Source organism: Phoenix dactylifera, chromosome 18 (genome assembly GCF_051530095.1).
Source record: "Phoenix dactylifera cultivar Ajwa chromosome 18, Ajwa_hap1_PhDact_Kaust_v1.1, whole genome shotgun sequence".
Taxonomy (NCBI): Eukaryota; Viridiplantae; Streptophyta; class Magnoliopsida; order Arecales; family Arecaceae; genus Phoenix; species Phoenix dactylifera.
This window is the reverse complement of record NC_143207.1, coordinates 19,351,419-19,409,510: the sequence shown is the minus strand read 5'-3', so window position 1 is coordinate 19,409,510 and position 58,092 is coordinate 19,351,419. Positions and strand designations below refer to the sequence as shown.

Here is a 58,092-nt window from a genome sequence, read left to right as displayed (position 1 = left end):
CCTGAGGGCCGAGCCTGCGGGACCAGGCTGAGGCTAGGTCAATGCTGATATGACGGAGGTGGGATCCAGGCCTGACCTAATGAAGCGAGCTAGAAGCCCCCCAAGGCCCGTGCTGAGGGTGGACTAGCGAAGAGTGGACCGGGCCTCTTAGGCCCCTCCAAGATCCTCGAGGAGAGCAGGCTGAAGGATGGGCGACACACACCCTCCCTTTCTCTCCTGTCGCCTCTATTTCTCCCCTTATCTCTCTCCTCTCCGGTCTTTATTTGTGTGGACTTATTTTAATCTCACAAGAGACGCCAAAATGGCTATTTATTTATGTGGATTTATTTTAGGGTTCTTTGTACATATTTTTGCAAACCATTTGTTTTGCTATTCTATCTTTTTTTTAATCCGTGTTTTTGCACATGCACTTACACCATCTAATGCCGTTAAAAAGTTAACGGTTTCAAATTTAAATGACTAAAATATTCTTAATGGGTAAATGTGCAAAAAGAAACATTTATATGGGTATACAAAGAGAGAGCAATTTTATAAAGATATTTATGCAATTCTGCATATTTAGGAGGATATATATTAAAAAAAAAATTTAATAGACATATTAATAAATCTGTGACGATCGAGCCAGAGCTCCGGTGGTGGCGGCACCGTCACCCACCGGGCCTAGGCGTTCTGGTCCTTGGCCCGCAGCACCTAGAGCCTACTCGTTATCCTCTGGTACAGAGTCGTCAGCAGGCTCGAGTCGGCGTGGAAGCCATGCCCATGGCCCGTTCAGGGTTCAGGCACGCCAGACACGAGTTAATCGTAGCTCGCTAGCCAAGTCCGGTATCAGTTCCCCAGTTTGGCCGGCCCACTCGACCTCCTCATCCTGGAGGCCCAGTGAGAGAAGCATCAGCCTTATCAACCTCCCGGGGAGAGCCTTCATCTCTCTCAATCGTATCGTTCTATCATATCACTACACAGGAAAAAAAAAAAGCGTAGCACTAGTTAACAGGTAGGGTTGCCATGACACGGCGCGAGGGGGCATGTAGGCACGTACCAGCATTGGTCCGGGTCCTGGGGCCAAAGCTTGCGAGAGGGAGCCCGCGATGGTGAAGCCCTCAACCACATGGGCTTGGCGAAGGAGGAGGAGATGGGGACGAGGCCATAGCCGGAGATGCGTTGGCGGGGCGGGTTGCCTTGAGCTTCTGCTAGGTTGGGAGCTATATGAAATGCCGTTTTTATCCAAAAAAATATATTTATAAAATAATATTTTATAAAAGTATAGAAATAAATATATATTTTAAAAAATAATAAAAATTTAAATTTTTAGAAGGTATCTATGCCCTTTATTTTAATCTGTCAGGGAGATGCCAGAAGCGAACATTGACGAAGCTTGATGGTGAGGCGACCGGGTCGGCAGACTGGTCCACGCATCACCTTTTCAATCTTTCGAAATAGTCCAGACGTTCGAAGAAAGGGTGGTGAAACGTCACCTTGCATATGCGGGGGCGTCGGTATAGTAGCCCACTTCTCTAGGCTAATGGGCCGTCCTGAAGAGGCCAGGCCCATCTACCCCGTCGACTGAATCGTGGTCCACCGACAGTGGGGAGGGGGAGAAGTAGGGTTAGAAGCGGGGAACTGTAATCATGTCAGATGGTGCTACACTTGCTTGTTTGCCTGCATGGACTTTTTAGGAATATAGACCTAAGATTGATCGATCGTCTCTCTCTCTCTCTCTCTCTCTCTCTCTCTCTCTCTCTCTATATATATATATATATATATATATATATATATATATATATATATATATATCAAGATCAAAACAATGCCCTGCAGTATATTTTTATAATCTGTTACTTTTTCCCATTTAACTTCTTAGATGATGAAGCCTAGTAGCAGCAGAGTGTACAAGACTGAGTTTGCAAGTTGAAATCCATGATACTGAAAAAGATGGAGCAAGATTTTGTCTCCCTTTTATTCTTGTTAAAAAAATTCAAGGAACCAAAAAACGTGAAACCATATTAAAGGCCAAAAAAAATAAAAAACTTTGAAACTTGTGCCACATGGCTCTTTGATATTAAATTATATCATTCAGATATGCATGTTATTTGTCTCTATCCAACATCACCACGTGACTCTTGCGAGACACTATTCTCCTAAAATTTTGGACTTGCATGTATTTATGTGATCTTAAAACCAACAAGAGTTCCGCTTGCCATGTGACTTGAGATCTAGACCTTGTTTCGATGCATGTTGTTTTTTTTTTTGGTACATATGCTACTGTTCTTCAAGACAATTTCTCATTCATACATGCAGCTGGATATTTGCTTTCATAAGAAAGCAAATATCTAGCTGCATGTATGAAGAGCCTTAGGTTTGTGTGTGCAGACCTCGGCATTGTTTATGTCTTAGTTTGTACTAGTTTCCTTTTTACTCTTGTTTTCTACCATGTTGGAAGGGCCTTGGGTAAATGCAATGACTTCAACTTCAGAATGCAATTACATATAATGAGCTAATAAAAGAAGTAACATTGGATTATTTACTATCCAACAACAAAACCAGGACAATGCTACCTTTCTGTCTCAACATCCATGAAGAAAGTACTGTGTTAAAATATTTGCAAAGAAGATAAAAATAAAAGAAAAAAAGAAAGAGAGAAAATTGATTTTATTTTTCTGTTCCATTATATTCGATACATCTCAGGAATTTTATATACTCGTATACATACTCTATATAAAGAAAATAATATAAGCTGATATATTGATCACGCTAACAAAACAAAAATATTTAGGTGATACAAGTTGTCATATAATCTCTAAAATCACTCTAATAAAATCATGCTAATATATACCATCCATACATACTGGAGTCAGTACCAAGAAAAACTTATGTTCATGAGGCACCATTTACCAGCACAAAGTATGTGATTAAGAAGCAAGAGGACAGCAAAGTTGGCACACAAGTGACCCATGAGTAACCTAAATAATACTTTTCGGCTAGTCTTTTTGGATAAGGTCTTGGGGTGTTACTGTTTGTATTGCAAAACTGGGCTAAACAAGTCTCAATAGATAAACTTCATCATGGTAGGATATATATGCCTATCAATACAATTAATATAACTTTGTTAAATCTATACTGCTTGTTCCGATAGCAGTTCTATAAAAGAAATCATTACAACAAGAATTGTATACACCTTTTGTTCCTTGGGAAACTTGACTCGTGCGAGACTTGTATACACCTTTTGTAAATACAGGCTCGCACGAGTCCTCACATACTCTTTCCGTTTAAGCTCTGACGTCCTCGTCGGCCTAAGAATTCAGATTCATTCAAATCTAATCACAAGCACCACGATTGGCCCATAGTTAGCCCAATAGATCCGTGTTGTAGTGTCCTCTAGTCCACATAGGTTATGGGTTGGGTCCACTCTGATACTGTTTGTAACAATCCACGATCTCACCCAAAATGGCTAGTCGAAAGTTATTATTTAAGTTTCTTGATCTTATATAAGTACCCAAGATCGATCCAACAAATTATCGATATGAGGCTAAACACATGCCCGTGCGAATCCTCACATATTCCTCCTATTCAAGCTCCGACATTCTCGTCAGGCTAATGATTCAAATATGTTCAAATCTACGTCCTTGTCAGGCTAAGAGTTCAAATTTATTCAAATCTAATCACAAGCACCACGATCGGCCCGTGGTCAGCTTTAATAGATCCGTGCTGTAATGTTCCCTAGTCCACATAGGTTTTGGGCCGGGTCTGCTCTAATACCACTTGTAACATCCCAAGACCTCATTTAAAAAAGTTAGCCGGAAGGTATTATTTGAAATTCAAAAGACTTCCTAATCAGCCGTATGGGAAATTTAAATTCAAACTTTTTCCATGCGAGTCACATGCTAAAATTCTAAGATGGAAGGCTGGATCATTTGGGCTCGCACTTGGTTGGCCGAAGCGCATGATCCGTTCATCTTTTGACAAGTGTTCGGCTAATGTCCTCTTTGGCCATGGATTGCTGACTTGTCATGCGCATGGGGTATTCTCCTTTGGTTTGCTTTTGTTGTATTTGGTCGCATGGAGATCTCCTTCCTTATTCTGCGCTTGCCTTTGGTTGGCACCTCGCGAATCCTTCCTTGTTTGAATTATCTCATGTGCGCGGATGGATGATGTGGCACACATACATGAGGCGCTGATGGTGTCTTCTTTTGGCAGCCCTTGCAGCTCCTTAGTTGTCCACTGGTGTCCTTCCTTGTTTGCCCATGCACATGGATTGCTGAAGTGGCAAATGCATGGGTGGCTGATCAATGGTCTGATGCATCTAAGCCCTTGCATTCTCGAGGTCGAGCAGACATGGAAGAAATCCATGCTTGGCAGAGACTCCTCCATGGTTTGATTGTTGGACCCATGTCAAGTCCTTCTTTTGTAAGGACTTGGCTGCCTTGTTAGCACCTCCTAGCTGAGCTCCCTTGATGCATCCTAGTCAAGGTTACAATGGATTATAGAGGGTGAGAGAACATCAAATTCTTCTACCAATCGACAGTTATCAGGAGGTGGAGGAATGGGATTTGCAGCATCAAGAAGAATGGTAAGCAGAGTACAGATGACCCAAACTTCATCAGGAGGGTGTTGGATTAGTTTTTCAGATCTAGATGGACAGACCAACCCGAAGGTTGGATAGCATCAAGCGAACTATCTTCGGCATTGAGAGTTTTGGAGGAGGAGAATGCAATGTTGGTAAGTTCGATCTCAAATGTAGAAATCAAGGAGGCTTTATGGTCACTGGCTGAGGAAAAGGCTCTAGGTCCGGATAGTTTCCCCCCAGCCTTCTTTTGGAGATATTGGCATATTATTGGCAAAATGTAATCGCAGCTATTCAGCAGTTTTTCAGCACTGTAAGGATGCCTAGCGACTGGAAGCGGACATTCATCATCCTGATTCCGAAAAGGCAAATACCTCGGAGCTGAGCCACTATCGTCCATCAGCGTGTACACGACTTTGTATAAAGTCATTGCAAAGTTCATGGTGAGGAGGATAAGGGGTGTCCTGCCCATGCTCATTAACCCTGAGCAGGGGGTCTTTATTGTGGGACGTAGCGTCACCGACAATGTACTTATCGGACAGAAGTTTATGGCTGACCTCCAAACAATGCGAGCAGAGGAGTTTGATGGGCATCAAACTCAATATATAGAGGACCTATAATAGGATGAGCTGGAGCTTCCTCACTCGTTCATTGGTGAGCTTTGAATTCCATTAGCTATGGATCAGGTGGATCTTGGGGTGCATCCTGAACACCTCCTTTAATTTGCCATGCTGGTGAATGGCATGCCGACCCACTTCTTCGAGACCTTTGTTGGGCTGCGAAAGGGTTGTCTGCAATCCCCTCTGTTATTCATCGCCTGCGCAAATGCACTTTTCAAATTGTTTTGACATGCTTCCGAGAGTCGGGCGGTCGAGGCCTACAGACCGGAGGGGCCTCTTCAGATTTTGCATCTACTATTTTCTGATAATTGCTTGCTACTGGCCCGAGCGACGAGACAATCAACTGCAATTCGGAGGGTTTTAGAGGATTATTATTGGGCATCTGGGCAGAAAGTGAACTTGGCAAAGTTAGCTATCTGGTTCAGTCTAAGGATCAAGTCGAGGCTGAAGAGCTCCATAAGATGAGGCAGGTCTTTTAGGCACCCTAGCTCTTTCTAATTCCACCAACGCCTGATTCTTTTAGTTTCACAGATCCTAAACTCCCCCATCATCATCCCAGGAGGAGGTGGTGGGGCGGCAGCTAATGGTGGCAGCGGCCGCAGTCAAAGGGAAAGCAACCACAGAGAGGGAGCAGGGACGTATGAACCTATTTGCTCTCTAAACCTAGCAACTAACTTTTAGTTTGGTTTTATTTGGCCAAGGATTTTTTTGACAGATTTCACCCAAACAAGGCAAAGGAATGCCATCCATTACCAAAAGACTTGTTTCTTTTACAGCTAAGAACAAGAGCATCTGCAACCAAGAGACCAGGTGAAATGATGAACGCTTGTTTCACTTGTCTCCACTTTACCGGAACATACACACGCCGCCTCCTCATATAACAGAGAAAGGGAGTACCATTTTATTGGCAGGTTACATCTTAAAGAAGTTACCGGGTTCATCGATAAACCTTATTCCGAGTTCCAGTCATCTATGTAACTTTGAAGGGAGGAGGAAGATGAAGAGTGTGGCCCTCTAGTTCATCCAAAAGACCCGCCTCTCTGTAGCATTCAACAGCATCAGTGAGAGTTTCTTCTAGAGGCCTGCATTTCCAACCCAACTTCTTTAGTTTCTCTGAGGTCGGGGGGGCACTTGGTGGTACGTCAACGATACTGCAATTCGAAATAAAGTAAAAATTAAGATTGAAGTGGAAATATTCATGGTACCCCTCAAGTAAAAAGTTGGAATAGAACGAACTTCTTCTGGTAACCATAGTTAGGATACATGCCCTTCAGCAAGTCAACCAACTCTCGACTACTAATTGGATGAGCTGCACAAATGTATCTTCCAGATGATTCTGGCTTCTCATATACTAGAAGCAATGCATCGGCAAGATCTCGTACGTCTACAATGTGCCAGACGAAGTCTGGCATGGGTTCTGGACCTCCTGTTATGAAATCATGCAGAAAAAAATGCTGAAGTCGGAGAACTCAAAACCCAAGAACAAAAATCACTAGAGTTATATAGAGCTTAATTTTTAATAGAATTATATATCTTCAAAATTTAACGCAGCAATCTAGACCAGATTGCATTTATATTTGAAATGATTTATATATGTCACTAGAGAAAGAAAGATCGAGACCATTTTTCTCTGCATAGATTAGAAAAAAGCTGTGTTAAGGAATGTGTGTAAAGGAGGACCTTTTGTAGCATAGATTAGAAACAAGCTGCTAGCGCTCGCTGTAGGTTGCAGCAATGGTCCTAAAACCACTGACGGGCAAACAGTTAGAAGATCGAGCCCATTTTTCTCTGCATACTCCCAAGCTGCATGTTCTGCCATCGTCTTCGAAAGGCAATACCAGTTCTACAAAAGCAAATAAAGGATTAAACTTAGATTGTTACTTTGGCTCTATCACGCGAGCCTACACAAGCATTGTTCTTGCATTAGTGATAGAATCTTCCACCTACAATAATTAACTCATGGATAAAATCACAAAAATTTATGATGATAATTAAGGATTTTGGCAAATAAAGCGCACTAGCTGTCAACAACACCATTTGTGGTCAAGCCATATATTTTGGACCTATTAAATATGCATGAATAATAGATTTCGGAAGGGGAAGGCGAAGTGGATGCCTTAGAGGCTTATGAAGTGTCTTCAGTGATGGTCCTGTAGTTTGGCAATGTACTCAAAGCTATATATGCATGGCCACCTCACCTCTTAAAAGAGGTGGATTTACTATGTTGTTTCATATTATAATCTGTCAAAGAAACAAAGGGAGTTTGCAGGGCATATATAGGCCAACTGAAATAAAAAGTTCAGTTTAACCCTTGGAGAAACAGTATCTACAAAAGCCCGAACCTGATTTCCGCACAAACCAAATAACCTACAACACAAAAGCTACAGCCAAAATTGTGAAGGAATGACAATAGATTAATTAGAGGATGGCCCAAGTTAACCTAAACGGAAATTGTTGAAAACTATATTAATAGAATTACACTACTGATAAATATGTTTGTTGGCAGAAATAAGGGCATAATAAAAAAAATCTAACATTGATAGTGATGAATGGAGAAGGTACGGTTGCTTAGTTTTATTATCTTAAACATCTGAAAGACATTTATCCAGCCATAGTTACTAAGAATCATGTGACCAGTTGTAGGCCATAAGGGAGTCTGTCGAGCACTAGGTTCACATGTTCCTGTAATAGTTCTTGATACGTAAGCTGGAAAATTATTTTGGAGAAGCAATATGAAGTTTTCTATTTTACTACAAGAATTGTGATGCTAATTAACCACATCGATCGAGACATAGATCCTAAGAAAGACTAGTTGGGTGGTTCAAGAAAAGTGATTAATGAATTTGGGCCAAGAATCCTGTTATGGTGTCTCTTCTATCAGAGGATGCACTGCTAAAAGAGTCTCTCCAACTGGAAACTCAGGCTAGGAGCTGAGGCCCACTGTGCAGACCAGAGACATTAGGTGTAGCATGCATGTATGTGCTCTTGTTCTAGGGATTTCATGTGTGACCAAAATTTAAAGCATTGTATTGGAGATTTTTCTTCTTTGTACTCTTCCATCCATAGCGAGGTTCTTCCAATCATCTCTGCTCGTGGATGTAGGCCATGTAAATGGTTGTCTCTTTGTATTCCGTTTATTTATTAACCCTAGATCTAGCTTCTCAGCATAACACAAGATATGGTAAGTATGAAGCATATTGGTGATCGTCATGCTACTTTGTGATACAATAAGAATGGTTAGTGTTGCTGGAAATTGGATCTGGGGATGACCGCGGACCGAGGAGGAGGAGCTCCGGCTGGTGGTGCGGCGGCGGATGGCTGTCTCTGGCGGACCTACAAGAAGCCTGTAGCTGGGGGATCCGGCGTAGGCCCTCCGATGCTTAAGTTAAAGAGGGGCTTTTAATGGAGAGAAGTATGGATGTATTTTTTGGCCCGAGGGAGAAGAAGAGAGTCCCCTGCCTAGAGCTCTTCCTCCTTTTTATAGGAGGGGGTGTAGCGGTTACCTATGATCGGATGTGATTGTGCGAATCAATGAATTACCATAAACGGCCCGAGATTTTGGGTTAGCTGGCGATCCGTTGAGATCGTGTGCATTCAAATGTTAACAGCCATTGAGGTAGAGATCGCGGGATTTGATTCCGGATATGGAGGACTTGATTTTCGGTGTAGTGGGGAGGTCTACTTCTCCCTTTGACTGGGTCTTTCTTGGCCGTGAGGTCGATCGGGCTTAACTCTGCCGAGACCATGCCTGCCAAGGTCATACCGAGATCGAGGTCGTGAGCTCTATAGTCGTCAATGCCGAGACCAAGCGCTCTGAGGTCGGGCGCTCGGAGGTCGTGACTGCTGAGAATATGCTTGATGTCGTCATGTTCGTCATCAAGTATCGACGATTTGACCATGTGCTTTGAACGATCCATTTTTTCCCAACACTACCTTCCGACTTCCGAGTTCGAGCCGTTTCCGAGCTCGAGCGAAGGAAGTAGCTATCTTTATCATACTAATGAGATCAGGCGGTTTTAAATTGTTTTGTCATTTCAAAAGGAGGGGAACGGGCGCTTTCAGGGGTCTTCAATGGGAGCACGAGGCGGCGGCTTTTTGCTTTTCGAGGCGATTTCGAACCGCGGGTTCATGATGAGGCTCCAATGTTCGACGAGACGCCGCTTCAATTCTGCTTTTAAAGCGACGATCCAGGTTGATGCGCTGGTTCGGTTTCTGAGGTCGGCACGTGGCGTGATCTGGGTGGAAGGCGCGATCAGCTCTTGTCAATTCGGTCTGTCGGAGGAGTCTATATAAGGTCCAAGCCAGCCCTAAAAATCTTTATTTGGCCGCTGTAGCTCTTGTCTTCTTCCTCTTTCGCTTTCTTCTTCTCCTGATCATTATTTAGCCTTCTCCGGAAGTGCTTCAAGGTGTTTTTTGGCGATTCCCCTTGGTTCTTTACTTTTGACCGTTAGCCTTTCCAGCGAGGTCCACGGTAGGTTTTTCTTTTCACGTTCGCTCGGAGGACTGTCAGTCTTTCTTCTTTGTTCCTCCATTTTTCTTCTTTTCTTCTTTTTAGTACTGTGAGTGAGACAATGTCGGGTGGCACTTCTTCCTCTACTGGGGCTTCTCCCTCTCGGGGGATGGAGCTCGGGCTAGAGATGAGCCACGGTCCGAATGGGGTCGGGTCAAGCCTGACCAGAGAAGAATTGGGCACGATTTGGATCCAGTTCTTCTTTCCACGTGAGCTCGAGCTCGAGTTCGCGGGGCCTTGGGACCGAGTCACTAGGCCCCCTCTGGGTCGGGTCGCAGTGTATGTGGAGACACTTCGGGCCGGCCTGAGATGCCCCCTACACGGGTTTGTGGACGAGCTCCTGGAGAGGTATCGCCTCGTTCCAACGCAGCTCGCTTCGAACTCGTGGAGGATAATCATTGGGTTCTTTTCTCTTTGCCTTGCTCATGGGATACTGACCTCGGTAAATGTCTTCCGCGGGTGTTATATGTTGAAGTCTAACCCACGAATGGAGGGTGGCTATACTTTGCCCTTTGGGGAGGTAGGTCGCTATTCCGAGGTGCTCCTACTTCCATCCGTGGATGGAAGGAGAAATTCTTCTTTCTTTCCTCCGACCATCCGTAGGGGTTTAACCTATTGTGGGGTCAGCCAATAGTCAAGGCCAACAATAGGATCCCCGAACTGACTGTGAGCGAGCAGAAGATCCTTGCGGCTCTTCGCGGTCTGAAGGGAGATATCTCTCTGAACGACCTCTTGAGAGAGGAGGCTTTGGTCAATATTGGCCTGAGCTCGGCGCGCCATGAGGGTAAGGGCAGTTGTACTGCTCCTCCCTTATTTCGTCATCCTTCGTTTTATTTATTTCCTCTTATTCTTTTTCCTTTCTTCTTTTTGGGGTCGATCTGACACTTGAGTTCTTTCTCCTTTTCAGATATTGCAGGGATGGTGACCAGTAACGAGGCCCTCCTTGCTAGATACAAGAAGAGGATAGCCAAAGCCGGCGAAGCTCACCCCGTGCCCAAGAAGAGGGCGAAGCCGGCCTCGACCTCTATTCCCATCGAGGTTGAGGACCTCGAAGCTAAGGCTTCCGAGCTTGTTCGGAAGAACAGCAAGAAGAAGATCAGGGAGTGTAGACCGGAAGAAGCTCCCCTCGTCGAGCGTACGACTTCTTCCGGGGCCGCAAGAGATCCAGCAGCCCAAGCGTGCCCGACCCCAATTTTCCAACGTCCCCGCATGGTCGTCTACTTGCGGCGCTCGGGTCCCGAGCCAGGCAGCGGTCTCGGGGTCCCGAGCTCTTCTCATCTTCCTCTACCGAAATCTTGAAGACCCAGCCTCCCGAGCTCTTCAGGGGTCGACATCCCGAGCTCGTCGGGGGCTGGGTGTTAGATGTATGCCCTAGAAGCCAATCTGGCTGACACATTATTAATTCTGGGACATAAATTTGTACTTGACTTTATTATTATTGAATAATAAATGGGCATCTTTTCATTCATATTATTTATGTGTCTATGAATCGTCCAAGGAATTAATAAGATGATGATACATATTCTCAAGAGTTGAGAATTTGAGCCATGTATCATTGGTGATTAATTTCTAAATGCTCCTGATCAATGGATCGTCACGAGGATGGTGATCAATCCGATCAGTGCACTGATCACTTTCCTTCTGGATAGACGAGACTCGAGTCCACAGTGTAGGGACACTGAAGTGATAGTGTAGGTGCTTGTTAGAGAACAAGGGTACTGAGCGTGACCAAGACAAGAAGTCACTTGGATGTCTATCTACTCGTCAGTGACTTGCTTGATGTTGCAGTAGTATGACTGGTCCTTTGACCTGCGGTGCTTCGGCTACTCATAGTGAGGTTATTGTAGTTTGACTGCACATACACATGGTCTCTAGCCATATGGGTCCTTGTAGTGTAGATTGGCTACAGTAAGTTCACTGTAGGAGTAGGGTATGCACGTACATGGAATCTATCGACCTTGATAGATGAGGAGAGATCCTATGTGATTTATTAGACTGAGTTCTAAGACCTTGGCCAGGGCAATAATATACAGTGGAGAAAGAGTTTTCCACTATCGAACTCAAGTCGTATAAATCTAGACATATGACAGATGACGGGGTTTGACGAGTTATCCATGACCTCCGGTCTGTAGGGATCCACGATAGAAGGACTGTATCATGCAATAACTGCACCTAGAGGTTCATCATTCTATTCTGCTGGGTGGCCACTACATACTGCTAGGTGTCACTAGTGGATGGTGAGACTCACAGGGATCATCTTGATGGTCGATGAACCCTGATGAGTTGAGTTGAAATTGTTTCAACCCATTGAAAGGAGTTTTCAATGATATTATGATAGAGATAGTAATATATCTCACTATCAGTCAGAATAGAACCTATGGGGTCACACACATTAGAGGTAATGACTGATCCGATGGTTGAATGTGATTAGGAATCACAAATAATCAATTAGATTGATAAATGGATAACCCGCTAAGAGTTAGTGGTTAGAAGAAGAAACAATTGCAATCGGATTGCAATTTAATTAATTGAATTTAATTAATTGGACTTGATTATGTGTCCTACTTGGAGTGGGATTCATGAAGTCCTAATTGGATTAGGATTTTAAATTAAATTAGAATCCTATTTGAAATAGGATTTCTAAAGTCCTAATTGTCTTAGGGCTGAAATTTAATAAGTCCTAATTAGATTAGGATTATTTTAAGTCCTAATTAATTTTAAATTTAATCTAATTAATTTCATGACTCCTAATTGGATTAGGATTGAAGAGTTCAATAGAGTCATGGTTCAATTAAATCCTAATTAGATTAGGATAAGGAGGAAATTGAAATGGGTTCATACAAGTCCTATTTTGACTAGGATTGGACTAATGCACTAGACCCAAATTAAATCACCCATTAATTTGATTAAGTGGCAGATTTAAATGGATAAGAGGGAGGGGAATATGCCCCTCTCTTTGAGCCATGCGTGGGAGAAAAAGGAAGGGAGCACGCCCCTCCTAGGTGGCATGAAATAGAGATAAGGATGAGCTCCTAAAAAATAGGAGCTAGCTCATCTTTATCCCTTTGCATTCCAAAAGGGAGAGGTGATTTCGGCCAGAATTTTGGATGCTTTTCTTGGGCATTTCGTGGGAACCTCTCCTCCCCTCATTCCTCCTTCCAGCCACAAGAGAAAAGGGAGAAAAAGAAAGTGATGGGGACATCAGAGCCCTTCATCCAGATGATCCTGAGCCCCCGGATTGAGCCAGACCCATTTATTTGCATATTTATTTTATTATTTTATTTTTGGGCTTATTTGCATTCTAGGGTTTATTTGTGGTTTATTTTATTTCTGGGCTTATTTGCATTTTAGGGCTTATTTGTGTTATTTGTGGGTTCATTAGGATTTATTTCTGTGTAAGGGGGGTTTATGCAAGTTGTGTATTTGTGCCCTATACATAGGGAACTATTTTCATGATTAGGTTTTTAATGCAGAATTAAAGAACTCTTTTCCCCACGTCTCCTCTTCTTCTCTTCTCCTCCCTTCTTCTTCTTCTCTTCTTCTTCCTCCTTCTCTTCCCCTCTTCCCCTGCCTCCATTTAAAAGTTAGTCCGGCATCAACTTGGTATCAGAGCAAGGCTGGCTTTGCCCCTGCTGCCAAGGCCACGATCCAGCTCTTTCCTTCTCTGTCACTCGGTTTTCAACAGATTAAAAAAAAAAAAAGAAAATCCTTTCTTCCCTCTCTCTCGGTTCTCACACAAGGAACAGGCCCTAAATCCCTTCGCCAGGTCCACCCCACCCGCCGTCACACCTGCGCCCACCACCGCCACCAGTCGCCGCCAGCAGCGCCGAGCCACCGTCGGACGTCCTCGCCGCCGCCGCTGCCCAGTGAAGGCCCGAGCCCGCCGTTGAAGGATCCATATCCCCACGAAAACCCGCCGCCCCTGGTCCGACGGAAAGCCCTTTCGGCCGCGACCTGCCGCCACCGTCTGTGGCCGGATACGGGAGAGGAACGCCGCCAAGGGTTCCAACCACGCGGTCCACAGTCGGCCGGAGAAGACCCTCGCGCCACCGGCCGCTGCCCGTCGCCGCGGACCACGGAGCCGCAGCCGAGATCACCGCTCTCCGCCACGGCCATCGGAGCCCGCCCCGCCGCCGCCACCGCGAAGTACGGGACGCCCTCCCGAATCCGTCGGGAGGTTGAAGAAGGTTGGGGCCACGGGTAAGTCTCAGACCCGTTAGCCCGCCCCACTAGCCCGGATCCGTTCCGGAGGAAAAAAAAAAAAAAAACGTGCACGTGAATTGCACGTGCGGTCGTTAACGGGTATCGGAGCGGGTTGCGTTCTAAAAAAACCCGAATCCGATAATCCGAACCCGAAAGAGTTAACCAAAAAAAAAGAAAAAAGAAAAAAAAAGAAAAAAAAAGAAAGGGTAACTGTTCATCTTCCCCGATCGTCTGCCCGCCGCTGTTGTCGTCGCCCCGCCGCCGCTGCCGTCGTCGTGGCTCCTCCGCCGCCGTCTTCGCCGAACCGCCGAGGTGCCGCCGCTCCCTCACGGTGCTTCCCCGTCGCCGAGCGCCGTCGCCTCCGAGCCCCTCCTTCTCCTCCGTCGTCCACCGCCCGAGCCGCCGGTGCCCGAGCCGACGCCACCATCCCGCCGGGGCCCGAGCCGACGCCACCATCCCGCCGGGGCCCGAGCTGACGCCGACGGCCTCATCGTACATCCCCTCCCATTTTCCTCACCACCGGCCGACTCCACAGGCCGCCCGCCGCCCTCCTTCCGCCGTCCTCTCCTCCTCACGGTCCGACTGCCCCGCCGTGTTCCTCTCCCCATCTTTTGCACCACTGCCGCACCCCTCCACCACTCACCACCACTTCCTCACCCACAGCTCGCCGCCCTCCCTTTCCCCTGGCCCTCATCCCTTTCTTCTTCGCCCATTGCAACTCACCCGAGCACCTCTCCATCGACCCCAGACAGGCCCCTTTTGGGCCGGGCCACCCACTGCCTCCTCACAGGCCCAAGCCAGCAGGCCCTCACTACTGAGGCCTGATCCCATCTCACGAACTCAGCAGGTCCACTCTCCTCCATTTTACAAGCCCAGCAGACTAGCCAAGGTGCTGTGATCAGATCCAAATAGAAGCCAATTTAAGCCAATTGAAAAGGTCCATCAGCTGCAACCAAGCAACGATCGTCGCCCCAGCCCACGAGCACACATTCTGGTCGCCTACTTCACGACAGGTAATAAGGTTTCCACTTTTCTTGGGCTTGTTCATTTAATTATGGTCTAGTTCTCTTGCATGATAGCTACATTTTTTTTTAAAAAAAAAAAAATTACTTTTGCTGTCCAAATTCAGAACATAGAAGCCCTACTTTCAAACCCATCCTATTCGCCTTTGAAAATCTAGATATTAAATTAGCACACCCTAGCATCTGGACATTTCTCGGCATTCTTCGATCAATTTACTTTAGGATCAGAACAACTGTACTACTTGATTGCAATCTAATTTCTTAAATTGAATAATCTTAATCCTTAATTCTGAATAACCGAAGTAAAAATCAGCAACATTTAAATTTTAAGTTATTTTGTGAAAACTTGCTGATTTCTGAAATCATAATAGATTGCATTAGTAGGTTGTCCTGCATCAAATCTGGTCCTGCATCATACTTATAAGGGTTTCATTAGTGACACTACATTTCACATCATCACCCAGTGTCATCAGTGCAAGCCAACCTGTAGTGATATGGAGCACTATCTCAATAAACCTAAAACCCCTATAGCTACCATGAATTCCGACATTTTGAGATCTGTCCTAGAACAGATAGTTGCCATACGGGCTGGATACAAAGAATTCCAACAAGAGATCCGTGAGCTCGTGCAACATTCTAGGACCCCTAAATCGCCAACCCCTGTTACAGCCCAACCTAAAATCGGTTTGGTCGCACCACCTGTAGTCCTTCCCCACTCTCCTAGGCACCAAACCCAATACTCTAGGTGTCAACAATTCGGCTATATAGCGCCCCAATGTTGCACTAAGACCTACCCGATTACTGAACCAGAAGTTAGGAACCAAGAGGCCGAATATGTCGAAGAAGTCTATGAACCAAATATAGAAGACTATGAAGAAGACTTTGAAGACGAACCTACAGAATTAGACTTTGTCCAAAATGATTCCCAAAGGGAGACTATTGATCTAAGTACAACCAAGCCACTTCACATCACTACTGTGGAAGAGGTAGTGACAGATATTGAGAGCAAGTCACCTGAATTGGCACTTGTAGCTAAAGATACCCATGCAGAGTCCAACCTTGAACATTCCCCAGTAGTAATTTCTCTTCTAGAGGAGTTTCATGATGCACTCCCTGATGATCTTCCGGATGCACTTTCTCCAATGCGTGATATCCAACGCGCAATCGATCTAGTTCCTGGAGCATCCCTGTCCAACCTTCCACATCATAGGCTCAGACCGAATGCATATGCTAGGACCTGGAATTTAATGTTACCAACAGTTGAGTTTGCATGTAATAATCCATTCGAATTGGTGCATGATCACAAACCTAGGCAACCCATAGACCTATTTTTCATGTCTCATCAGTATAGAGTCTTTGAGTCTACACAATCAATCGCATCACATCCACATTCATTGCATCAAGAAATCAGCAACTGTAGTCACTTTAATAACTTAAAATATAAATCCCTTGCTGATTTAACTAGACGTTATAATGAGTTAAGTGAAAGAGATTACGTCATGATAAGAATTAGGTTTGAACGACTTTCTTCGGAAACGTTTAAGAAATTGCAAATTTGTAGTGCAGAACAGTTCAAAATCTTAAAGAAAACCAGTTCGAATGCATATGTTGTGGATCTTCCTGATGACTATGGGATTAGTGCGACATTTAATATTGAAGATTTAGTCCCATACAAAAAGATAATATTCCTGCCTTCTGACCCCTTTATTGATATACCTGCCCATGTTGGACACCCTGCCCTATTACCTGCTGTTGAGCCACCACCTCCCAAATTTCATGCACGCAGAGAACAAATAGAACATATATTGGATGAGCAGGTTATTTCAAGCAGGAACGGTGGTTACCAACGTTACCTTGTTCGGTGGAAAGGTCGACCAAAGTCTGATGTGACGTGGATTTCCAAAGCACAGTTGCAGCGCATTGACCCCGATCTTCTGGAGCAGTACGACAGCCGACCAGACCTATACTCGACGGGGTCGAGTTTTTCTCACCCGGGAGGAGTTGATGGGGACATCAGAGCTCTTCATCCAGATGATCCTGAGCCCCCGGATTGAGCCAGACCCATTTATTTGCATATTTATTTTATTATTTTATTTTTGGGCTTATTTGCATTCTAGGGTTTATTTGTGGTTTATTTTATTTCTGGGCTTATTTGCATTTTAGGGCTTATTTGTGTTATTTGTGGGTTCATTAGGATTTATTTCTGTGTAAGGGGGGTTTATGCAAGTTGTGTATTTGTGCCCTATACATAGGAAACTATTTTCATGATTAGGTTTTTAATGCAGAATTAAAGAACTCTTTTCCCCACGTCTCCTCTTCTTCTCTTCTCCTCCCTTCTTCTTCTTCTCTTCTTCTTCCTCCTTCTCTTCCCCTCTTCCCCTGCCTCCATTTAAAAGTTAGTCCGGCATCAGAAAGGGTGGGGTGGCCTTCTTCTTCCTCTTCCTTGGGTCCAGCATAGGAGAAAAAGAAAAAGCTGCGAAGAGCCTTTGTTTCTTCTTCCTTGGCATTTCCTTCTTCTTCCTCCTCTCAAGCCAATCAAAGGTTGATTCAAAGGAGAGGATCTCAGCCATCAAAAGCCATCTCTGCAAGGGAGCTAGCACCCCGGTGAGATCCATAGGCTTCGATCGAATCATTACCTCGTGTGGATACCCGTAGAGGCCGGACGCGTGTGCGGCTTCCATCGAACCTTCTACAAATTCACGTGAATCAGATTTGCGGAGACCATCTACCCGTACAAGGTGAAGATCTGATCTTCTTAATGATTTTAAAATGATTTAAAATAATTTAATTCTAATCTATCTACAAACGAAAGTTTTTAAAATACGTTCATGCGATGAACGGATCCCGCATATATTTTTCCGCTGCAATCTGAAAATTATTTCGAAATTTTTATGGCATATGAGGGATGCTAACAGTGGTATCAGAGCAAAGGTCCAAGAGTTGTGACCGATCTTCGGAAACTCTCACGCGTGATCGTGTGACGAAGCGTGGCTCTCCGTCCGGAGGCGTATAGAGATGCGTGCTCTGATAGGTATACATGGGTGTCACCCTATTTTTAATAGGACCGAACCTATGTAGGAGTGGAGACTCCCCTAACAGTGGTATCAGAACCATGGTTATGTAGATTAAGATTAGAATTAAATTTTTCAAGGCATTTTAGATCTGAAATTTAAGGGATTATGCTTGCTGAAATTTATATATGCAGAATTTTCAGCTTGCTGATTTTTCTGCATACTAATTTTTAGATGCTTAGATTAATGATTCTAAAGCTTTGATAATGTGATTACAAATATTTAGAGTCAAATCTAGCATGATCAGCAAGTCATGAGATGAAATAATCAGTTAAATATCAGATCTAAAAAAATATTTTTTATGCATGTGATGCGTATGGTGATGATCATGGATGGACCCTTTGAATGTGCTGAAATGTTCTGCGATGTTCTGTGATGGATGTAATTTTAATTTTCAGATGCCTGCGTGCATCTTACATTCATGTATTAGAGACCTGCGTGTCTCATATAAAAGGGTTGTAATTTATTATTTTATTTTTATTTAATTTTTAAAGCAATCTGGGATGTAATCTGTGATGTGTGTTGCACGTCGATGGTTGATCGATATGTACATCAACAAGCTCAACATGCGCAGATCGAGATCAAGGGTTGATTGAAGATGGATCAAGGAGTTGATCATAATTGGACCTAAGGGATCATGATCGAGTCAAGAGTTGAAGACGATTAAACCAATTGACGTGCATGTGCTTGTAAAATGACCCCATCCTGGATCCATGATCATCACCATTTAATTTTATTTTGATAAATGCCTGGATGTTTAATGCTTATGTCTATGCGGGTAGACTTATATTTGCATGAGATGTGAATACGCGATCGAGTGAGACCTAAATCGAAACCTCCCTAATCAGTCGAGGGTGAACCAACATGAGTTAGTCATATTAGATTAATTGATCTAATTGGTGTCTAGGCAAGCCTAAAAGGTGGTTACTTAATTAGGACCTTACTCTCTGAGTAAGGGGAGCCTCCCACCTGCTTACCTGGCCAATTGTTCGATTACCTCTTATGAAGAACTCAAGTTGCAAACACTAAGACTTGATTATGCAATATTAAGTCCATAGGTCTTCCACCGTAGTAGAGCTGCGAAGGTCTTTTCGGTGTTGATTTGTCTCGGCTGGACACAGTGGGCAAGTTGCATCGGGGGGCTGGACCTCTCTATTAGACATGAGATGTTGTGGGGTAAAGATGGGGTTGGGCACCAATAACTGTTAGGTGAGGACCCAATGACGACTTTATTTCTGCGGTTATACGGTAGGTCTGACTTAACTAAGTAATGGGGCCAATAACTGTTAGGTGAGGTCTTCATCACTTAGAGACCAAGTACCACTGCAATTTGCTTGAGAAGCATTGTACAAGAGTTGTACACTCATCCATTTATATGTCACCAATAACTGTTAGGTGAGGCGGCGTGTAAATCGGTGAGACCGCAGTACCCACTAAAAATCCTAGTCGCGTAGGGTTTTCGTTTCTTCATCAAGGGAGTATGAGAGATTCGAGAAAATAGTGGGAGCATATTTGTTTTAAAAGTCCCTAGAACAAATTAAGTTCAAGTACAAAGTCTAACTAGAATCTTTACTCTCTACATATCACAATGTCAGCTTCAAACCCTTTGACCCGAATCCTTGAGACCAACAGACTGACCGGAACCAACTATAAAGACTGGCTTAGGAACCTGAAAATTGTTCTGAATTGTGAGAAAATAGGGTATGTGCTCGAGAATGATATCCCTAGGCTACCAGCACGTCCTACTGATGATCAGCGTGAGACGCATCAGAAGTGGACTGATGACGACATTAGGGTCAAGTGCTATATCATGGCATCCATGACTAACGAACTTCAATGCCAGCATGAGAACATAAAGACTGCTAGAGAAATACTGGCTCACCTGCAAGAGTTGTATGGTGAGCAGAGCCGCACTGCATACTTTGAAGTGTCCAAGAGGCTCTTCAAGGCAAAGATGCGTGAGGGGCAGTCTGTCCATGATCATTGTCTGACTATGATCAAGGACCTCGAGAAGCTTGAGAAGCTCAGTATGTCCATGCATAAGGAATTGCAGATAGATCTGATCCTGCAATCCCTTCCTGATTTATTTGGTCAGTTTATAGTAAACTACCATATGAATAAAATTGAATGCACGAAGACCGAGTTGTTGAACATGTTGGTAACTGCTGAAGGGGCCTTGAAAGGTTCAAGAGGCTCTGTTCTGGCTGCTGAGCTGACTTCTGGTTCCAAGAGAAAGTCTACTTAGAAGAAAAAGAAGTCTGCAAAGAAGCACAAGAAAGATAAAAAGCCTAAAAAGGAAGTTCATAAGAAAAAAGCTAATGACAAAGGAAAATGTTTCCACTGCAACGTCAACGGCCACTGGAAAAGGAACTGCCCTTCATACCTCGAGAACTTGAAGAACAAAAGGGACACACCTTCTGAAGGTATGCTAGACTTGCTTGTGATTGAAACTAACCTTACGGTTTCTTCTACTTCTAGTTGGGTTATAGATTCTGGTTCTAGTGCTCATTTGTGCACTACTATGCAGGGTCTAAAGGAAAGTAGGAGGCTGGCGGAAGGTGCAGTAACCCTTCGGGTTAGCAACGGGGCAAGAGTTGCTGCTGTAGCTGTGGGCACCTATCCTCTGCGATTACCGTCTGGATTTAGTTTACAACTTAGAGACTGTTATTATGTCCCTGCTGCTAGCAGGAATTTGATTTCTGTTTCGTGTTTAGCACAGGATAGTCATATTTTGACCTTTGACAAAGACTACTGTTCAATTTATTTCAGAAATAAATTAGTTGCACGTGGTTTCATGATTGACAGTCTCTATCACTTGCATATTGATGTGTCTGTGAATGTGTCTGTGAATGTGTCTGAGCAAGTAGTGAGTGCCATAGGATCTAGAAGATCCAGAGATGAGATAAACCAGAAGTATTTGTGGCACCTCAGACTTGGCCATATTGGAGAGGATAGAATGAACAAAATGGAGAAAGATGGGCTTCTCGGCCCATTGACTTCTGAGTCATATCCAGTTTGTGAGTCCTGTCTTCAAGGAAAAATGGATAGATTACCTTTTGTAGGACATGGGGAGAGGACCACTGAAATACTCACCCTGGTACACACTGATGCGTGTGGCCCATTCGATGTGCTAGCCAGGGGTCGTTATTCATACTTCATTACCTTTACCGATGACTATTCACGATATGGGTATGTGTATCTTATGAGATACAAATCTGAGTCTTTTGAAAAGTTCAAAGAGTTCAGAAATGAAGTAGAAAAACAGACTGGAAAAACTCTTAAGGTTCTTCGATCAGATCGAGGAGGAGAATACCTTAGTGGGGAATTCCGGGATTATCTCAAGAAAAATGGCATAGTCTCACAATGGACGCCTCCGGGTACACCTCAACTCAACGGGGTGTCAGAAAGGAGGAATCGGACTTTATTGGATATGGTTCGATTCATGATGAGCTTCACTGATCTACCTATGTTTCTTTGGGAAGATGCATTATTATCCGCAATTTATTTATTGAATAGAGTTCCCTCTAAATCCGTTCCTACCACACCGTATGAGATATGGCATGGTAAGAAGCCGAGTCTTGGTCATCTCAAGATTTGGGGATGTCCGGCCCACGTCAAGCGACTACAGGCGGACAAGTTAGAGTCTAGGACCATAAGTGCTCGTTTCATTGGATATCCTAAAGAGTCATTAGGATACAATTTTTACGTCTCAGAGGATCACAATGTGTTTGTGAGCCGACATGCCGTCTTCTTGGAAAAACAGTGTATCCTTGATAGAGGCAGTGGGAGAAAAATTGAGCTTGAAGAGAGAGTCTCTGAAAAGCAACGAGTCATGGATCCTATAGAACCTATTCATACAGAGCCAGTACACGTAGTACCTCCTCCACCTCGTAGATCTAGTAGGGTCTCCCATCCTCCCGATAGATACTTAGGTATACTAGTAGAGGACACCGAGGAAATGTTCCTCATGGGAGATAGGGAACATGTACAGGATCCCAATACCTACGACAAGGCGATATCTGATATCGATTCCGAGAAATGGCTGGAAGCCATGAAGTCAGAGATAGACTCCATGTATTCCAACCAAGTCTGGACCTTAGTAGATCCACCAGAAGGTATAGTACCTATTGGATGCAAATGGATCTACAAAAGGAAGATAGGTTCGGATGGAAAGGTAGAGACCTATAAGGCAAGGCTAGTGGCAAAAGGGTATAGTCAGCACGAAGGCATTGACTATCAGGAGACTTTTTCACCTGTAGCCATGCTAAAATCCATTCGAACGTTGCTTGCCATTGCAGCGTTTCATGATTATGAAATATGGCAGATGGATGTGAAAACTGCTTTTCTGAATGGATATCTTGATGAAGATATCTATATGGAGCAGCCTTTGGGTTTCACTTCCAGTGATGGAGATCACAAGGTCTGCAAGCTGCAAAGGTCCATCTATGGACTAAAGCAAGCATCTCGGAGCTGGAATACTCGATTCAATGATGCAATCAAATCGTTTGATTTCATCAAGAACGAAGAGGAACCGTGTGTTTACAAGAAGGTTAGTGGGAGTGCTGTCGTGTTCCTCGTACTGTACGTGGATGACATCCTCTTGATTGGGAATGATGTTCCCATGCTAACCTCGATCAAGGTCTGGTTGTCAAAAGAGTTCTCCATGAAAGACCTTGGGGAAGCATCCTACATTTTGGGGATTAAGGTCTATAGAGATAGATCTAAGAGGTTGCTTAGCCTATCACATAGGATGTACATAGAGGAGGTACTGAAGAGGTTCAGTATGGAAAACTCCAAGAGAGGTCTCTTACCCCTTAGGCATGGGATTCATCTCTCCAAAAAGATGTGCCCCAACACATATGAAGAGATTCAACGCATGAGCAGGATTCCTTATGCTTCTGCAATAGGGAGCCTCATGTATGCCATGCTATGTACACGACCTGATATAGCCCTTGCTGTGAGTGTCACTAGCAGATATCAGTCGAATCCAGGCGAAGAGCACTGGACAGCTGTGAAGAACATTCTTAAGTACTTAAGAAGAACTAAAGATTTGTTCGTTGTCTTTGGAGGAGCATCGAAGTTAAAGGTAGAAGGATACACAGATTCAGACTTTATGACTGATATTGATGATAGAAAGTCTACATCTGGATATGTGTTCTTGTGCAATGGTGGTACGGTTAATTGGAAGAGTTCCAAACAACCGATCATTGCTGATTCTACCATGGAAGCTGAGTATATCGCCGCCTCTGAAGCTGCAAAGGAAGCCTTCTGGTTCAAAAAATTTATTGCAGAACTAGATGTAATGCCACCAGATGCCATCACACTCTACTGCGATAATAATGGCGCCATAGCTCTTGCTAAGGAGCTAAGGTCTCATCAGAAGTCCAAGCACATAGAGCAGCGCTTTCACCTTATACGCGACTACCTCGAGAAGAAATATGTCGAGGTGCAGAGAGTAGACTCCACGGACAACGTGGCAGACCCGCTTACTAAGCAGCTAAGTCAGCAGAAGACTGAAGCCCACTTTGAGAAGATGGGGCTTAGATATATGGCTGATTGATTTTAGTGCAAGTGGAAGATTGTTAGATGTATGCCCTAGAAGCCAATCTGGCTGACACATTATTAATTCTGGGACATAAATTTGTACTTGACTTTATTATTATTGAATAATAAATGGGCATCTTTTCATTCATATTATTTATGTGTCTATGAATCGTCCAAGGAATTAATAAGATGATGATACATATTCTCAAGAGTTGAGAATTTGAGCCATGTATCATTGGTGATTAATTTCTAAATGTTCCTGATCAATGGATCGTCACGAGGACGGTGATCAATCCGATCAGTGCACAGATCACTTTTCTTCTGGATGGACGAGACTCGAGTCCACAGTGTAGGGACACTGAAGTGATAGTGTAGGTGCTTGTTAGAGAACAAGGGTACTGAGCGTGACCAAGACAAGAAGTCACTTGGATGTCTATCCACTCGTCAGTGACTTGCTTGATGTTGCAGTAGTATGACTGGTCCTTTGATCTGCGGTGCTTCGGCTACTCATAGTGAGGTTATTGTAGTTTGACTGCACATACACATGGTCTCTAGCCATATGGGTCCTTGTAGTGTAGATTGGCTGCAGTAAGTTCACTGTAGGAGTAGGGTATGCACCTACATGGAATCTATCGACCTTGATAGATGAGGAGAGATCCTATGTGATTTATTAGACTGAGTTCTAAGACCTTGGCCAGGGCAATAATATACAGTGGAGAAAGAGTTTTTTACTATCGAACTCAAGTCGTATAAATCTAGACATATGACAGATGACGGGGTTTGACGAGTTATCCATGACCTCCGGTCTGTAGGGATCCACGATAGAAGGACTATATCATACAATAACTGAACCTAGAGGTTCATCATTCTATTCTGCTGGATGGCCACTACATACTGCTAGGTGTCACTGGTGGATGGTGAGACTCACAGGGATCATCTTGATGGTCGATGAACCCTGATGAGTTGAGTTGAAATTGTTTCAACCCATTGAAAGGAGTTTTCAATGATATTATGATAGAGATCGTAATATATCTCACTACAAGTCAGAATAGAACCTATGGGGTCACACACATTAGAGGTAATGACCGATCCGATGGTTGAATGTGATTAGGAATCACAAATAATCAATTAGATTGATAAATGGATAACCCGCTAAGAGTTAGTGGTTAGAAGAAGAAACAATTGCAATCGGATTGCAATTTAATTAATTGAATTTAATTAATTGGACTTGATTATGTGTCCTACTTGGAGTGGGATTCATGAAGTCCTAATTGGATTAGGATTTCAAATTAAATTAGAATCCTATTTGGAATAGGATTTCTAAAGTCCTAATTGTCTTAGGGCTGAAATTTAATAAGTCCTAATTAGATTAGGATTATTTTAAGTCCTAATTAATTTTAAATTTAATCTAATTAATTTCATGACTCCTAATTGGATTAGGATTGAAGAGTTCAATAGAGTCATGGTTCAATTAAATCCTAATTAGATTAGGATAAGGAGGAAATTGAAATGGGTTCATACAAGTCCTATTTTGACTAGGATTGGACTAATGCACTAAACCCAAATTAAATCACCCATTAATTTGATTAAGTGGCAGATTTAAATGGATAAGAGGGAGGGGAATATGCCCCTCTCTTTGAGCCATGCGTGGGAGAAAAAGGAAGGGAGCACGCCCCTCCTAGGTGGCATGAAATAGAGATAAGGATGAGCTCCTAAAAAATAGAAGCTCATCTTTATCCCTTTGCATTCCAAAAGGGAGAGGTGATTTCGGCCAGAATTTTGGATGCTTTTCTTGGGCATTTCGTGGGAACCTCTCCTCCCCTCATTCCTCCTTCCAGCCACAAGAGAAAAGGGAGAAAAAAAAAGGGTGGGGTGGCCTTCTTCTTCCTCTTCCTTGGGTCCAGCGTAGGAGAAAAAGAAAAGGCTGCGAAGAGCCTTTGTTTCTTCTTCCTTGGCATTTCCTTCTTCTTCCTCCTCTCAAGCCAATCAAAGGTTGATTCAAAGGAGAGAATCTCAGCCATCAAAAGCCATCTCTGCAAGGGAGCTAGCACCCCGGTGAGATCCATAGGCTTCGATCGAATCATTACCTCGTGTGGATACCCGTAGAGGCCAGACGCGTGTGCGGCTTCCATCGAACCTTCTACAAATCCACGTGAATCAGATTTGCGGAGACCATCTACCCGCAGTGAAGATCTGATCTTCTTAATGATTTTAAAATGGTTTAAAATAATTTAATTCTAATCTATCTACAAACGAAAGTTTTTAAAATACGTTCATGCGATGAACGGATCCCGCATATGTTTTTCCGCTGCAATCTGAAAATTATTTCGAAATTTTTATGGCATATGAGGGATGCTAACACTGGGGGCCGCTCTGAAAGGAGACCCTTCTGCCCGGAGTGGTCGGTCTTCGAGAATGACTCGGCCCTCTATAATAGTGACGTCACTTGCGAGGTTGTTCGCTGCGTGTTGCTCCCAGCTGACCAAGCCGAGCTCGAAGCTAGTGGTGTCGGCAATTTTGTCGACCAGGCCTACTACTCCGCCGTCCGAGTAAGTTATATTCCTGCTTTCGTTTTCATATCTTTCTAAGTTTTTGATCTCGGCTCACTTTCATTTCTCTTTCCCACAGCACCTCCATGAAATTGATATGCCGATCGCCGTGGCGGCCGAGTTCCAAGACCAGGCTCAGAGGAGCCAGAAGGGGCAGGAGGACGCCGAGAAGAAGCTCGGGGAGGCCGAGTCCTCGCAGAGGGAGGCCACCGCGAGGATGGAGGCTGCCGAGGCCGAGCTTCGGTCTATGGTCGAGCGTCTTGAGGAGGAGGAGGCGGTGCATGCCCTTGCCATGTCGACACTTCGTGCCTCCGAGGCACGCCTGGCCGACGCCTAGTCCGAGCTCGTGGGCCAGAAGTACGAGGCGGGGGTCCTCTGGCTGAAGATCGAGCAACTCGAAGCTCGAGAGAAGAAAGCGTTGGAGCAAGCTTGGAACGCGGTGCAGATCTTCCACGAGTCGGTCGAGTTCCTGGAGCTAATGGAGGAAGAGGCGGTTGATGGGCTCATCTGCAGCTTTGAAGATTTTCGGAGGCAGATGCTGAGGATTTGACCCAAGCTCGACCTCCACAGTCTTCAGCCTCGTTTAGGGGTCGCTGTGGACGACGATGCACCCGGAAGCCCCGAGGATGACGGCGCGCTCGATAGTGCGCCCGAGAGCCCTGAAGCCGAGACTGAGCGTGGGGTCGTCGAGGCCGAGATCGAGGTGGCTGAGCAGGCTGCTTAGGAGGCCCCATCCGAAGAAGCTGCTGGGGGTCCTCCTGAGGAGGCTTCTGAGGCTGCTCCCGAGGCTACCTGTGAAGTTTCACCCGAGGTCGCTGCAGATGCTCGCAGGGCTACTTCAGCAGAAGATCTCGAGGTGGTTCTCATGGAAGATCCCGAGGTTGACGTCGAGGCCACCGCCACCCCGGTGATATCTTAGGACTTATTTTTTCTTTTCTCTTTTTTGTAAATGAGGTCAGTCGTTGAGGCCATTGTGCGGCCAAGTGGGTCGGCTTCGGGACCAAAATTCTGTACTCAGCCTTAGGGCTCCTCATTAATGAAATGCATGCTTTCTTCAATCTCATTGTGTCTTTGGACTTGCTTCCACTTGTGCTTTCAACAAACCCTTGTCTTCGACCTTTTGAGTTGAACTTCGTGCATTATTCGTTTTCACAGATGATTCTGACATTTTTTGGAGAATTCCACTAAGTCTTTGGGCTCGGACTTAGTTGTAGTGTGAGTCGAGGCTGGGTTGTTGTTCGGCCATTGGAACTTGAGTGCTTCTCGATCCGCAGTCTCTGCTTTAGGCATCTAGGACCGTAGTCGAATCTTCGTTAAGTAGTTCCTAAGATCGGGGAGCCTTAGCTCGCAGTTGACTCGGCAGGGCGTCCCAAGCTTGGTCGGAACGTCTTTAGGTTGTACTTGAGATTGTCGCAGCAGGTCATCTCGAACATGGTCGAGGCATCCCGAGCTTGGTCGAGGCATCCTGAGCTTGGTCGAGGCGTCGCTAAATTTTCCCCAAGGACTCGAGTCATCTCAGGGACATCCTGGAGTTCACAAGCAGATTATCATTAGAAGAAGCGTTGAATAATTAAGAGAAAATTTTGAGAAATGCCTTATTGGCTGTGTTTCCAAACACTGGAGACTCTTAGGAGGGCTTTATTGATAATACATCTGGAGGTTCTCGGAGTGCCAACTTCGGAGAATGGGGGTCCCATCAAGGGACTCCAACTTGTATGCTCCAGGCCGTTGGACCCGAGCAACTTGATATGGACCTTCTCAGTTTGGGGCAAGCTTTCCTTACTCGGTAGGTTGAGAAGCCTCGGCATTCCTTAGGACGAGGTCTCCTTCTTTAAAGAGCTTGATTTTCACCCTAGCATTGTAGTATTGTGCCGCTTTCCGCTGGTACCTAGCCATGCGGATTCGAGCAGCTTTCCTTGTTTCTTCAAGGAGATCTAGGTTGCCTCTGAGCTGTAATGAGTTGGTGGTTACGTCATAGCCCTCCACCCTTGGCAACGGGAGCCCAATTTTCAAGGAGATGACTGCTTCCATTCTATAAGCCAGATTGAAGGGGGTTTCACCAGTAGGAATTCGGAACGTAGTTCTGTAGGCCCAGAGCACATTGTAGAGATCTTCGACTCATTGTCCTTTGGACCTATCTAGTCTAGCTTTTAGCCCTTGAAGGATAGTTCAATTTGTCACCTCCGTTTCTCCATTGGTCTGAGGATGGGCGACTGAGGTGAAGCGATGGTTGATGCCGAGCTCGGAGCAAAATTTTTTGAAGCGGGCATTGTCAAACTGTCGACCGTTGTCGGATATGAGGATGCGGGGGAGCCCAAACATGCAGATTATCGATTTTCAGACGAAGTCTCGCATCTTTGGCTTGGTGGTTTGGGCCACTAGCTCGGCCTCGACCCACTTGGTGAAGTAACCGATGGAGATGATGAGAAATTTTCTTTGTCCAGTGGCTTGGGGAAAAGGTCCTAAGATATCAATTCCTCATTGGACAAATGGCCAAGAGGCACTGATCGAGGTCAGCGGGACTGAGGGTCGGCGCTGAATGTTGGTGTTTCGCTGGCATCGGTCACACTTTTGGACGAAGTCTACTGCATCTTTCTGAAGTGTGGGCCAGTAATATCCCTGACGTAGAATTTTATGGGCCAAGGCCCTGCCTCCTAGGTGGTTCCTGCAGATTCATTCGTGTACCTCTCGCATGGCATAGTTCGAGGGACGAAGGCACCTGAGGAGGGGAGACGTGAAGGATCTGTGATAGAGCTTGCCTTCGTACATGAGGTATCGGGAAGCCTGTCATTTAATTCGGCATGCTTCGAGCTCATCATCAGGGAGAACTTCATTCTGCAAGTAATTGACGAATGCGTCTATCCAGCTCGGCTCGGTGTCAACGCAAAGGACTGGTTCAGGCTCCTCGGTGCTTGGTGCTTGGAGGTACTCGAGCGTCGTAGTCTTCGGAAGCTCGCTCATATGGAAAGTTGCCAGCTTCGACAATTAATCCGCCCTCGCATTCTCTGCTCTGGAGATATGCTGGATGTCAAGGTGCTTAATGTGGAGGTGATATCTTGCACCTTTTGGAGATATTTCTGCATTGACGGCTTTCTTGTCTCAAAATCTTCCAAGATTTGGCTCACGACCAGTTGGGAGTCACTGAAGACCTTCAGGCTTTGAACCTCGAGCTCTTTCGCCAACTTGAGCTCGGCAATGAACGCCTCGTATTTTGCTTCATTGTTAAAGGCAGAAAACTCGAAGCGTAGGGCTTGTTCCGCAACCACTCCATCTGGGCTAGTAATAATGAGGCTTGCATCGCAACCCCCTGAGGTTGAGGAACCATCCACATGTAGAACCCATGGTTGCCATGGGGCCTCCTCTTTTGATATGAGCTCGGGCTTGGGGTCATCTGGTAAGGTGCACTCTACTATGAAGTCAGCGAGCACTTGTGCCTTGATTGCCGGCCTCAGGAGGTACTCGAGATCAAATTTTTCGAGCTCGACCGCCCACTTTGCGATTCTTTCCGTGCGATCCGACCATTGCAGAACTTGCTTTATGTGTTGATCAGTCAATATGGCCACTGTATAAGCCTGAAAATACGGTCGGAGCCTTCGGGCTAAGATGAGTAATGCGTAAACCATCTTCTCTAGCTTGGAATACCGGATCTCTGCGTCCCATAGAACTCGGCTGGTGTAGTATATCGGTTTTTGAGATTTGTCTTCTTCTCGAACCAGGACCAAGCTGACCGTTACCGAGGAGACAGCCAGATACAGATAAAGGAGTTCACTCTGCTGGGGTTTCGTGGGCAACAGAAGGGAGGCGAGATGGCGTCTGAGCTCTTCAAAGGCTTGTTGGCATTCTTCGGTCCACACGAAGTCCTTAGGTCATTTGAGAATCTTGAAGAACAGGAGGCATCATTTTGCTGACTTCGAAACAAACCTCCCTAAGGTTGTGATTCATCCGGCGAGCTGCTGTACTTCTTTGACCGTCCTCGATGGCATCATCTCTTGCAGTGCTCGGATCTTTTCTGGATTCGCTTCAATCCCACATTGAGTTACCATGAAACCGAGAAATTTGCTCGAGGTGCCTCCGAAGGCACACTTCGTGGGGTTGAGCTTCATCTGGTACCTTCTGAGGACGGAGAATGCCTCGTCAAGGTCGGTTATGTGGTGTGCGGCCGTCTGGCTTATTACCAACATGTTGTCTACGTAGACCTCCATGTTTCGATATATCTGGTCCTTGAAGATTTTGCTGATCAGCCTCTGATAGGTAGCCCCGACATTCTTCAACCCGAATGGCATCACCTTGTAACAGTAGAGGCCTTTGTCAGTGATGAAGGTCGTCTTCTTCTCGTCTTCGGGCGCCATTCGGATTTGGTTGTATCCCGAGAAGGCATCCATGAAGGTCAGCAGCTGGTGTTCCGAGGTGGAATCGACGAGCGAGTCAATCCTAGGAAGGGAAAAGCTGTCTTTCAGACAAGCTTTGTTTAGATCGATGTAATCCACGCACATATGCCATTTACCATTAGCTTTCTTTACAAGGACCACGTTGGCGAGCTAGTCTAGGTAGAAAACTTTTTGAATGAAGCCGGCCTCGAGGAGTTTGTCAACCTCCTCGGCTGCTGCCTGCTGTCATTCTGGCACGAAGCTCCGCTTTTTCTGCCTCACGGGCTTGTAGTTTGACTTGACCTAAAGTCGGTGAACCATGACCTCGGAATCGATCCCAGGCATATCAGTAGGCGACCAGGCGAATATGTCCGTGTTGGACTGGAGAAACTCGATCAAGTGTTCTCGCTCGTGAGGGCTCACGCCGGAGCCAATCTGCACTATCTACTCCGGACGATCTTTTCTCAAAGGGATTTGGAGGAGAAGCTCGCTAGGCTTTGCCTGTTGCTTTTCAAGCTCATCGCGTACCTCCAGGGTTTCGATGGGCAAGGCTTGAGCAGATGCTTCAGCTGGTTGTTCTACCCGACCTGGCGTTCCAATTTGTTGCCCAGATAGACAACCCAAGAGGGGGGGTGAATTGGGTTTTAAAATTAATTTAGATATTTAAAACGTTATGGATGATTAATTAAAAACTATTGCAAGTTATTTAATTAATCCTAAGTGCTGTGAGTGATGTGAGAGTAAGAAGAAAAGAGCCAATCAATCACAAACACAAGGATTTATAGTAGTTCGGAGCTAACCCTTGCTCCTACGTCCACTCCCCAAGTCTCACTTGGGAATTTCACTATAACCCCCTTGGATTACAGCCGGTTGTTTTGCAAGCTCACAACCAAACTTGTTGTTTTACGAGCTCACAACGAACTCGGTCGGTTTTCCCAGCCTCACCGACTAGAACCAACCCCGATTGTTTTTCCGGGCTCACAATCAAACCCTTACACACGTTGGTTTTTAACTTGGCTCACCAACCAACCTTAGTCCCCTTGATTCAATCTCCCGATTGAACCAAGTAAATACAAGTTATAGAAAGAAAGGAAAATAAGCTTCTCAAAAGCAGATGTAAAACAATATAATCAAAAGAGGAGTTTAGAAGCCCTCAAACGCTTTTAAGCTGAAGTAGAGGAATGGCTTCTTGAACTCCGGTCTCCTCTCGAATGAGTAGTCGACTTGAATGCAGGAGGAGGAGGCTTTAATTGCTGGGAAGATGTAGTTGGTTGCAGTAAATGCTGATCTTCCCCTTTTTCGTTGAATAGCACGTTGCAGAGCTTGAAAACTTGAATGCTTGGAGTGGAATAGTTGTTCTCTGCCTTGCTACAGTCTTCTGTGGCTATTTAAGCCAACCCCCACGGAAACTAGCCGTTACACTGCTTTTTCTGTCCGTTCTGCACACTCTGCGCAGCCTGACAATATGACCGTTGGTGGGTTGGAGTCGACTCGCGCGATCAGGAGTCGACTCGGCTGTAGCGGGAGTCGACTCAAGCTTTTCCGGAGTCGACTCGGCAACTGTTCCAAATTTGAATTAAAGTTGCCGTCACGACTGGGAGTCGACTCGTCTTGACCCGGAGTCGACTCGCCAACTTCTGGAGCTGACTTGGCAATTTTGGAGTCGGCTCATCCACAGAAGTCCGTGGATCCAATTTTGAATTTTGTCCACTCGAGTCGACTCGACTGTCCTTGGAGTCGACTCGAATCTCAGAGCCCGAACTCCCGATCCTCTGTCTTTTGGCTCATCCAGTCTTGGAGTCGACTCGGCTCTCAGTTTTCGAAAGTTGGTCTTCTGCCTTTTGACGTGAAGCTGTCTTGGAGTCGACTCGAGCTGTCTGGGAGTCGACTCGAATCTCAGAGGCAGTAACTTGGTTTTCTGTCTGTCTTGGGGTCGCGGTGTCTTGGAGTCGACTCGCGTATTGCGGGAGTCGACTCTAATCTCAGAGTCCATAAAATGGTCTCTGACTTTCTTTGTGTACCGCTGAGAGTCGACTCTTGCTTTCTTTGGAGTCGACCTGTCAAACATCGGAGTCGACTCGCGTTCCACTGGAGTCGACTCGAATCTCAGACCCGAAAAACTGCTCTCTGACTTTTCTTTGTGTACCTCTTGGAGTCGACTCTTACTACCCTGGAGTCGACTCGTTGAACATTGGAGTCGACTCGCGCACTTCAGGAGTCGACTCGTTGACAGGTTCTGAGATGAGGCTTTCTGTTCTTCTTTCTGTTCTCAGTCGGAGTCGACTCGTACTAGTCTGGAGTCGACTCGAGCTCGTGCCAGTGAACTTGATACGCTTGGAGTCGACTCGTGATACTCGGGAGTCGACTCGAGTCTCAGACTTTGGTTCATGCAGACTTCTTAACTTATCCAAAATACTATGAACCAAGTCTAGAGATACTTGGACAGGATTTTCACTGAAACACTCAATTGAATTCATTAGTAATCACAAGATATACTCAAATGCTTTGAGCTCATCAAAATCAAATGGGGTTTTAATCAATCACTCCACAATCTCCCCCTTTTTGATGACGACAAAACTTTGAGTATCTGTAAAATGACTTGCTCAATAAATAATGAAATAAAATCCATAAATGAATTCAAATGTCTGATAATTTAATTTATCCAAGTTTGAAAGGAGTGAAACAATAAATTTTGGAGTTAAAGCTCCCCCTTTCATTTGGAATTATATAAGCCTTCATATTATGCAATCAATTGTTTGGCTTATATGTCATTAATGATTTAGCTTGATTAAAATTTAGATTCTCCCCCTCAACATATGCATTCAACTATGTTTTGATTCTCTGAATTTCCTTTTAATGCTTTGAAGTTTTTGAACTGAATTTTTTGTTTTTAGAGGGAAAATCTGTCAATTTGTTCTTGAGTAGGATTCAGCTAATCTCCGAATATCCCTTGAATAGATTCTGGAGATTACTCCATTAGGAGCCCCAAAAGAGAGATAATGAGCCTCGAGGTACCGAATCCACTTAGAACAAATTTGTGTGTATTTTTAAGAGTTTATCTTTTTATTTATTTCCATTGATTTCTTTTACATATTTTTTTATATTTCTCCCCTTTTACACATTTTATACATATTTCTCCCCCTTTTTGTCATCATACCAAAAAGGAGGAAATCAACCACAATCAATGGCACAACCAATCATCAAAAGGCACATAATTGAAGATAAGATGTCTACTCATTGTATTGATATGAATGTGAATACATTTGAGCATACATTAAGTAAAGCAAAACAATACAAAACAGAACTCAAACACATCTATGTCCTCCTCGAGGATGAAGCTCCCCCTCTCGAGGATGCATCTCCTCCTCTGGAGGATGTGGCTCCTCCTCTCGAGGATGTGGCTCCTCCTCTCGAGGATGGTGCTCCTCCTCTCAATCGGCTCTGCTCCATGAGAAGGGTGACTGCATCTGTGACATGGCCAAGCTGTGTGATGATAGACGTGGTGGCTCTGCTATGTGTAGTGGAGAGCTCTGTCACCGACGCCTGAAGCCCAGTCACCGATGTCTGAAGTGTGTCCAGCTTGTCGATGAGTACATTCGACAAGCGCTCGGCCCCCTCGGTGGTGGTGTGCATGTCACGACCTATCTCCTCTCGCATCTGTCGAGTGGAGCTCGTGACCTCACTCATGCTGTGGAACTGGGCCTGGACCAAACTCCGGACATTGTAGATCTCTTCCCGTACATGAGCCGTCATGTCAGTCACGGCTGTCAAGGAAGGGACCAACTGAGAAGATACGGGTGCAGGAGTGGGAGCAGGCACCGCACCTCGGAGCTCCCGAAGCAGCTCATCCCTCACCTCTCTGACTATCTCCTGTCGCAGCTCCCGGAGCTGCTCAGGATCAATCCGGACCGCCATAGAGGGTGGTGCCGAGGAGGAAGGTCCGGCGGAGGTGGTAGGAGCAGGAGGAGTGGATGGAAGGTCTGGATGGTCTGGAAGGTCTGGGTAGTCTGAATCGGGCTCAGGACTGGGTGAAGGTCTGGTGGTCTGAGCGGTGAGGGTAGACTTCCTAACCCATACCCCCTCTCTCTTCCGAAACCCCATCCTGTGCATGGTCCCCGTACACAAGCGATCTGTCCATCGCAATGCACGAGAGGGTTCCCTCTCAGGAATGGGAATCTCGTACTCCCTAAAGAGAAGAGTAAAAATCATGCCGTATGGGAGGGTGAGCCAAGGTCTATCTAGGGGCTCACACATATACCTATAGATGAGTTTGGGAAAGTTGACCGGGGTGTCCTGAAGAATGTAAGACATAATAGCTAGGTCCCTCTCATTTACAAAATCAAATCTTCCTGTCTTAGGAAAGATGGACCTGGACAGAATACTCAAAAGGATTCTCACTTCAATAGGAAGTGAGCTAGCAGATACCTCGTCTAGGGAGGACTGAGGTGGATGCCCTAAGACGACCGTAAGGGCCTCAACTCTATCCTCAGGGTGTGCGGGAGCCACCCCTACTAATGGAAGGTGGAGGATGTGGGCAATGAGATCCTCCGTGACACGCACAGGGACACCTACTACTGTGCCCTCGATACCTCCATCTCCCCGATGGACGGTACTATAAAACTCTTGAACAAGGCCAGGGTAAGTGGGAAGGTCCAAAGTGAGGAAGTACTCTAGGCCCTGGGCTCTAAGCCTATCACCTATGGTGAACCCTTCCCCCGGGAGAGATAGTCAAAGTCGACATACCTCCCGGTGGTGACGGCCTTCCCGGCCAACGGCCTTGCGGGAACCGCCCTAGGCGGGGAACGAGCCGGAGGTGGTTCCCTCGCGGGATCGTGCCGCGCCTTGGAGCGCCGCTCGGGACCGGCCTCGGGACGGGACCTCTTCCTAACCACGGTCTTACGAGGCATCTTGACCTAAACGGGAAGAAACACCTAAAGGACGGAGAAAGGTCGACGGAGGAGACTCGGGACGGACAGGAGACGACCTAGGAACGGACGAAAACCCTAAGAACCGGTGAAAAATCGACCGAACAGAGGTTGGAGACGATCGGGGAGGACCTAGGAGTCGGCTCTAGGGCTTTTTGAACAGTGGCGGCTTGACAGAAAAGTGTTTGCGAAACGACAAACCTAGGGTTAAAAAGTCGGATCCCGACTGCGAGTCGACTCCCCTGAGTCGCGAGTCGACTCGACCTCGAGTCGACTCCAGAATATGCGCGAGTCGACTCTCCTTATGCGCCTGTAGATTTCGAGTCGACTCCCGACAATGTGCGAGTCGACTCCCCCTCAGCTGCCATCTTTGCAAGTCGACTCCCGCAAATGCGCGAGTCGACTCCCCCTTAGGAGCCGGCTCTGAAACTTACTCGAGTCGTCTCTAACTTTGGCACGCACCTAAAACTCATGCTATAATCGTGCCAAATGAGGGAAAATCACCTAATTATGATCTGATTTGATGATCATTGAAAAGAAACTCTATTTTAACCACATTGTAATCATCAAAATCAATTATTCTAGTGAAAACCACCACTAGGATGGATCAATCACTCCTAATCCCCTCCTAAGCACACTAAACCTCTCTTCACTTAGGGGTTTTGTAAAAATATCTGCTAATTGATTATCAGTACAAACAAATTGGAGTGTCACATCACCATTCAATACATGATCTCTTATGAAGTGATGTCTTATCTCAATGTGTTTAGTTCTTGAATGTTGAATTGGATTTTTAGTTAGATTTATGGCACTTGTATTATCACAATTAATGGGAATTTTATCTTGTTTAATGCCATAATCTTCTAATTGTTGTTTAATCCACAAGATTTGAGCACAACAACTCCCGGCTGCCACATATTCAGCTTCAGCAGTGGATAATGCAACCGAGTTTTGTTTCTTGCTAAACCATGAGATAAGGTTTTCTCCTAGAAATTGACAAGATCCGCTGGTACTTTTTCTATCAAGCTTACATCCAGCGAAGTCTGAATCTGTGTATCCTATTAAGTTTAGGCTAGATTCTTTAGAGTACCATAGCCCTATGTTCTTAGTTCCTATTAAGTATTTAAAAATTCTCTTAACTGCAGCTAGGTGTGATTCTTTAGGATTAGCCTGATATCTAGCACACATGCACACACTAAACATAATATCAGGTCTACTTGCAGTAAGATACAGTAAAGATCCTATCATACCTCTATAAAGTTTTTGATCTACAGATTTACCTGATTCATCTTGATCTAATTTGCATGATGAGCTCATGGGGGTGCTGATTGACTTGTTTCCCTCCATATCAAACTTCTTGAGCATCTCCTTGATATATTTTGCTTGATTGATGAAGATTCCTCCTTCAGATTGTTTGATTTGAAGCCCTAGGAAGTAGTTCAGCTCTCCCATCATGCTCATCTCAAACTCACTCTGCATCAAATCAGCAAACTCTTCGCAGAGGCGATTGTTAGTAGCACCGAAAATGATATCATCAACATAAATCTGTACTAATAACATATCTTTGTTTTGTTTTTTCAGAAATAATGTTGTGTCTACATTTCCCCTAGAGAATTCATGTTCTAATAGGAATTTACTAAGTCTCTCATACCATGCTCTAGGTGCTTGTTTTAATCCATAAAGTGCTTTGTTCAGTTTATACACATGATTAGGGTATTGATGATTTTCAAAACCAGGAGGTTGTTCTACATACACTTCCTTATTAATATACCCATTTAAAAATGCACTTTTTACATCCATTTGAAATAGTTTGAAATTCTTAGAGCATGCATATGCTAATAATAGTCTAATAGCCTCAAGTCTAGCTACGGGAGCAAAGATTTTATCAAAATCTATGCCTTCTTCTTGATTATAACCCTTTGCCACTAGTCTAGCCTTATTCCTTATAACAATTCTATTTTCATCTAGCTTATTTTTATATATCCATTTTGTACCTATAATTGGATATTCAGAAGGCCTCTCTACTAGATCTCACACTTTGTTTCTAGTAAATTGGTTTAATTCTTCTTGCATTGCATTTATCCAATTTACATCATTTTCGGCTTCTTCTATATGTTTGGGCTCAAAGTGTGAAACAAAAGCTAGATGGTTATTCAAATTTCTAAGTGAAGCTCTAGTCCTAACCGGTTGAGATGGATCATCTAGAATGAGTTCCTTAGGATGCCCGTGAGCATACCTCCAAGCTTTTGTTAGCCCATGATCCACAATAGGCTCTTGGCTTGATGATGCTTCTTCAATCAATTTTTGATTATCATCTTGTAATCCCATCTCATCTATCTTTTCTTCAAGTATTTCAACATCATCATCAAAATTAACCTTCTTACTAGATGAGATGTCACTAGAGTCATCAAAAACAACATGTATAGATTCTTCTATAACTAGGGTTCTTTTATTAAAGACTCTATAGGCTTTACTAGTTGTAGAATAACCTAAGAATATTCCTTCATCAGATTTAGGATCAAATTTCCCTAGATTATCTTTCCCATTATTATGTACAAAACACCTACATCCAAAGGCATGAAAGTAATTAACTTTTGGTTTTCTGTTTTTCCAAAGTTCATAAGGTGTTTTCTTTATAATGGGTCTTAATAAAACTCTATTTAATATGTGACAAGAGGTATTAATGGCTTCTCCCCAAAAGTACTTAGGGAGGTTACTTTCACATAACATAGTCCTAGCCATTTCCTCTAGTGTTCTATTCTTCCTTTCCACAACTCCATTTTGTTGTGGTGTCCTAGGTGCAGAAAAATTATGGGTTATCCCCTTTTTACTACAAAATTCGTCAAATAATTGATTTTCGAATTCGGTACCATGGTCACTTCTAATGGCTATGACTGAAGACTCTCTAGCATTTGTTACTTCCTTATGGAACTTCTTAAACATAGAAAATGCTTGATCCTTATGCGCTAGAAACATGACCCATGTGTACCTAGAGTAATCATCTACTATAACTAGACCATATTTATTTCCACCTAGGCTTGTTGTTCTAGTTGGACCAAATAGGTCCATGTGTAGTAATTCTAGAGGCCTAGAAGTAGAGACACATTTTATGGATTTAAAAGAGTTCCTAGATTGTTTGCCAAATTGACATGCTTCACATATTTTGTTCTTTTCAAATTTTAATTTTGGCAAACCTATCACGGAGTCTCTTTTAACTAGTTTAGTTATTGTGTCCATGCTTGCATGACCTAACTTACGGTGCCATAACCAACTAGCATCATTATCTTTAGTTTCATTTACAACTAGACATTGGTTATGTTTTGCAAGATCTTCTAGGTCTACAACATATACATTTCCACGTCTAATTCCTTTAAAATCTAAACTATTATCATTAGGATTTGTTATAATGCATAGTGATGGTTTAAACATAACATCATATCCTTTATCACATAATTGACTAATGCTTAACAAGTTATGCTTAAGACCATCAACATATCTAACATTATCTATAAAAGTAGAAGGGGTGATTTGAACTTTACCAATACCAATGATGTGACCTTGGTTGTTTTCTCCAAACGTCACAGCACCTCCCTTCTTAGCTTCAAGGGTGAAAAATTGATCTTTATCACCCGTCATGTGCCTTGAGCAGCCACTATCCAAATACCAGCAGTTTTTGTTGACTTTGGCTGCAAGACACTCCTATACAAGCAAATCATGTCATCTTAGGTACCCAAGTTTTCTTGGGTCCTTCATGGTTAGTCAAGTTGGTTCCTTTTGGAACCCATACCTTTTTAATTTTTCTTTTAGTTTTACTTTTCCTAAAATTACATATATTTGCTTTATGACCTACTGTACCACAACAAAAGCAAGTTATTTTCTTAATTTTAGTTTTCCCAGCTTTAACAAAGAAGTTACTGAGAAGTTTTTGTTTATTTCTTGATTTATATCCTAAACCCGCTTTATTAAATACGGCTCGTTGATTATTAAGTATCATATTTAACTTTTCAGAACTATACGTAAACCTTTCAACTAAAGGTTTGTATTTTCCAAGTTCTTTAGTTAATGTTTGATTTTCTGCTTTTAAATCATTTAGTTCTTTTGTGAGATCCTTGTTTAAGATTTGTTTATGGTTTTTAAGTTCTGAAAGTTCCTTAGTTAGTTTTTCATTATCTTTCGTTAAGTTGTTAGTCTTCTTAATTAAGAGTTGGTTGCTTGTCTTAAGTTCTAGATTTTCTTTGGTAAGATTATCTTTATCCTTAATTAATGAATCATGCTTATGAATGTAAGTTTGGTTAGTTACTTTTAGTTCTCTGTTTTTAACATTTATATTCTTATATTCAATCATTAATTCATTAAACGCATCATAAAGTTCATCAAATGTAAAATCAAAATGCGTATCGGAAGTTACCTCGTTTTCGTTGGCCATGAAGCAGAAATTGGCCTTCTCTTCTTGTTCTTCATCCGATGATGAAGATGATGCGTCGGAGTCCGATAAGGTGGTGACAAGGGCTTTCTTCTTCTTCTTGTACTTGCTGCCCTTCTTTAGTAAGGGACACTCAGCTCTGATGTGTCCCGGCTTTTTGCACTCATAGCACCCAATCCCCTCATTTTCTCTTTCCTTACCTTTGTCCTTGCGGTAGGAATTTGAGGGGCCTCTCCTTTGATGATAGGACTTCTTGTGGTTGATGAATTTCTTGAACTTGCGCACAAGAAGTGCCTCACCACCATCTTTCTCATCTTCTTCTTCTTCACTACTGCTACTGCAAGATAAGTCTTTGTTAGATGAAGTAGATTTTAAAGCTATTACCTTTTTCTTATGGGAGGACTCTTCCTCGTTGTGTTGTTTCATGGTGAGCTCGTGCGTCATAAGGGATCCAAGAAGCTCCTCAAGTGGTAGCTTGTTCAAGTCCTTGGCTTCTTGGATTGCCGTCACTTTAGCTTCCCACGACCTTGGTAGACACCGAAGGATTTTCCTGACAAGCTCACTGTTAGTATAGTTCTTGTCAAGGCTTTTTAGGCCATTGACAATATCAGTAAACCTAGTGAACATGCATGTGATTGTTTCATTTGAATCCATTTTAAATAGTTCATATTTATGAACCAAGATGTTTATTTTGGATTCCTTGACTTGATTCGTGCCCTCATGGGTCACTTCAAGTCTGTCCCAAATTTCTTTTGCAGAATTACAAGTTGAAACCCTATTGAATTCATTACGGTCTAAGGCACAATAAAACACATTCATAGCTTTAGAGTTTAATTGTGCCTTCCTCATGTCATGTTCATCCCAATTCTTTTCTAATTTGGGTACCTTAACACCCTCTACATATGTGGATGGGATGTATGAGCCATTCACTACAATGGTCCACATCTCATAGTCTTGGGCTTGGATGAATATTCTCATCCTAGCCTTCCAGTATGAGTAGTCGGATCCATTGAAGAAAGGGGGTCTTTGGGTGGACTGACCCTCAATGTGAGAAGATCCAAATGGGGTTGTCATTTTGATCTTTTAACTCTTGAGTGGAAGAGTTTTTGGCTCTGATACCACTTGTTGCCCAGATAGACAACCCAAGAGGGGGGGTGAATTGGGTTTTAAAATTAATTTAGATATTTAAAACGTTATGGATGATTAATTAAAAACTATTGCAAGTTATTTAATTAATCCTAAGTGCTGTGAGTGATGTGAGAGTAAGAAAAAAAGAGCCAATCAATCACAAACACAAGGTTTTATAGTGGTTCGGAGCTAACCCTTGCTCCTACGTCCACTCCCCAAGTCTCACTTGGGAATTTCACTATAACCCCCTTGGATTACAGCCGGTTGTTTTGCAAGCTCACAACCAAACTTGTTGTTTTACGAGCTCACAACGAACTCGGTCGGTTTTCCCAGGCTCACCGACTAGAGCCAACCCCGATTGTTTTCCCGGGCTCACAATCAAACCCTTACACACGTTGGTTTTTAACTTGGCTCACCAACCAACCTTAGTCCCCTTGATTCAATCCCCCGATTGAACCAAGTAAATACAAGTTATAGAAAGAAAGGAAAATAAGCTTCTCAAAAGCAGATGTAAAACAATATAATCAAAAGAGGAGTTTAGAAGCCCTCAAACGCTTTTAAGCTGAAGTAGAGGAATGGCTTCTTGAACTCCGGTCTCCTCTCGAATGAGTAGTCGACTTGAATGCAGGAGGAGGAGGCTTTAATTGCTGGGAAGATGTAGTTGGTTGCAGTAAATGCTGATCTTCCCCTTTTTCGTTGAATAGCACGTTGCAGAGCTTGAAAGCTTGAATGCTTGGAGTGGAATAGTTGTTCTCTGCCTTGCTACAGTCTTCTGTGGCTATTTAAGCCAATCCCCACGGAAACTAGCCGTTACACTGCTTTTTCTGTCCGTTCTGCACACTCTGCGCAGCCTGACAATATGACCGTTGGTGGGTTGGAGTCGACTCGCGCGATCAGGAGTCGACTTGGCTGTAGCGGGAGTCGACTCAAGCTTTTCCGGAGTCGACTCGGCAACTGTTCCAAATTTGAATTAAAGTTGCCGTCACGACTGGGAGTCGACTCGTCTTGACCAGGAGTCGACTCGCCAACTTCTGGAGCTGACTTGGCAATTTTGGAGTCGGCTCATCCACAGAAGTCCGTGGATCCAATTTTGAATTTTGTCCACTCGAGTCGACTCGACTGTCCTTGGAGTCGACTCGAATCTCAGAGCCCGAACTCCCGATCCTCTGTCTTTTGGCTCATCCAGTCTTGGAGTCGACTCGAACTTCCTTGGAGTCGACTCGGCTCTCAGTTTCCGAAAGTTGGTCTTCTGCCTTTTGACGTGAAGCTGTCTTGGAGTCGACTCGAGCTGTCTGGGAGTCGACTCGAATCTCAGAGGCAGTAACTTGGTTTTCTGTCTGTCTTGGGGTCGCGGTGTCTTGGAGTCGACTCGCGTATTGCGGGAGTCGACTCTAATCTCAGAGTCCATAAAATGGTCTCTGACTTTCTTTGTGTACCGCTGAGAGTCGACTCTTGCTTTCTTTGGAGTCGACCTGTCAAACATCGGAGTCGACTCGCGTTCCACTGGAGTCGACTCGAATCTCAGACCCGAAAAACTGCTCTCTGACTTTTCTTTGTGTACCTCTTGGAGTCGACTCTTACTACCCTGGAGTCGACTCGTTGAACATTGGAGTCGACTCGCGCACTTCAGGAGTCGACTCGTTGACAGGTTCTGAGATGAGGCTTTCTGTTCTTCTTTCTGTTCTCAGTCGGAGTCGACTCGTACTAGTCTGGAGTCGACTCGAGCTCGTGCCAGTGAACTTGATACGCTTGGAGTCGACTCGTGATACTCGGGAGTCGACTCGAGTCTCAGACTTTGGTTCATGCAGACTTCTTAACTTATCCAAAATACTATGAACCAAGTCTAGAGACACTTGGACAGGATTTTCACTGAAACACTCAATTGAATTCATTAGTAATCACAAGATATACTCAAATGCTTTGAGCTCATCAAAATCAAATGGGGTTTTAATCAATCACTCCACACAATTGGTTGCTTTGCTTTAAGAGTCGCCATGTAGCACTGTTGAGCCGTCGTTTAGTCTCCTCAAACTTCGTCGACCCCCTGTTTGGTGGGGAATCGTACCAGTAGGTGACAGGTCGAGACTACGGCTCGGAGGGCATTGAGTCCTAGTCGGCGGAAGGCGTACGGACTACCAAAAAGTTCGTCCTCATAGTACTTTCTCTAGGGGCGAGCCCGGCTGTGACAGATAAGTTCACTATGCCTTCAACCGGGACTGAATCCCCGGTGAATCCGACCAACGGAGCATTCATTCTTCAGAGCTGGCTCTCCGCCATTCTCATTTTTTGAAAAGCATCATAAAATAACACGTTCGTTGAGCTTCCATTATCAACCAAAATGCGTTTTACATCAAATTTATTTACAACCAGAGAGATGACCACAGCGTCATCATAGGGAGTCTCAACTTCTTTCAGATCTTCATCCGAGAATGAGATGGCCTCTGTCATGCGTTGACGCTTTGGAGGGGCTTTCTTCTGTGTAAGATCTTCAGCCGAGCTTTCCTTGATAGAGCCCATTCCTATGACATTGATGGTACCGGTTATAGGTCTATTGTCATTTTGTCAAAGCTAGAAGCACTCCTCGATGTCGTGACCGTGGTCTCGGTGGAAGCGACAGTACTTCCTAGAGTGTTGCCGAGCTTCTGAGTCCTGCATGGGTGGTGGAGCTAGCCTCGGCCTTCTATCTTCATGAGAATCTCGGACCGAGTAGCAGTGAGGGGAGTATAGATTCTGTACCTCCTTGGTGGTGTTCTCTGCCGAGGCGGTGATCTCGGTCGGGGCCGCAGTCTTTGGTGAGGCGGACTCCTCAATCGAGGCAGGTTCTTTTCACGGCGAGATGATCGACTTCTTGAGCGGCCACACTTCTCGCGATGTCTTTTCTGCCCCTTTGAGGGCTGCTCGGCGGCGTCTCGCCGAGAAGCCATGACTTCTTCAGCCTTTGCATATTTTCGAGCTCGGGCTAGCATCTCCGTGAAGTCGGCGGAAAAATTCTTCTCGAGGGAGAAGAGAAACCTGTAATACCGAGCTCCCGTCTTTAATGCTGACATGAAGATTGATTGATCGAGCTCGCAAACCTCCCAAGTGGTGGTAGTGAAGTAGTCGATGTAGTTTTTCAGGGATTCTCCTTCCTTCTGCTTGAGGTCGAGAAGGAAATCCGACGTTCGCCGCCGGCGTCGGCTGGCGGCGAAATTGATCACAAACTGTCTGTCGAGCTGCTCGAAGGAGAGCACGGTACTCAGCTTGAGCCCGGAGAACCAAAGTCGAGCCGTTCCTCGGAGGGTTGCAGGAAAAGCCTTGCACAGCAGAGCTTCCGAGAATCCTTGCAACGCCATAAGTGCTCGGTATCTCTCCAAATGATCCAAAGGATCGGTGGTCCCATTGTAGGGTTCTATCTGCGGCATCTTGAATCTTGGTGGGACCGGCTCGTCCTCAATTAGACGGGAGAAAGGCGACTTGGTAGTAAAATCGGGGTCGCCCTCACGCCCGATTCTTTGATCCCGAAGCGCCTCGATTCGCCGCGCGAGCTCTTCGACCTTCTTGTCGAGTTCTCCGCCTTGGGAGATCACCACAGTGGTTTGTTCTGGTACTGACTGACCCAAGGTCGATTCGGCTTCCAAAGGCTATGATCTTTTATCCTGGTTCTTCCTTAGTGGCTCTTCCCGGGGAGACGCCCGGGTTGAACCTTGGTGACAGCGTCGTTCTCCATTGTTGACCCTTGAAGAGTCATAGGGATCTCGGCCTTGGGACACAGGTCCGTCTGGAAGGAGCGCCGATCGGACATGAACCTGTGGAGGCGGCATAGGGGGGCCTCCACGCACTGCAGGCCTTGAACTGCTGCTACTAGTGCCTGGACTTGCTGCACCAGTGTGTTAAATTACTCAGGCTGGATTTGAGGAACTTGATCTGCCAGAGACCTTGGTGGCAAGTTCTGGATTGAGTAGCCAGGACTTGGCACGGGATGTTGAGAGACATTAGAGGCTCCTCTGCTCCTCAATCTTATGGTCACGACTCGGGCCCTTCCTCTAGCGCCAACTGTTGTTGGAAATTAGACCCGGGGGTGACCGCGGACCGAAGAGCAGGAGCTCCGGCTGGTGGTGCGGTGGCGGATGGCTGTCTCCGGCAGACCTACAAGAAGCCTGTGGCCGGGGGTTCCGATATAGGCCCTCCGATGCTTAAGTCAGAGAGGAGCTTTTAATGGAGAAAAGTAATGGAGAGAAGTAAAGTATAGATGTATTTTTTGGCCCGTGGGGAAGAAGAGAGTCTCCTGCCTAGAGCTCTCCCCCCTTTTTATAGGAGGGGGTGTAGCGGTTATCTGTGATTGGGTGTGATTGTGTGAATCAATGAATTACCGTAAACGGTCCAAGATTTCAGGTTAGCTGGCGATTCGTTGAGATCGTGTGCATTCAAATGTTGACAGCCATTGAGGCGTAGATCGTGGGATTTGATCCCGGATATCGAGTATTTGATTTTCGGTGTAGTAGGGAGGTCTACTTCTTTCTTTAACTGGATCTTTCTTGGCCTTGAGGTCGATCGGGCTTAACTCTACCGAGACCATGCCTGCCAAGGTCATGCCGAGATCGAGGTCGTGAGCTCTGTGGTTGTCGATGCCGAGACCGAGTGCTCTGAAGTCGGGCGCTCTGAGGTCGGGCGCTTTAAGGTCGGACGCTCTGAGGTCGGGCGCTTTGAGGTCGGGCGCTCGGAGGTCGTGACTGCTGAGAATATGCTTGATGTTGTCACGTTCGTCATCAAGTGTCGGCGATTTGACCATGTGTTTTGAACGATCCATTTTTCCCTCAACAGTTAGTTCAGTATCTTCCATTCAAGTTAAAGTCAAAGTATTCAATTGTGTACCTTATTCTATTAAAGAAAAAAAAAATAAAATACTTTGTTTCATTTCACGAGAAAAGATATAGAAACAAAAGCTCTAATGATCAAAATAGTCACCTCAATCTTCCTGCAAAATTCTTTGGACGACCAACACTTCTCATCCTTGAGCTTATCAAGTGGCCAATGTGGATTCAGTAAAACGGCAGCAATTGATGACACCACAATCACCCGTTTGATTTTCATCTCCAAACATGCTTGAAGTACATTTAGAGTGCCGTTAACAGCGGGAGTGATCAACTCTAACTGCAAGGTGATATATGGAGATAAAAAAAGATTCAAAGAAAAAGACCAGATGTCAAGTTTCCCAAGGAACAAAAGGTGTATACAATTCTTAGCCAATCAAAACTCTGTATGTCCTTCCCTCCATTGTATCCCTATATGAAACAACTGACTCGGTATTTCCTAATACTGTACATGAATATCAGCATCGACAATTTCAAAATTTGATCTCTTACATATCTAAGCATATGAAAGACTTGCCTCTGGATCAAGGACTTTGGTTGCAGGGACAGGACTAGCCACATGGAAGACTCCTTCACATCCTGCAAAGGCTGCTTTTAAAGTGTCGTAGTGAAGCACGTCCGCTTTGAAGAGTTGAAGGTTTTCAGAGGCCTTCTCAAATTTCCTCAAGTGAGCGTTCTTTTCATCGCCTGGAACAAATGTTCAGAAAATTTATTCTACCTTGGGGAATGGAGAGAGTTGAATTAGGAAAAATGCATTGTTTGGTATTGCTTTGTGAGATGCTCTAAATCAATATTCTCCGTTTAGTATGATTAAAAGACAGAATCCTTTTTCACTGTAATGATTTTATTTGTTATCTCCAATGAGTCTTGCAATTTTCCAAGCATTCTTCAGAAATCAACGTGGGCAAGATATCATCAGTCCCTTCTGATCTGCTTCTTCATCTACTGGCAACTCGAACAAGATCACCACTTAGCCTTGTATCTTCGCACCAGCACTTGGATGCTGACAAACTGAAAGTATTTTTCTGCTCTGCTCTTATATTCTTGGAAAAAGAAGACCACTTTCATTTAGGAGCCGAAAGCGCGTACAGGAAACCAGAAGGCAGAAGAGAAACGAAAGAGAAGACAAGGGAGAAATCTTCTGACATGATCCGAAATAAAATTGAAGAATAGACAGGAAAACAAAAGGTGATTCACGGTCCTCCTATCTTGAAAAAGAACTTGGACTTTTCGGATCATCATGCCTTTCTTGATGTTCTTTTGATATTTGAAGTCTCCAAATACTGAAACCTTACAGAAATCCAAGTTCTAACATGCAAAACCAAACTCACAAAACACCGCGTACTCGTACAGTGCACACAAAAAAATGATTTATTTTTTACGCGTGCAGACGAAAAAAAAAAAAATCGTAGAGCACTACAGTTCAAACAAAGAAAGAGCAGCGCAGCAACAGCAACAGTAGTAGTAGTAGAGGGAAGAGCATTACTTAAATCTCTGACTGTTCCATGGACCTTGTAACCATTGGAGAGGAGGAGCTTCACCAGCCATGAGCCCACGTATCCTCCGGCACCAGTCACACACACCCTCCCTTTCTCTCCTGCCACCTCCATTGCTCCCCCTATCTCTCCCCTCTCCGGTCTTTATTTTAATCTCCCATGAGATGCCAGAAGCGGCCGTTGTGGTCCACGCATCTCCTTTTCAATCCTTTTTTTTTTTGGTAAATCTCCTTTTCAATCCTTTTTTTTTGGTAAATCTCCTTTTCAATCCTTCGGAATAGTCCAAATGTTTGGCAGGAAAGGTGGCGACATGCGTGGCCCTCCATGCAGTAGCTCATTTATAATTCCAAATGTTTGGCTTAAGTGGCTGGCTCTATCTCAAGCACTTCCGTCTCTGAGTTCGAGCCAGAGCTCAATTAAAATTTAAAACTAAACAGGCCCTAACATAATCTCTTTAAAAAAAAAATAATTATTTCATGACTATTAAATTTGGCCATGTTCATTACATTATAAGACCTGTAAACGGTCTTCGAGGATCCAGTGGTGGTGGGAAGCCATTGGAGTTGGGCATGAGCTATATATGACTAGATCTTTCTTTAACATAATTCATAATTTCAACAAACTTCAACGCGCCTTAATCCTTACCTATCTCTATCGGGAAAAAAAAAAATCTTTTTGGTGGTTAAAAACAAAATAGCCATGCTTATAACCTATGCTTCTTAATTAATCAATAGTATATCTCCTCCTTTTATTTTATATCGACTATATAATTATTCAACAAATATGTATGAGCTGTTCTAAGCGAGCTTTTAACATGGCATAATTAATTAGTTGATGTTCTTATCCAGGGTGAAGTCTCCTCCTCATCACATTCTTTGTTGAGTTCTGTTGCTGGAAATTGGACCCGGGGGCAATCTTCGGTCGAGGAGAGGAAATGACTGTTCGTTCTCACGGCTGGGCGGCGGTCTGTCGGCGGGCGGCGTCCTCCGTCCGGGGCTGTCGGAGAGAAGGAACAGCAGGTCCTCGCAGCGGGGCGGCGATCCGTTGGCTGGCGGCGTCCTCCGTCCGGGTGCCTGCACACGAACCGATGGCCGGGTTCTCCGGCGCCGGCCCTCCGACGCTCAAGTCAGGGAGGGGGCAAATAGTGGGGAGAAGGAGATAAACAGTGATTTTTGGGTGTATGAATGTTCCGATCCCCTCTTGGGAGGCCAAGGCTCCCTTTTATATGCGGAGGTCGGTTTACCTGTGATGTAACAGGGCGAGGCCGTAGTACGGCTTGGCATGTTGTTCAGGTCGGCGCTCGGTCAGGCGAGTCATTGCACTGATGTCGGCGGTATGGCCGAGATCAGAGACTTATCATAGTCGACTAGACCCTGCTGGGTCGATTTGCCGTGGAGAGCCGGGGATCCGTAGATGTCAGGAGCCATGCGCATTTATTGTGGAGTAAGCCGGAGATCCGCATTTATTATGGGGTAAGCCGGAGATCCGCATTATTGGTGGAGTAAGCCGGAGATCCGCATTTATTATGGAGTAAGCCGGAGATTACAGCGGCCATGCGCAATAAATGCCGGAAGGGTGTTAGAGTACGGTCCTCGGACATCGGGGTTTCTCTTAGGTCGGAGGTTTCGGGGTCGGTCATCTTGTGGCCGAGCGTTCCGAGGTCGGACGCTGACTTCGGTTGTCTGGGGTCGGAGGTTGTACGGCTTCTTAGGGGTATTTATGTCATTTGGGGGAAACTTTATTCCCCCCAACACTACCCCCCGACTTCCGAGTTCGAGCGGCTTGTGGAGCTCGGACGTGGGAAGTAAAGTCTGTCACTAAGGTTGGGGGGAAGGTCTCGCCCGCCCCCTTGTGCTTTCCGGAGCTTTTATGGTGAGATATGCGCCCTTTGGCGTCTCGAGGCTGCTTTATTCGGTGAGCTAATGATGGAGCTCGTATCATCATGCTTCTTGAATCGCCAGGATCATTTTACGGCGGATTAATAATGGGGGACCTCGAGCTCGTCGAGGCGGTGTCTCGATTCCGTAATCGATGTTTCTGGCCCATTAATGAGTGTGCCGTTACGGGGTTTGAAACGGGCACGCGGCGCGACCCGAGGTCGGACGCTTTCGATTTCATGTTACTGGATCATAATTCCGAAGAAGTGGAGGCCTCATCGGGGCTCCACGTGTCTCAGATCTTATTAAACGAGGGGAGCGGGGGTTACGTCCGCTCGTTCCTCAGGACGATTTGATTCTGTGGGCCCATGATGAGGCCCCGAGATCCGATGGGACAACGCTTCGATTTCGTATCCGATTTATTAGACCGGAGTGAATACGGTGCCTCGGCTTCCGAGGTCGACACGTGGCGCAACCCGGGGGGATGGGAACCGACCCCGTCGATCTGGGCCGTCAGGGGGGTCTATATAAACCCCACGAGTCTGCCCTAAAGGTCTTGTTTGGCTGCCTCTTATTTTCGTCGTCTTTCCCTCTGTTGTCGTGGATGAGGCTAGAACCTTGGCTAACCGCCTCGACAACCTCTAACTTCGTATTTTAATCTTTGGGCTGCTTAACGAAGCTGCCCTTTTCCCTGGCTATATCTTAGCCTTCTCGGATTCCAGTCGTCTCGACCAAAGGGAGCTCCGAGCTTAGGTTTCTAGAAAATTTCTCTAAGTCCTATAACTCGGATCTTAGAGTCGTGGGAGTTGCCACGTTTGGCCTTTAGGAAAATCTTAAGGCACCGAGGTCGGGCCTTAGCCCTTCAAGTGGGACCGGAATAGGTCTATTCGTGCCGCTATTCGGGGAGTTTAGTCGGGTTTCCGAACTCAACTCCGAACCTCTCATAGGGAGCGCGGGCTAATAAACAAGTTATTGCCGAAGGTTTTCATAGTTATCGTCCTCGGACCCTGCCGAGATTTCGGCGAACAAGGCTGGGATTCCCAAAGATCGCCTTGGTACCTGTGCTTGGCTGGTACATTCGTGGCCGGGACCACTTTCCCAGCTGGACGTCGGAGTTTACTTAGAAGAGCTGAGTTGGGCCCTACTTCATAAAGCCTTAGTACGGATTACGGAGACTTGACGAACAGAGCAGGCATAATGAGGTTGGGAGGTCGGTCTTAAGCCGACCCAGCGAAGAAGCCCGGCTTTGGGGCAAAATAAGACTCCAACATTGGACGAGATCCCGCTTGGCAATATGTAGATAAAATTTGACAAGGGGGGCGTCTAGTTGGGTGTACCGCTTGCATTCCCGGGGTCATGCTTCGCATGGTGGAGTAGGTCGCTTCCCTTCCTCGTCGACCTCCGGAGTCATTTTTGACTGGTAAAAGGGGCCCGGGCTTTCCATGGACCCGGCGACTCTTGCCGGAGTTGAGAGGATCTGGGGAGGCTTTGTTAATTTGTAGCCCTTTGTGAGATCGAGGGGGCTTAAGACCCTATGGTCGGACCTCGGAGCGCCTCAGCCTTGGTCGAGGGATCTCACATCAGGTCGGCGGGTTTGTGGACGCCTTGCTGACCTGTGATACCTCCCGAGGTCGAGGGAGTCTGGTTCTCTACGGTCGACTCTCGGGGCATCCCGACCTTAGTCGAGGGATCGCTCGCTTCGGGGGTCGGAGATCGTCGACCGCTCCCGGGGGTCCACTTTGTGGCGCCCCGGGTGGAGCCACCCTTTCCACCCCTCACGGCGCCTTCCCGAGGTCGAGGGAGTCTGGTTCTCTACGGTCGACCCTCGGGGCATCCCGACCTTAGTCGAGGGATCGTTCGTCAAGTCGGCTGGTCTGGGCACGCTCTACCGACCGGCGACGCTTCCCGAGGTCGAGGGAGTCTGGTTCTCTACGGTCGACCCTCGGGGCATCCCGACCTTAGTCGAGGGATCGCTCGCTTCGGGGATCGGGGATCGTCGACCGCTTCCGGGGGTCCACTTTGTGGCGCCCCGGGTGGAGCCACCCTTTCCACCCCTCACGGCGCCTTCCCGAGGTCGAGGGAGTCTGGTTCTCTACGGTCGACCCTCGGGGCATCCCGACCTTAGTCGAGGGATCGCTCGCTTCAGGGATCGGGGATCGTCGACCGCTCCCGGGGGTCCACTTTGTGGCGCCCCGGGTGGAGCCACCCTTTCCACCCCTCACGGCGCCTTCCCGAGGTCGAGGGAGTCTGGTTCTCTACGGTCGACCCTCGGGGCATCCCGACCTTAGTCGAGGGATCGCTCGCTTCGGGGATCGGGGATCGTCGACCGCTCCCGGGGGTCCACTTTGTGGCGCCCCGGGTGGAGCCACCCTTTCCACCCCTCACGGCGCCTTCCCGAGGACGAGGGAGTCTGGTTCTCTACGGTCGACCCTCGGGGCATCCCGACCTTAGTCGAGGGATCGTTCGTCAGGTCGGCTGGTCTGGGCACGCTCTACCGACCGGCGACGCTTCCCGAGGTCGAGGGAGTCTGGTTCTCTACGGTCGACCCTCGGGGCATCCCGACCTTAGTCGAGGGATCGCTCGCTTCGGGGATCGGGGATCGTCGACCGCTCCCGGGGGTCCACTTTGTGGCGCCCCGGGTGGAGCCACCCTTTCCACCCCTCACGGCGCCTTCCCGAGGTCGAGGAAGTCTGGTTCTCTACGGTCGACCCTCGGGGCATCCCGACCTTAGTCGAGGAGGCGCTACGGGGGCCGCGAAGGTACTACCCCGTTGTTGGTGTCGAGCGCCACGGGGGACTGCGAAGGTACTACCCCGTCTTCCCGAAGTATCGAGGGGTCTGGGCACGCACTGTCGACACTCGGGGCATCTCGACCTTAGTCGAGAAATCTCGCTCCAGTCGACGTTTCACCGTCCTGCGATTCTTCCCGAGGTCGAGGGAGTTTGGGACTCTACGGTCGAGCCTCGAGGCATCCCGATTTTCGCCGGAGGATCTGAGGATCACAGACGACCCAATATTAGAAAAGGATTACAGTCATCAAAATGAGAGAAATATTTGCAGAAAAAGGAGCTGAGTCCATTATCCTGATTATCTTGAACCCCTTGGGGTTTCACTGGTAGTACATTCGTAAATTCTCGGAGTTCCAGCTTCGTGGGATCAGAGTCCCTTCCAGGGACTTCAATTTGTACGCCCCTGGCCGTTGTACCCGGGCGATTTGATACGGTCCTTCCCAGTTTGGGGCGAGCTTTCCTTGCTCGGTTGGTTGAGAAGCCTCGGCTTTCCTGAGGACGAGGTCCCCTACTTTGAAGAGCTTGGGCTTAACTCTGGAGTTGTAGTATTGGGCCGTTCGCTGTTGATATCTTGCCATGCGCACCCGGGCGACCTCTCTTGTCTCTTCGACGAGGTCCAAATTGCTCCTGAGCTGGAAGGAATTGGTATCGGGGTCGTAATGCTCCACCCTCAGAGAAGGCAAGCCGATCTCCAATGGGATGACGGCCTCAGTGCCGTATGCTAGGTTGAAGGGGGTCTCTCCCGTGGGCAATCGGAACGTGGTCCGGTACGCCCAAAGGACATTGTACAAGTCCTCGACCCACTGTCCTTTAGACCGATCAAGCCTAGCTTTGAGTCCCTGCAAAATAGTTCGGTTAGTTACCTCAGTTTCCCCGTTTGTCTGGGGATGAGCAACCGAGGTGAAGCGATGATCAATGCCGAGCTCAGAGCAAAACTCCCTGAAATGAACATTGTCAAATTGTCGACCATTGTCAGATATAAGGATACGGGGTAGTCCGAATCGGCAGATTATAGACTTCCACACGAAGTCCCGCATCTTTTGCTCGGTGATCCGGGCGACAGGTTCGGCCTCGACCCATTTGGTGAAGTAGTCGATGGAGACGACCAGGAACTTTCTCTGTCCGGTGGCCAGGGGAAAGGGCCCCAGGATGTCGATCCCCCATTGGGCAAACGGCCAGGGGGCGATGATGGAGGTCAGCAGGGCTGAAGGTCGGCGCTGGATATTGGCGTTTCGTTGGCACCGATCGCACTTGCGGACGAAATCCGTTGCGTCCTTCTGGAGTGTGGGCCAGTAGTATCCCTGCCGCAGGATCTTGTGGGCCAAGGCTCGACCCCCCAGGTGATTTCCGCAGATCCCTTCATGGACCTCTCGGAGGGCGTAATCCGCCTCGGAGGGGCGGAGGCATCTGAGAAGGGGAGAAGTAAATGATTGTCGATAGAGTTTATTCTCGTACAAGACATACCGGGGAGCCTGGCGCTTGATTCGGCGAGTCTCCGTCTCGTCATGAGGTAGAGTTCTGTCCTGAAGATAGCAGACGAGCCCGTCGATCCAGCTTGGCTCGGAGTCGATGCACATAGTGGGCTCGGGTTCCTCCGTGCTGGGGACCCGAAGATACTCGAGCGCTGTTCCCTTGGGAAGCTCGCTCATACGGGAGGTGGCCAGTTTGGATAGCTGGTCTGCCCTGAGGTTTTCCGCTCTGGGAATATACTGAATATTGAAAGAATTCAGGGCAGATGTGAGTTTCCGCACCTTTTGGAGATACTTTTGCATGGATGGCTCTTTAGCTTCAAAATCTCCTTGGACCTGGTTCACCACCAGCTGGGAGTCGCTAAAGGCCGTCAGGTCTCCCACTTTTAGTTCTTTCGCCAGCTTGAGCCTGGCGATGAGAGCCTCATACTCGGCCTCATTGTTCGAGGCCGGAAACTCGAGGCGCAGAGCTTGCTCGGCCACCACTCCATCTGGACTGGTGAGGATAAGTCCGGCCCCGCTGCCCCCCGGGGTCGAAGACCCATCTGAGTGCAGGACCCATGGCTGTTTCGGGGTCTCCTCCACGGACTCGGATGGCGGCTCGGGGTCGTCCGGAAGGGTGCACTCCACGATGAAGTCGGCGAGTATCTAAGCTTTGATAGCCGGCCTGGGCCGATATTCTAGGTCGAATTCCCCGAGCTCGACCGCCCATTTGGCGATCCTCCCCGCACGATCCGACCTTTGCAATATCTGCTTCATAGGCTGGTCGGTTAATATAGCTATCGTGTGGGCTTGGAAGTAAGGCCTGAGTCTCCGAGCCGAGTTGATGAGAGCGAAGATGGTCTTCTCAAGTTTAGAATATCGGGTCTCAGCATCCCTGAGAACCCGGCTGGTGTAATAGACCGGCTTTTGGAGCTTGTCTTCTTCCCGGACGAGGACCGAGCTTACTGCAGCTGGGGAGACGGCCAGATATAAGTAAAGAATTTCGCCCTTCTGGGGCTTGGTGAGCAGCGGGGGAGAGGCCAGGAGGCTCCGAAGCTCTTCGAAGGCTTGCTGGCATTCTTCTGTCCACCGGAAGTCTTTCGGCCGTTTGAGGCTCTTGAAGAAGGGGAGGCAACGCTCGGCTGATCGAGAAACAAACCTTCCCAGGGCGGCTACCCGCCCCGCGAGCCGCTGCACCTCCTTAACTGTCTTTGGAGGCGACATCTCTTGCAGTGCCCGGATTTTCTCCGGGTTGGCTTCAATTCCGCGTTGGGTCACTATGAAACCCAGGAACTTGCCCGAGGTGACTCCAAACGCGCACTTCGCCGGATTGAGTTTCATTTGGTATTTTCTGAGCTTGGCGAATGTCTCGCCGAGATCGGCTATGTGGTGTTCCGCCGCTTGGCTCTTTACCAGCATGTCGTCCACATAGACTTCCATGTTCCGGCCGATCTGGTCTTTAAAGATTTGGCTGACCAGTCTCTGATAGGTGGCCCCAGCGTTTTTCAGGCCAAAGGGCATCACCTTGTAGCAGTAGGTGCCCTTGTCAGTGATGAAGGCCGTCTTCTCCTCGTCTTCTGGCGCCATTCGGATTTGGTTATATCCTGAAAAGGCGTCCATAAAAGTTAGCAGTTGGTGTCCTGAAGTGGAGTCGACGAGCTGGTCGATGCTCGGGAGAGGGAAGCTGTCTTTTGGGCAGGCCTTGTTCAGGTCGGTGTAGTCCACGCACATATGCCATTTTCCGTTGGCCTTCTTTACGAGGACTACATTGGCGAGCCAATCCGGGTAGGAGACCTCCCGGATGAAGCCGGCTCTGAGGAGTTTGTCTACCTCCTCGGCCGCAGCTCGCTGTCGCTCAGGGGCGGAGCCTCTTTTCTTCTGCTTTACAGGCCTGCTGGTTGGCCTCACCTGGAGTCGGTGGACCATGACCTCGGGGTCAACTCCTGGCACGTCCGCGGGCGACCAGGCGAAGACGTCAGCGTTGTCCCGCAGGAAGCTGACGAGGCGATTCCTCTCATGGGCGCCGAGGCCGGAGCCAACCTGCACGGTTAGCTCGGAAAAATTTTCTTGTAGTGGGATTTGAATAAGGAGCTCACCGGGCTCTACTTGCTTCTTCCAGAGGGTGTCCCTCGCATCGAGGGTTTCTATGGGCAGTGAAGGGCCCATCGGGCGGTCTGGTGCCTCGGCTGGTTGCTTTACTGTGTGGGCCGCCATGTAACATTGCTTGGCGACCAGTTGGTCTCCGCGGACCCCGCCCACTCCTTGGCCGGTGGGGAACCGCATGAGCAAATGGCGAGTTGAAACCACGGCTCGAAGGGCGTTTAACCCTGGGCGCCCAAGGATGGCGTTGTAGACCGAGGGCAGACGGACCACCAGGAAGTCCGTCCTCACAGTGCTCTCCCGGGGGGCGAGGCCAACTGTGACAAGGAAGCTAGCCTCACCTTCAACCGGGACCGCATCTCCGGTAAACCCGACCAGCGGGGCATTGATTCTCCGGAGGTGTCCTTCTGTCAACCCTATTTTTTGGTAGGCATGGTAGTACAAAATGTTGGCTGAGCTTCTATTGTCAACTAGGACACGCTTTACATCAAACCTATTTACAATCATTGAGATGACCACAGCGTCATCGTGAGGGGTCTCAACCCCTTCTAAGTCCTCGTCCGAGAACGAGATGACTTTATCAGTGCGTGGGCGCTTCGGGGGTGCTCCCTGGGCGGCTGTTCCTGTCGAGGTCCGCCCAATCATATTGATGGTGCCGGCGATAGGCCTGTTGCCGCCAGGATTTTCGGTTGGTGCGTCATTCTCCGCCGGCCTCCTTTCCTCATGTCGGTTCCTCACGAACCGGTTGAGTACTCCCCGTCTGATGAGCGCTTCTATCTCGTCCCGGAGTTGGAAGCAGTCCTCCGTGTCGTGCCCGCGATCTCGGTGGAAGCGGCAGTACTTCCTGGGATTTCGGGGAAATCCCGTGTCTCGCATAGGAGGCGGGGGTCGGAAGAAGTCCCGACCCTCAATTTCCATCAGGATCTCGGCCCGAGGAGCATTGACGGGTGTATAGTTCTCATACCTCGCCTGGTACGTCCGGGGCCGTGGTGGAGACCTCGGGTGAGGAGATGTCCTCTGCTGAGGTCGCCCCTGTTGACGGGGCGGGCTCCTCAGTCTGGGGAGATTCTTCTCTCGGCGGGGAGACCGGCTTCTTTGTCGACCGCGCTCCTCGCGGCTCTTCTTCCGTTTCTTCGAGGTGGGCTCGATTGCCCCCCGTCTGGAGGCGACTGCCTCCTCGGCCTTGGCGTACTTCCGGGCTCGGGCAAGCATTTCGGTGAAGTCGGCCGGGAAGCTCTTCTCGATGGAGAAGAGGAATCGATAGGAGCGGACCCCAGTCTTCAGAGCCGACATGGCTATCGATTGGTCTAGCTCGCGAACCTCCCATGTGGCGGCGGTAAAGCGATCCAGGTACTCTTTGAGGGACTCCCCCTCCTTCTGCTTGATGTCCAGGAGGGAGTCTGATGTTCGTCGCTGGCGCCGGCTGGCAGCAAAGTTGGTGGCGAACTGCCTGCCGAGCTGCTCAAAAGAGGACACCGTGTTCGGCTTCAGACCAGAGAACCAAAGCCGAGCGGTCCCTCGGAGGGTTGCTGGGAAGGCCTTGCAGAGTATGGCCTCCGAGGACCCTTGTAGGGCCATGAGGGCCCGATAACTCTCCAAGTGGTCGAGGGGTCGGTGATTCCGCTGTAGGGCTCCACCTGAGGCATTTTGAACCTCGCGGGAACTGGCTCGTCCTCGATCTGGTGGGAGAAGGGGGACTTTGTAGTGAACTCAAAGTCCCCTTCCTGTCTTGCCTTCTTGCTGTGGAGTGCCGCAATCTGGCGCTCCAGATGCTCGACTTTTCGGTCGAGCTCCCCCACCCGTGGGATTGTCGCTGTGGTTTGCGCCAGCTCACGGTGATCCGGGGCTGACTCCGCCTCAGAAAGTTGGGGTCTCCGGTCAAAACCTTCTCCCGGTAACTCTCTCCGGGGAGAAGCTCGTTCTCCATCGTTGGCTCTGGAGGAGCCATGCAAATTTTGGCTGGGGAGAACCGGGCCGTTGGGGAGACACTCCGGCGGGGCTTGGGCCTGCGGGGGAAGTGCCGGTAAAGCCTCCACGCGCCGCAGGCCCTGAACGGCGGCGGCCAGGGCCTGGACTTGCTGTGCCAGGGCATTGAACTGTTCCGGCTGGACCTGAGGAGCTGGGTCAGCCGGAGTTGGAGAATTCTGGACGGAGTGTCCAGGACTTTGCGGGGGACGCCGGGAGACGTTAGAGGTTCCCTTACTTCTCAACTTCATGACTGCTACTCGGGCCCTTCCTCTAGCGCCAACTGTTGCTGGAAATTGGACCCGGGGGCAATCTTCGGTCGAGGAGAGGAAACGACTGTTCGTTCTCACGGCTGGGCGGCGGTCTGTCGGCGGGCGGCGTCCTCCGTCCGGGGCTGTCGGAGAGAAGGAACAGCAGGTCCTCGCAGCGGGGCGGCGATCCGTTGGCTGGCAGCGTCCTCCGTCCGGGTGCCTGCACACGAACCGGTGGCCGGGTTCTCCGGCGCCGGCCCTCCGACGCTCAAGTCAGGGAGGGGGCAAATAGTGGGGAGAAGAAGATAAACAGTGATTTTTGGGTGTATGAATGTTCCGATCCCCTCTTGGGAGGCCAAGGCTCCCTTTTATATGCGGGGGTCGGTTTACCTGT

General features: G+C 46.8%; 1 protein-coding gene across 2 annotated transcripts; it reads right to left on the bottom strand.

Annotated features, from left to right (window-relative positions):
• Positions 1 to 5,894: 5,894 nt before the first annotated feature.
• Positions 5,895 to 47,437, bottom strand: LOC103695516 (cinnamoyl-CoA reductase 1-like). 2 transcript variants are annotated; one of them, XM_088714500.2, is made up of 6 exons: positions 47,257 to 47,437; positions 46,284 to 46,457; positions 45,865 to 46,046; positions 6,859 to 7,021; positions 6,415 to 6,604; positions 5,895 to 6,329 (listed from the first exon to the last, which is right to left on the bottom strand). In XM_088714500.2, exons 1-6 carry the CDS (start codon positions 47,378 to 47,380, stop codon positions 6,149 to 6,151), a joined length of 1,014 nt encoding a protein of 337 aa, XP_088570626.2. In that variant the 5' UTR covers positions 47,381 to 47,437; the 3' UTR covers positions 5,895 to 6,148. The 2 variants fall into 2 exon arrangements, with proteins under 2 accessions (XP_088570626.2, XP_088570627.2); XM_088714501.2 differs by having other exon boundaries at positions 45,865 to 46,050; positions 46,288 to 46,457.
• Between the last annotated feature and the right edge of the window lie 10,655 nt (positions 47,438 to 58,092).

Excerpts from the sequence above, each read along its gene's own strand:
- LOC103695516 (XM_088714500.2), bottom strand. The coding sequence starts at position 47,380 with ATGGAGGTGGCAGGAGAGAAAGGGAGGGTGTGTGTGACTGGTGCCGGA. Across the intron at positions 46,458-47,256 it reads TGGAACAGTCAGAGATTTAA|GCGATGAAAAGAACGCTCAC; the intron begins GTAATGCTCTTC and ends CATTTGTTCCAG. Across the intron at positions 6,605-6,858 it reads TCTAATCTATGCTACAAAAG|GAGGTCCAGAACCCATGCCA; the intron begins GTCCTCCTTTAC and ends ATTTCATAACAG.